Raw genomic sequence first — 60,948 nt, forward strand, 5'->3', positions numbered from 1 at the left:
CAGTACCTGGATTTGAGTCCTTAGTCTAGCTTCCTGCTGATGCAGACCCTGGAAGGTGGGGTGATGGTTCAAGTAATGGAGTTCCTACACAGCCCTGATCTCTGTAGGCATTTAGGGAATAAATTAATAAAGGGAAGTTCTCTCTATCTCTCTCTCTCTCTTTTCTCAAAAATAAATCATTAAAAATGAAAAGAAATTAATACAGTGGTGCCATGGCATAGCAATCTAATTCTCCGCCTGCAGAGCTGACATCCGAAATGGTCACAAGTTCTAATCACGGCAGCTCCACTTCCCATCCAGCTCCTTGCTTATGGCCTGGGAAAACAGCAAAGGGTGGCACAAGGCCTTGGGCCCCTGCACCCATGTGAGAGACCTGGAAGAAATGCCTGGCTTTTGACTTTAGACTGGCTCAGCTCTGGCTTTGAGACCATTTGGGAGTGAACAGAAGATATCTCTCTATCTTTCCCTTTTTCTTTTTTTTTTTTTTAAGATTTATTCATTTTATTACAGCCAGATATACACAGAGGAGGAGAGACAGAGAGGAAGATCTTCCGTCCGATGATTCACTCCCCAAGTGAGCCGCAACGGGCCAGTGCGCGCTGATCCAGGAACCTGGAACCTCTTCCGAGTCTCCCACGCGGGTGCAGGGTCCCAATGCATTGGGCCGTCCTCGACTGCTTTCCCAGGCCACAAGCAAGGAGCTGGATGGGAAGTGGAGCTGCTGGGATTAGAACCAGTGCCCATATGGGATCCCGGGGCTTTCAAGGCGAGGACTTAAGCTGCTAGGCCATGCCACTGGGCCCCTCCCTCTTTCTTTATAACTCTGTTTTTCAAATAAAACTAAGTTAATTTTTTAATTTAAAAGTAATTAGAATTTCAAGGAAAGATTGACTAAGAAATAACTTTTGTGAAAAGATGTGAGAGGCGCTTCCTTAACAAAGCACATCAATTTTCCAATCCAAGACTATTGGCAAGGTCTTTTAAATATAATTATAATGTAAATTCAGACATCAAACAAGCTGAACATTTGAAACAAAACCAAGTTTATTTAAATTTCTGTATATAAAGGCACAAAAGAATGTCTTGTGGTTCATATTAGCACAAAAAGTAGTGTGTAGGGGGAGGGATGTAGAAGTTTCCACCCTGTGACCAATGAGGAACAACAAGAGTGAAGACAGACTGGATTAGCAATTTCCCAGAGCCAAAGACAAAAAAAGGACAGTAATGAGGGTAGGGTGTAAGGAGTTATTCCAATATCCTTCCCTGGACCCGGCACGCCATTTCTTCTTCCTCACAGCTCATGAAGTTCGCACCGGCCTAGCTATCCACCAATCAGATGTAACCTGGCATTCCACCTGAGAATCCCACCCCAATCTTCCAGCCCCCTCCCCAACTCCGCCCACTCACCAATCATCCCTAGGCATTCACCTGCAGGCACCAATCCCCTGGGGGCCTGGCCTCAATCCCTCCCAATCCCCACCCCCTACACCTGGTCGACAAAAAGACCCCCCAGGTGCGGCTCTCTCTCTCTTATCCCTCCCTCTCTTACCCCGCTCTTACCCCGCTCTTATCCCTCCTTCTCTGGTCTCTGTCTCTCTGCTCTCTCTCCTCTCCCTCCTTTTCTCCTCCTGATTTTCATCACCTCTACCCGTTCCTGCCCCGTTGGAATAAACCTAAGATATCTCGTTGCGTCTGGTGTGTTTCAGCTCACGGTAAAGAACCAGGTTGTGGGAATTAGCTGCGCGTAATAATATTGTAATAATATCGTGATATCCTATGAACTAGAACTCTCAACTTCTTTAAATAACTAACATAGGGAGGTTATTTTTCCCTTAGGAAGACATGGATACTGGGCAGAAGAACATAACAAATCATAGCCGAGATTTGTACAGAGTGTTGCAGTTACACACAAGAGAGTTGTTAACTTCTTTGGAGAACCTAGGAATGGGAGAGAGAGAAGATGTAGTCTGGCATTGTGTTCCCTGGCCTTCATTTACCCTTCCTTCTCCTTCTCCTCAGATGTTAATCAGATCCATTAACCCAATCCCTTTAACCTTCTTTGCACGTATTTTCATTTCAATTAAAGGGCAGACAGGGATGAGAAAAGATCTTCAATCTCTAGTTCACTGTCCAAATGTCTCCAAGGGCTGGGACCAGGTTAGGCTGAAGCCAGAGACCCAGTTCTTCTGGGTCATTCATATAGGAGCAGATAACTCCAGTACTTAGGACATCACCAGCTGTCACCCAGGGTGCACATTAGCAGAAAGCTGAATCAGAAATATGAAATGCAGACAAAGCAGCAATTCAACCACTTCATCACATGCCCATAAGAGTGGTGGCCCCAGGCAGGTGAGCAATCATCTCTGCCCTTCATTTAAAACATGAGAATTCTGCACAAGATTAGTAATTTTACATCTGTGTGTCTACGGCCCTCCAGTTCTACACGTATCAAGTACTGTGGGGAGAGAGGGTGGGAAAGGAAGTTGGGAGTAGAGACCACCACTTTTCACTCTACTTCCTTCACAGTACAGAGCCCTTAAAGTGAACTCTGGGGGATTTCATATAACTTTTCTTTCTTGAAAAAAGTATACAGCTACTTGAAACGTGTTATTTGGCAAAGCAGTACACTAAGTGAATCTGCATTTCCCTCTGACTTAGACTTTATTGAGATGACATCATGTGTGTTTTCTTGCTCAACCCCAGTGATCACAACGGGGTTTTCCTGTGTTCATCAGCCTCCTTTCCTGCCTTGGTGGCTGGTCAGTAAGCCAGACGGTCCCTGGCAGGAAGCTTCAGGTGAAATGAGGGCATCTCCACACCCAGGGCAAACAGTACATAAAGGTCAGGGCGGTCCTGCCTCACCTTGGCTGCGAAAACATTCCACCCATCCTACTACAAAGCGTCTCCTTTTCCTAATCACTTTGCCTCTGATTATTACGAATCCTGTGTGAAAATAAAGATTTGGAGCCTTGGCGTGATCTTGCCTCCCACGTACCAGGATTCCATATGGATGCTGGTTCTAGTCCCGGCGGCACCACTTCCCATCCAGCTCCCTGCCTGTGGCCTGGGAAAGCAGTCGAGGATGGCCCAGGACTTTGGGACCCTGCACCTGTGTGGGAGACCTGGAAGAGGCTCTGGGCTCCTAGCTTCTGATCAACTCAGCTCCGGCCACTGAGGCCACTTGGGGAGTGAATTAGCAGATGGAAGATCTTCCTGTTTCTCCTCCTCTCTGTATACCCACCTTTCCAAGAAAAACAAGTCTTATCAATCAATCAATAAATAAATAAATGAAAGAAAATAGAGATTTGGTTTTTCATGAGAAATCCTCTCACTTCCTCTTTTTGGTCTACACTGAAATAGTTGATCTGCTCTATTCAGATGGGGCAGCTCTGGATAGCATTAAATCAATAGGGGAAAATGCTGTCTTACCCAACATGGGATGGGAATCCATATGCATCCATGTTGTGCACAGGGTGATGTTAGGACCTCTGGTTGTAGAAGAGCACTTTGTAAGACCTGTAGAATTCTAAAGATTCAGTCTGACTAACTAGAAAAGGAGAGAGGTAACTCAACTTGATGGAAAAGAGAACAGAAGAGGGGATAGAACAAGGGATGGGGATACTCCAATCACCTTGCCTGTCATATTACTGCTCTCAGCAGAAGAGGTGGTTCAGCTAAGAAAACCAGAGATCACCATGCCAGAGCATTTTTCCCTAATAATGGAAAGGTAGAAGCCAATAGAGGCACAGAATATGACTGTATGCAGTCCAGGGATAGATGATGAATATGGAATCAAAATCCAATTAACATCACATAGATATCATTGCTCATGGAATGAGGTTATGTTTTTAAAGGAACTTAATTTTAAAATACATGGAAAGAAGAATAAAGGGTGTGGATGAGTGGATCTGTCAAACATTTGAGAGGCAAAGTAAGGGTTAATGAGGGTCAGGAAACACAAGCCAGACTAATTCTTCCTTCCCCCTTTCCTAGCATCTTCCAAGGAAGTTTAGATCTCTCTTGTGTATGATTGCAACACTCTGTACAAATCTCAACTGTGATTTGATATGCCCCTCTACCTGGAATTCATTTGCTGGAAATTTCATTTTCAAAGTTCTATGTTAATGGCATATGAAGCTGGGGGCCTTGGAAGTTGATTAGGATTAGATGGAATCATGAGGGTGGGCTCCCCTTGGCTGCATTAGGGACACAAGAGCTAGCAGCTAGCTCTGTTTCAGCGTGGGATGCCATGTGTAATCTCCAGGCTCTGCTTGAGTGCTGACCAGCAGGAAGCCTTCCACCAGATGTGGGCACTTGACCTTAAACCTTCAGAATTATGAGCTTAATAAACACTTTTATTCTTTATAAACAATCTCATCTGGGGAATTTAGTGATAGCAAAAAAAAAAAAAAAAACAGATTAAGACATTCTTACGGCCTAGATAAAGTTAGTATGAATAATAAATAACTTATAAACCCATTGCTCCTCTCCCCAGCCCGCACCAAAGGTATGGCATAAGCATCAATTGAGCGGAAGAATGTACATGCGAGTGGAAAAATGAATGCAGTGTAGACCCATGGATCCAATGCGTTCAACATTCATGGGAAAAATATTGCTAAAAGTAATGACATGGAACATATGGTTGTTTTGCTAAAGAGAAGGAAGACCCAAGGCTTTGGCAAGGGGAAAGACAGAGACAGACACCCTGGTGTTCCTCCCAGTCTTCTCTATCACAACATCAATCTGTGATAAAGCTAGAACATCCTGGATGGTCCAGCTGAAAGATGATTCTAAACAAGGCCAACTGAGCCACTCAGCTGAGATCCAACCAGCCATGGAATCATAATCAATAATTAAATGTTATTTTGAGTCACTAACTCTTGAGATATTTTATTATACAACAATAGGTAACTGAAAAATTTGCCCTAATGAAGCTAAATACATAGAGGAGATACAGCCAATAGCAAACAAATGATATTCTGCAAGATGAAAGACTGAGCACGATTCATGGCACTTCTGGAATCCACGAAGAAGCTCTTTCTCTCACTTTCAGAAAAATGAAACCATGACTTGAAAGAATTGGTAAAGATCTTTATTCTGATACTCACAGAAGACATGAAAAAAAATAGCTTGATTGGGCTTCCAAGACAACAAGTAATCATCTTCCTGAAAACTTATCAGCAGCAACATCATTTTCAGGTGGTGAAGAAGGAAAAAGAAAAAAGCTTGCAATCATAGTGGAAGGAAATCCTTCACAGAGTCTAGAAAGATTAGATTTTTCTTCCTAGCATCTGCCTCGAGATGCCTGCTAATAAAGTGTAGGATGCGAGTCTTTCTCTTCTTCCCACCTAGTTTTTGCCATAATGATGGCTTAGAGTGGCTTAGAGTTTTTTGGTCACTCACGATGCTGTCAACCTAGTATTGTCTAAATAAGCAGTAACTGACAAAGCATATGATTAACTGGTTCACGTTTTAGTTGCATAGATAACTAGATCAGTGCTTCCCAACAGAAATAAGTTCGAGCCTCATGTTCAATTCTAAATTTTTTTAAAAAACTGTTCCAGTAGTTACATTTTGCAAAGTAAAAAGAAAAATTATTTTAATAATATATTTTGTCTAATGTAGTCATGATTTTCAAAATATTATCATTTTAGTACACAGTATTATAAAGTATAAATTAGATAATTTTCTGTTCTTTATTTCCATTTAACTTCAAAGTTTGGTGCATATTTTACACTTGTAACAAATCACTATACAGATTAACCACCTCTTGAGAGCTCAGTGGCAACCTGTGACTTATGACTACTATCTTGGACAGCACACACCCAGAGTCAGAGTGAAACCATGCTTGTAATCAGGTCCTCTCATGTTAACAAGTTTCTTACATTACTTTTCATGGTAAAATGATTCAGCAAACAAATTTACTTCCTTCTGTAAAGGTTTATGACAGCCAATGACAAAGAATAAGATGTTTTTAATAAGGAAAACTATCTTAAATTTGAACTAACCAGGGTGGGGAAACTATGACAACCAGTATGGAAGAGGCTCAGGTACTTGAGATGGGGTTCAATCCTTGAAATACATATTTTAGTTGGGTCCTCTTCTCATTTTGCTGTCGATCACCTATATGACAATCCTAGAAAGCAGCAGTCTTAATAAGAAATGAGAACACAGTATTAGGGCAGTGACTCCATTAGAAAAACCAGAGAACCAATGATTAATAAGGGTTCTTGCCATCTTCCTTTGCTTTCGCAACCATCTTCCTGGCTCCCACTATTCTTGATGCTATTTTTTGAATCAGCATTTTCCTTTCCTCCTCTACATTTTGCAGGAATGTTGTATAGTTTCTCATTTCATGCTGCAGGAATGCTTTTTTTCCGCAGATATTTTTAGGGCTGACTGACTCAACCACACTTCAGGACTCTACCCAGTTATGTGGGATGAGGTATGTTTTGTTGTTGAGGTCCTGTTTGGTAATAATAATAAACATGCAAAGGCAAATGTTAACTTGTATTGTGTCACAATCTGTAATGGATATTGAGACCACACACCGCGATGAAGAGAATATCCCTGGATGTGAATTAGGCAGCCTTCATTTTTTTGGGAGTGCAAGGACACTAAGCAAGCAGAGAGAGCTGCAGCAATCGTGGGTTAATAGAGACCTAGTGGGTTCTTCAAGCTGAGAAGGAAAGCCAAAGCTAGCAGAGCATGCCCTGCCTGCCTTCCTCTGCCACTGTTGTTCTGTGAAGGAATGTCTCACAACTTTCCAGCAACTCCACAAGCAAGAGCAAGATGCAGATGTGAGCCAGGTAATTGATGAATTCATCGCACCAGAAGTGTGAAAACATTGCCATTTTTCAAAGACCAAATGATAAAAATCCAAGCAAGTTTGGAATTCATTCTTGTAACAAGTATGTTGCTAGCAATAGGTCCCCTTACAACAGAAACAAAATTCTTTCTATCCGTCCAAAGTCTTTCCATTAGAAGGTAGAGAAAAACCATAGAGTAATGTTGGGTTGCTGAAGTATAATTCTGAAATGACCTTGTTGCACTACTAATAAACATCATGGAGGCTATGAAATCATTCTAGAAGTGGACATCTTTGTTCCATCTTAAAGGGATATTCTGAGGGCAGGTGTTGTGACACAGCATGTTAACTTTCATTGGAAGGCCTGGGATTGAGTTATGCCTGTTCACAATCTGATTTTCTCCTAATGCACACCCTGGGAGACAGCACAATGGCTGGAGTTCCTGAGTCCCTGCCATCCTTGTGGGAGACCTGGAAGGAGCTGTGGGCTTGATTTGGGCTTGGTTTAGCTCTGGCTATTGTGGACAGCTGGAAAGTGAGCCACTGGATTGAGAATCTCTGTCTCTCTGTGTCTCTCTGTATTTCTAAGAAAATAAAAATACATAAAAGCCTTTCTAAAACAAACTTCCTTATTTTAAAAATTGGGAACTACTCACACTGTCAAAGCAAAGATATGAGAAAACAGAGTGTTGTATAAAGTTCAAGTACTTCCTTTGTTCATGGAATATACATCACAAAAATGAGGGGCTGGTTATTGATGCTGAATTGTTTTTATTTCAAACCAAACCTTAAGTCAAAACAAACAAATGTGTTGAGTACTACAGCACCCAAGGGAGCATTGACTCAGGCAGTTTTGCAAGCATTTTGCAAAGTTCCTGCAATGTTTAAGGTTCACAAAGCCTAAGGACTCTTCTGTATTCATCCTAACCATCAGGCGCCTACTAAATTTCAAAGCAGAGGAAGGGTGAACTTAGGCAACAGGTGTATCACCAAATGGAACCAAGAGCCTGGGGGACAATGGGAGCCCCTTTGCCCTTCTTGCTGGGCTGAGGCAGGCACAATGGCAGCACAGAGGACTGACTTCACTCACGATGAGCATCAACAATGAATGAGCTTTCCTTGATGGTCTGTTTTTGGGCAGGAAACCCATCAAAGAAATGTATCAGAAACTGATGTCATTGGGTCTCCACTGCCTTTTGTGTGTGTTTCTGCTCTCACCAAGTCCCTCTTCTTACCAAGGCAATTCATTTGTTTCCACATTGCTTCACTAATGTGTTTAAACTGAATCAACATCCAAGTCAGTAAATGATGGATAAATCGTTGTTTTACACTTGGTTGCATCGAGGTAGTACTGGAATGGGGAAAATCCAGGCAGCAGCAAAAAGGGTGGTAATAGGATGTTCCTTTTGAGAGTTTAGGAATGAACGATCTTCCAAAATCTTTCAAATACATCTACACAAGCTACCCTCTTACACTGACGTTGAGAGAACATAGCTGGCTAAGAATGTGTAGGGAACACAGAGTAAATGTCCCCTGTCTGTCCTATCCACAACCCCCTTCCATCTGGAAATAACATCTCCCCTTCCTTTTTCATCCACATCATTCCTGTTGGGTTAACAGATGATGGGGACACTCACCCTGGCTACTGCTGATTGGTCCCAAAATACAAAATACAAAACATTTCAAATAAGAGCATCTCTGGAGATTTTTTTAAACTAAGCTAAGGAAAGAAAGATGATGGATGGTATCAAGATTCAATATCTCTTATAGGAGATATTAGGAGACAGCTCTGATTTTTTTTCTTGTTTTAAGATGTATTTATTAAGATGGCAGTATAGGGTGAAGACAGGTTTAAACTGATGGAGAATAGTTAGCCAGGCTGAAGCAAAGAGAACAGATTTTAGAAGAGGAAAGGACAGGCCAACAGCAGAGGGACACTTGGAGACCCATGAACACAGGGAAGCAGCAGAGACAATCAAGCAGTATTGCAGTGACCAGATACCCCAGCGGTAGTCGGCTGTTGGTAGTGATTGGAGCTCTACTGATGACCAGGTGGGAAGGAGAGTGTACCAGGAGATCAGGACATGAACCAAGGCAAAGAACAGCCCATCCTGCTGATTTGTTTTATCTGAACATGAGCAGAGACAGTGTGGCAGACTCCAAGCAACAGTGCAGGGACAGGGTGAATTTCATGGTCCAAACCCCCACCAGTGCCACATTCGGTGCCACTGCGTGCACTGTGACAAAGGCTGCAGGACCAGAGGGGCAATAGTGAGCTGTGCATATACTAACCTAGGAGCAATCAGCGTAATCTATAATAGCAAAAACATAGAAACAACCCAGATGCCCGTCAAAGGAGAAGTGGATAAAGAAACTGTGGTGCATCTATTCATGGACTACTACTCAGCCGTTAAAAAGAATGAAATTCTATCATTTGCAACCAAATGGTACCAACTAGATACCATTATGCCCAGTGATATTAATCAAACCCAAAGAGATAAATATCATATGCTCTCTCTGATGTAAGGCAATCTTCATGTAAAATACATGATCAATAGCCCTTTTCAATACTGTTTTTGCTACATCTCAGGGGGTTTGATATTTTTTGCTATTATCTTCATTCATTCAAAAAAGATTTTTGCTCTTCCCATTAATTTCCTCACTGACTCATATGTTACACAATACCATTGTTTGCTTCAGGAAGATCTTTGAGTTTTCTTTTTCATTTCTTCAGTGACATTTTGGTCATTCAGTATCATGTTATTTAACTTCATGTTGTTGTAAATTTCCTATTTTTTCCCCTGTTGTTGATTTTGTTTTATGTCTTTTTATTTAATGGAATGTACAGTAATTGTATAATAGAGACTGTTACATACAGATGTGATGTACAATGCAGTGTGCATCTCAACTTACAAATCAATGATGAACTCTCAGTGGTACTGTTAAATACATCTTGACAATAGAATGCTGGACTCTCTACTATTGTCCATTCCTACAATGTCAGGATACACTTAACTAGCAGAACGATGGGCTTGTGACTATTGTGAAGGAAAATAATATTGTGATATTGTGGGGGAAATCACTGGTGGGGCAAGAACTGGGGAAGGTGGGAAGGGAAATCCCAGAGCCTATGGAAGTGTATTATGGAATAATAAAATAAATAAGTAAAATTTTTAATAATATTTACCTATTTTTATTTGAAAGAAAAAATTACAGAAAGCAGGGAGTAAAGGTTGGAGAGAGAGAATTTTTGTTTACAATATTGAGTTGAAAAGTAGAGTTACAGAGAAAGAGAACGAGAGATCTTCCATCTGCTGGTTCACTCTTCATTGGCCTCAATGTGCCAGGCTGAAGCCAGGAGCCAGGAACTTCTGGGTCTCTGTACTGGTTGCTGGAGCCCAAATACTTCAGGCCCTCCTTCGCTGCTTTCCAAAGCAATTTCCAAAGAGCTGGGCTGCGAGTGGTGTTTCTGGGACTCAAACAGGCATTCACATTGGATGTTTGTTCAGTAGTTGGAGGTTTATCCTGTTATGCCATAGAACCAACCGACAGAGAAAGAGCCGGAGACGGGGAGGGAGGAGGGAGAGAAAAGGGAGGATAGAGAGACCTCAAATGACTGCAATGGGTTGGGTTGGTTAGAAACCAAGAGCCAGGAACTTGGTCCTTCGGACCAAGGACTTGGGCTATTGTGCACCACTGTCTCAGGCACATTAGCAGGGGGGTGGATTGGGAGTGGAGCAGTCAAGACTCAAGCCAGCATGAATCAGCACCTGTATGAGATGTCATCACCACAGATGGTAGCTATCTGATACACAAGGACAGGCCAGCCCTGATTTCTCCACAGTCGGTGCATGCAGTAGCTCTTACCGTATATGAGAGATTCTAGATGGATTATGTTAAAGCACTTGCCCTGTTCCTCCTACCAGGGAGCAATTTCCAGTCCAAAGTAGCAAGGATTTCCCAAGGATATGTCACTCCCCACTGTCAGGAATGACTGGCTATGAAGAGGCTTAATATGACCTACGAGTAAGCTGTCTGTAAGTACTTGCAAGTCACTTTAGCTATGATGAATAGCTAAAGGAAATTGAGAAAAAATCTACATGCAGAGAAACACATCTCTACTTTATAACAGTAACTGAAGGCTTTAGGGGGAGAATCATTATTTTGGTGGTAGAAGAACAGCACCTCTTTGCTAAGCTAACACATGGATCCTGATTCAGTCAAGTTTTATGCATAAAGAATCAAAACAACAAAACACTGAAATTTCAGATACTTTGAACTAAAAATGACAGGCATTCTAACCAAAAACTGTAGAAATACATAAGCATCCTTCACCAGTTAAGCTTCTAGAAAGAAAAGACACACATATCCAGATATCAGGGAAGAGTTTAATGAAAATATTTTATAAATATGAAGACTACATCAGGGATGCTAAAGGCCAACCCAGCCCAAAGCCTGGAACATTCAACAGAGTCCATGAGCATGACGTAGCAAAGGCATCCAATACTGGAGAGCCTGTACCCAGAGCCAAAGCCACAGCTGGGACTAGAACAGAGGGACTGCCCTGATACTGTCAACCCTTGGCCACCAAGGATGGAGACAAGTTAACCCTCTGACACGGTCCTCTCTGTCAACTCATCTCCTTTTGGACAAGCCCTACAGAAGGCCAGAGAGCAAGGGTACCCAACTAATGCAGTACTTGGACTCCCGTGTTCCAAGGCTCAGAGTAATTGAGGGAAATCTTTGTCTCTCCATCTCTCAAAAATTATTTTTTTAATTTAAAAAAAATGTTATTTGAATGAAAGACAAAATCATTTGGTTAGAATCATTGTGGTCATTCTGGAATTTCTCATTTTGCAGTCTCGCCTAAACAAACTACCATTTTCCTGAGTCTTGGTTCAATCTCTGATGTGAAGTTCTTCAAGTTACCTGCCTCTTGAACCCCAGCTGGGACCCTCTTCACTAAATGAGAAAGGTGTCCTCTATTTTACTCATTTGAATTACAAAAACTACTGGCCTGACAGCAGCTCAGTGCCCTTGTGTCCAGGTGCTCTTGGGTGCCATCTACTGGCCTTATGTGGAGGGGTGGGGGGCATCCCAGTACCTAAAAACTGTGTCACATAATACAATGTAATTAATAAATTAATAAAAAATACATTTCACTTTAAAAAAATATATTAACATCGGTCACCTCTAGAGAATGAGAGTGAAGTATGAGGTAGGAGCGAGGTGTGTGAGTTTAGAAAGCTTCATATTTTTCCTACTTATGATCATTTTAATTTTTTTCTTCCAAATGGGCATTTATTTCTATATTACTGGACTATTTAAAAGTGATTTTTAAAGGAAAATAATTTGAATAGCACTTCATAGTTCATATTCTTTGCATATTCACCTCTTTGGGGGTCATGGGTTGTATTATACCCATGTGAGTTATGTTATACCCATGTAAGTTATGTTATACCCAGTTGTGACAGAACTCTAATCCTTATGTGCTATTCTGCACTATGTGCCAGGCTAAGCATTTTCCTTGCACAAACATATTAATCTTCACAGCACTCCTGTGAAGAGGGCCTTACCATTATCACGTAAGGTCAGTGCTCCCCTCATGGGAGCAAGAGCCTTCTATGGCCTGGGTGTCAGCTCTGGGATAACCTCCTCCTCCCTGCAGAGAAAACATCATTAGTTGAATATGGTCATGTAAGCTGGATACAGCTGTGGCTCATGCTCTTGTGTTAATGCCTTGTAGAACACCAAGGAATATGCCCAGCCCCTCTGATCATGAACCACTTGCATGGTTTACTCCTGCACTATTGACCACTGTGCTCTCTGGTTGAGCGGTGCAGACCACTCACTGGCCACCATCAGATCGGTGTAAGTATAGTAAGCCCATGCCTCCCCCAGTCAGACATTTAGAAGGTTTTTGTGGATTTAGTGAAAATTATGTGTGATCTGTCTTCTACATCACTGCTTTACATTGGAGGAAACAGATTTAGGGATGTGAAGTGAGCCATTCAGGGTCTCACTGCAGCAAGGAACTAATCAGGCGTGTGGACTGGGGTGTGGAAATATAAAAGAACCCATACAAAGCCAAGTAAGTGGGAGAGAAGAATCAAACCAGGTCTCCAGGATTTCATTCCATGTGCTAAAGACAAACTGTTCAGGAGGACCCAGGGGTTTGTCATGTCAGGCTCCTTATTGTTTGTCCTCATGTACTAAGCAGGCACACTTCTAGAATGTGGAGGAAGGAAGGGTCAGAATACTTCTATAATGACCTTATTGTGACATTAAGGCTAAAGAAGTCACTCTGGAGGTTGAGCAATCTCAGGGCATTTACCTAACCTCTCTGATCCTCAATTTCTACAATGCTTTAAAAAGACACATGCTAACTGTATATATTGAAACGTCTGTGAAGGCACTAGCTGTAACACCTGCCTTGCACTGGGCATCTAGGAAATGCTCATATGATACATTCAGGAAGGTAGAAACAGGGATTGACATGAGTTTTGTTACTCTGGAGCTATCAGATATAAACATGTAAGGGACTTTTCAAACCCAGTAGACTACAGATCTCAAAGTGTCCTTCCCCATATAGTCTCTCCACATTCTTACTAACCACCCAACATTTCTTGCCATTGAAAATGATTGCCTATGGAAAGCACAATAATGACCCCAAAGATGCCCATCCTAAACCCTGGAATCTGTGAATCAGTTTTTTAACACGGCAAGAGAGAGTTTAAAGACATCTTTCAAATTGAGCTCCCTAAAGGGGGAGATTAGATTGGATTATCAAGGAGGTCCAATTGAACCATCTGAATCATTTAAAGTGGAAACTAATCCTAGCTGCAGTCAGGAAGAGATGATGGCAGAAAGTTTAGAAAGGACCTTGGGGCCCGGCGGCGTGGCCTAGCAGCTAAAGTCCTCGCCTTGAAAGCCTCGGGATCCCATATGGGCGCCGGTTCTAATCCCGGCGGCTCCACTTCCCATCCAGCTCCCTGCTTGTGGCCTGGGAAAGCAGTCGAGGACGGCCCAATGCATTGGGACACTGCACCCGCGTGGGAGACCCGGAAGAGGTTCCAGGTTCCCGGCTTCAGATCGGCGCGCATTGGCCCGTTGCGGCTCACTTGGGGAGTGAATCATCGGACGGAAGATCTTCCTCTCTGTCTCTCCTCTGTGTATATCTGGCTGTAATAAAATGAATAAAAAAAAAAAAAAAAAAGAAAGGACCTTGGAGCTGGCACTATGGTACATGAGTTAAGCCACCACCTTTAACAGTGGCATCTCTTATAGGTACCGGCTTGAGTCCCAGCTACTCCACTTCCAATCCGGCTAATGCCAGCAGAAGATACCACAAATTTTGGACGCTTGCCACCTACACGGGAGATCCAAAGAGACTCCTGGCTTCTTTGCCTGGAGCAGCCCTGACTGTTGTAGCTATATGGCAAGTTAACCACTACATGGGGGATTCTCACACTCTGCAATTCTGCCTTTCAAACAAATAAAAATAAATACTTTTTAAAAAGGGATGATGCATTTTAGGGTGCAAACCAAAGCTTGCAGACAACCCCCACAAGCTTAAATACCAAGCCAATGATTCTCCACAACAGCCCAAACAAAGAAGTAGAATCTGCCTGTTTGTTGATTTTGGTCCAGTGAGACTCTAGCTGGACTTCGGAGTTACAGAATTGTAAAACTATAAACTCATCCAGCTTAAAGTCACTAGATATGTGTTAATTTGCTGAAGCAGCTACAAGAAATTGACACACTACCCCTAAAAAGCTCCTGTCACCATTGGATATCAGGAATGTCTTTCTGATTCTTCAGGTAAAAATTAAAACTGAGAACAGTCTATTTGGACAGGCTCTTGTGTGAAACATATAGGAAAAGGCAATTTATTCAGACTCACTCTTACAGACTGACAAGGCTATGCAGATAGATGTGGGGCTACAATGGCTCAAGGGGTGGGTATAAGAAATAGAGGCACTGTGCAATGCTTGCAAGAACTTCATGGTGAGGAGAGACAGGAAGGACAGACACTTACGGGGTGAGCAAAATGGGGAGAATTGTGTTTTGTTTTTAAATACAGAAGGGAAGGAGCCAATGAGGGAAAACAAATGGGGTGATGTCTAGGGAAACAGGATTCTAAAACTGAGATAAAAAGTGAGATCTAAGCACTAACAGATGCTTCTAAGAAGCCTGGAGTCAAGGAGCTCAGATTTCTGTGGTGCACATGGGAGATACAAGAAATTCACATGGAGTAGAAGCTATAATCTGGGCTTGAAATTTAAAACAAAAAAGTGAAGAAGATTTAGAAAAGACACTGCCTCATGAAACAGGAGACATCGCAGACCCAACTAGACTGACTGAGTCTGGAAGAGTTTGGGCAAATCTTGTCTACTATTTCCTGTCTCCAGAAACTTGGCAGCCCGGAACAGAAACAGGTGGTCTGTTCTGAAGGGTGTCTGTCAGATTTGTTCTGGTCAAGTAGTGGCTTTCAATAAATCCTTCCTTCCCGCAGTCTTATCCTCAATACCCTCAGTTGGGAAGGGAGCAAAAGCAGAAGAAATGGAAATGATTGGTGCTAAGCCACACCATGTGGATTAGATCCTCAATGTGACCACGAGCTATTCTCTGGCGTTTTCAGGCCATCACGGCTGCTCAGCTTGTCTTTGAATCATGCTCATCTGCCTGGTGAATTTCCTACTACAGTTTCTAGAAGTCTTCTCTATTTCCTTCATGCCCTAGTGCTACCCTTGCTCTCATCTATCTTTAAGACAACTCTCTGGCTCTTGGGATAGCTCTGACTTTATCCAGACCACTGATATGTTCCCCACGTGAACTCTCTCTGTGTATCTGTGATGTGAATGACTGTTCTTTGGAATTATGTGTTGCAGTGACCTAAGTTTACTCTTGTCCTCTTCACTACCCATCAGTGCACTGAAAGGAAGATGGTGGTCACACCTGGAGAAAGGTCTTCCTGACCTTTCGCTCAAAGACTTACCCCACCCTTTAAGTAAGGAGAAAGTCCTTAAAGCCCCTTTCACTCCAGTCTGTACCAGATACTGTGGTCAGGGTAGCTTTACTAATGCAGCTTAGATCACCACATGGGCCAGAAACCAATAGTGATTGCTCATTGTTGACCTTTTGATGTTTAATTCCCATCTCTCTCCTATGCTTCTAATCAACCATTTTAACTTCCCTTTCTATATTCCAAGTTGATTCACCCAGAGTCTTATTTACTCTCCACCTATTACCCAATGTTTCTCATCCTCCTACCATTGTTCTTTGTTTCTTCCAACATCACCATCACTCACTTCAATTTCAATACTGAACTGCAACCCATTTCTTAAGTTCATCTCAAAGGCTGCCTCCTCTAAGAAAGCTTTGCTGCTCTGTCCTGTAGAACTGATTGGTTTATTATAAGCCTTGAAGTATGAGTATTTCATCCCTATCACTGTTTATTCTCTATTTTCTAATATCCTCTCAACTCATTCTCAGAGTCAACTGTGATGCTCTAAAATTGTATGTGCCTGAGCTGCCATCCTGTTCTGACTCAACAACTGGAGCAGAGTCATAGGTAATTCAAACTTCTGTAGCAAAATAGCATAGAGTACGTGGCTTCTAAACAAGAGATTTATCAAAGTTTCTGGGTTCAACTCCTTACTCTACTCCCAATCCCAGCTTACTCTTAATGTATATCCTGGGACCCAAGTGGTCCTTGTTACTCACATGCAGGGCTTGGATTGGGTTTACAGCACCTGCCTTTAGCCTGGTCAGCCCTGGCATCTGGGGAGTGAACTAGCAGATGGGAGATGTTTCGTTTCTCTCTCTCTCTCTCTCTCTCTTTCACTCTCTTCCTCTCTCTCCCTCTCCTTCTCCTTCTTCTTTCTTCTCAAATAATTAAAATAAGCATTTTAACTAGAGATGCATTTCTGTCTTAGTTTTGGAGGCTGATGGTCTGCAATGAAGTTGTGAACATAGTCAGGTTCTGGTGAAGGCCCCTTCCAGACTGCAAGCTGCCAAGTCTTTCATGCACTCCCCATTAGCAGAAACAAGATGAGAAGTGTCTCTGGAATTTCTTTATTAGGAGCAATAGTTCCATTCAGTTTTTGTCTGAAAGCAATGCAATGAAGACTGCATTCATCCTACAATTCCTAGAAAGGGTCAATGGAACAGTGAGTTTGAGTCATCTCTGAATTTCAGTTTCCTCACCTCTGAAGTGGAGATAATGACTCCTATTTGGTTGTTAAGAAGCTGAAGGGAGGTAACACATATTGAACTTCTAAAATGGAGTTTTACAGAGTTTACCCAGTTAAAACTCAACATTTGGCTCACTTGCTATTAAAGATTACAAGCTTAGCAAAGTGTTTATAATGGGATACTTTGTGAGATCTATACTCTTTGCAAAGAGCGTAACACACATACCCACGTGAATGCACACACATCCACTCTAACTGAGCACTGAGCATTAAAGGAAGCTCCATGGGAAGTTACTCCATCAGTTGATGTCTTCACACTGATGCATTCTTCCCTTGAGGAAAGAGGAACTTTTCAACATCGCTAACTTACTCGCAGAATGGACACATGAACTAACATGGCTGTAGTTTCTTCACACTCATCACACAAAGAGGACACCACACAGAGTGTTTCCCTTCCATGATCTCACCTACCCCCTGATGCCCTACCACTGATAGCTGAATATGCCAGTTTGATAGATGTGGAAAGAGATTCTCATAAGAACTTAGATCTGCCAGAAATTGCATACGTGAGAAGTGGCAGGACTACAGTGAGTTTAATTTTAGCTCCAGTAATCTTTATACTTCATCACAACTGGTCCCAGTAATTACTGTAGCAGCTTGATCTGCATATATAGACGGCCATCCTGATCAATAAATTTAAAAACTGCATGTACAAGGACATGTCTGTTCGACTGGTGTGAGCCAGATGAGCCATGTTCTTCACTTGTGTGTGCTTCTGTGCTTATGGCATATGATTTGGTCCACTGAGTCACATTCCCCGTTGGCAAACTCCTACTCATCCTTCAAGAACCACACCAACAAGTTGGATTCATCCTTTATGATATAACTAAAGAGAAAAACAGACTACATTTGTATAACCAGTTTCATCTAGCTTGATATTCTGGAAAAAATCCATAAAGGTCCAGCTTGATATTCTGCTGTGGAAAAACATCAGAGATGAGGCTATTGCCTAAGGAAGGAGGAGGATGTCCAGATATAAGAGGATGGGAAGAACTCCACTACTGCATGTGATCTTCATTCAAAATGGCATTTCCTCTGTCTTACTCTGAAACTTCTGTTATAAGGAACAAATCTTCATTTTAAAAATCCGTTTGCTTATTTGTTTTCTCTTAAAACAAATCTGTTCAGAAGGCAGGTATCCCATAAGCTCATCCTGAGATGTAATTGGCTGAGGATTGATTTCTTTGATGAGAACCTGAGAGGATGCTGGGTCCCAGAAACCAGAGCGAGGTGAGGCAGAGTGTGTGGAGGCAGCTGCCTCACAGGTGTCAGGCAAGAATCCCAGATACACCAGCTGGAGTCCTTGAGACAAAAGCAGCCTCCTCCATCACGTGTAACTGCTGGACCTGTTTTCAGGGTCAGCCCCAGTGATTCCGTTGTTCAACACAGCATTGTAGTGTGGCATTTAAAGTTCTTCTCCAATAAATAAAAAATATAAATACGTAAGAATAAACAAGTGCCAAGGGATGGAGTTCACCATACTTTTGGATTCTTGTCTCTCTTGTTAGGCTCAGAGTATGCATTTATGAATGTTGTGAGTGAGTCATTATATAATTTAAACTTAACAAAGGAATATTACAATATTGTCAACAGTAAAAAACCATTTTTCCCCTAAAAACCTAATGCAAAGAACCTAGGCTAAGTTGTATGTCAGGGAGAGTTAATGTGGCCATGATCTTACAGCAACTTAAACAAATTGAGTGAGGAAAATAGTTTCTTTCTCATAAGGAATTGATTGCTAGATCTTTGTATTCCACATCTTACTGCTCCTTCAGGATCTAGTTTAAATGTCACAGTGCTCACTAAAGCTTCTGTGGCTCCACCTCCCCTCACGCTTGCTCTTTCCTCTGCATTCTCACATGGCATTTTCTGACCCTCTAATAGCTGCTCTCTGATACACCTAGCGTATAGCAGCTGACATGATGTGTTTACTGAGTGATCTGGGGATCTATGTCGGAGCATTAATCTGCCACCCAAATATGCCCTAACTCAGAACATATTTGGACTATTTGCAAAGCACCTAAATCAAGAGAGAACTAAGGTTTTACCACAGCCTGTCAAACAGGGATATGCTTTTCATGTTAATATGTTATATGATATACATGTAGACACATGCATTTTCACACAAGAATACATACATATGTACCTATGTAAAATACATATATAGTGTATGCAAATGAATATAAACAGAGACAGTGCATAGTAATGATTTTCATGCGCATGGAGTCCGAATAGGTGAAACCAAGTGGCAGCATTTGTTTAGGATGCCAGTTGGAGCTCCCATATTGGAGTGCTTGGTTACTCCTGGTTTCAATGTGCTGCTAATGCATATCCTTGAAGGCTGCAGGTGATGGACCAAGTAATTGAATTCCTGCCACCCATGTCAAAGACCCAGATGGAGCTCTGGTTTCCTGGCTTCAGCTTGGGTCCCAGCTGTCAGGATCATCTGGGAGTGAACTAGCATATAAAATATGTCTGTTGGTCTTCTTTTTTCTTCTTTTCAGATAAATAAAAAAACAACTTGAAAGGCATTTCCAGGAGCTTCTGGCTATACAAACTCCTAGTAGCTACATTGTCTGGAAAACTTCCTGACATCTGATTCCTTTGGGAAAATGTAAGCCACGGGAATATGTAAACCCACTCATTCCCCCTCTCTGTTGCCTGCTTCATGAACATAAGCCAGGTATCCCAGCTATTATAGGACGGCCTGGAACTCAAATGGGAGGCTCCAAGCACAGTCTGATATACTTACCAACTGCTGATTCAGTCTCCAAAGTTACTACTAAGCTAGGACTTGTATGAGTCCTCCAACTCTCTCTAAATTTAATTTTGTCTAAAAATGAAGACTAAAATAGAATCTTTTTACTAAGACTATATGAGGAAGACCTGAGTAATACATATTTATAGCATAAACATCTGGCACATGATTCAAATGTTTATCATAGTATTATTCTCTGTCTTTTCCATTAAAAATCCAGCTTACACAGTGAATTAATGCCAAGGACCACATTTTACAGAAGCTTCTCTGCCTTCCCCACATAGATCCTGCTAGTGGCAGTGCACTCAGGTGCAGCCAAGTCACTTATGGTGAGGTATCAGGAACAGAGTCTCTAGTGTAGTTTCTTGGTCCCACAACACCTACCACCAACTAATAGGATTCCTCCACACAAAGTAATACAGTCCCAGTGTCTTACATAATCAGGAAATGCAAGCCTACAACTTCAGACTTAGTCTCCTGATCCTTTTCCTTGACCAAGCAATTATGAAAAAAAGAAACCTGACTGAGAACCTCAAAAGCAGAAGTAAAAAGCTATACCTTTTTATTGCATGAATGCCCCATTTTGGAACACTAAATCACCTTATAATAATTGCAACATTTTCACGGTGTAATTAACCGGTGTTGCTTCATGTTCCTGATGCAGCAACTGTTTAAGACATAGCTTTAAAAGGACTAAAAGATCATTGCATGATCACAATTTGATGAACCTCAGGGTCCCCATTCAAGGGAAGGGCCATCCCCAGGGAAGCAGAAAAGACAACCAGGAGAAGTAGTATCTGGAAAGAAGGCCATGGTCTCCCTGGATGCACTTCTGGTCCTGTTCTTACTCCACATGCTGCTTTCTGGAGCCTTTTCAGTACCTTTGGAACATCCAGAAGACAAAAATGCAAAAATTGTTCAGGTAAATGAACTATCAATTAGGTGGGTGGTTGATTTTTCAATCATTAGAAAATTATGAGAGTTGATTACAGAGTTGATTCTCTAGGTCTCTGATTCATGGAAACAGTCTGAAAGAAATTATCTGGGTGCTGTGTGTCTGAGATATGAGAATTCAGGCTAGGTTGCTTGAGTGCCAATGGTGCCAGGTGAAGCCCTCAGGCCACACAGTAGTGTGCTCTGTGGACTTGCGGGTATGGGTTACAAGGAGTCTGGGTGATGGCACAAGTGGGGATGAGCAGGGACCTGAGGGTTCATGTCCAGGTGATGAATGACTTCTCTGGGACTTCCACAGACAAGGCCACTCTACTTGAAGGGCTACAACATAGAACTCAGCAGCATCAGAAAAGGGAACGGGTACTGTGAGGCTGGGCCATGAAGTCAACAATATGTGAGTGAATCAGGTCTGGGGGTAGAATCTGCAAGGGAGTATGTGGGCTCATCCATGTGGAGTAGCAATCTCCATTGACATATACAAGAAGTGTGCTGGCAATATGCCTGGTTGGGGAGCTAAGGGGATGCCACTGCTGGGCTGGAATTCCTACTGGTGAACGCGAGAGCCAGAATCAGTGCATTGTCCTGGGATGAACATGGCTGCAATCTCCCTCAGCACTGGTGTGGACTGGGTCTGAGGAGAGTCAGACTGGGCTAGACCCCAGCATCCACTGGTACTCCTGAGAGTCAGGGTGGGTGTAGAATGGGCTGTGCTAGGTCTCAGCTCCAGCTGAACCATGAGAGACTTGTGTCTGGGAGTGGAAAAGGTGTGGCTCGGCTATAACACCTAATAAGAATCAGAAAGGATATGGGCTGATTGGGCAAGGACACAGTTCCTGCCAGGACAACAGGTCAACCTGGGCCACTAGTATGTGCAAGATCTGCCACTAGGAGAAGACCAGATAGAGGAGGTTGGTGATCTCCTTTGTCAGGCTGCAGTTCCTTCAGGTATGTGCAAGAACCAAGACAAGCAGCAGCCCAAACCAAACCAAGTTACAGTACCTGTTGGCATACATGTGGTTCAGTTCAAGGGGTGGGACAGCCTGGGCCAATTCATAGCACTCACTGTCAGATCTCATAACCAGGATGGGGTGCAGGTGGGGCCAGGTTGAGCTGCTACACCAGCCAATTCACATTAGGACCAGGACTTGGGGCTGGCTGAGCAAGGCTAGGCTGTACCACCAACTAGCACAAACTGCAACTACAGGAAGGTTGGAAACCGAACTAGGCTGAAACACACGTTGGTGGATGCTGAGGAGAGATGAGCCATGCCAGTCTGGGGGTGCTGGGTGTCGAGTTCATGAACCCCAGGGATGGAGGGCCCTTGGGCCTGCCTGTGAGGGAGGTGCTAGATCCATGAGCCCTGGGGGTTGGGGGTCTGGAGGGGTCTGGGTCTCCTGGCCCAGATCACTGGGCCTGTATTTGTTGTGGGCACCGGTTCCATGAGCCCCAGGGGTGGTCGAGTGTCTAGAGGGGCTTGGGTCTCCTGGCCCAGGTAACTGGGCCCACCTGTGTGGTAAGTGGCACATCTATGAGCCCCAGGGTAGAGGGTCCAGCAGGTCCCAGCACCTTGGGCCCTGCTACACATTGGGTGCTGGATCCATACGCCCCAAGGGTGGGGATACAGCTTGGCCCAGGTTGCCTGGCTCAAGTCTATGAGCCCACCTAGCAGAACACTGATCCTCCTCAGTGTAGAGGATGGAGTTTTAGACAGCAGACCATGGTGCACATGGAGAACATGGTAGTCCATTGGGGCCTGCAAAGGACATCTGGTACCATAGCAGAGAAAGAAGAACAGAATGTATGGACCACTACCCAGCCAAACAATGACAGCAAATATCTAGGCAAATGGAGACTATAGAGTTGACTGTGTTAGCCAACAGACATTGGAAGGGATTCCTCATCCACAGGTTGGCAAGACTGATAGCATTTCAGAACTGTCACATGCACCTGGGCAGAACCAGAGTATGTGCCACATTGTGACTCTGGGTTGATATCAGGTGGCCTTTTCCCATCTTTGGGTACTGGGATGGCTGGGATGCTGGGTATGGCCTATCCCCTCATTGGCCCTCTTGTCCCAGAATGGGAAGAAGAAATCATAAGTTTGGAAACAAAGATCACACCTACTTCTCCCTAACTCTAGATCCTTCTCACCCTGATTGACTATGTAAACATCATCTAAAATAAGAAAAGAAAGAAGGAGGAGGAGGAGGAGAAATTATCTGGGTGATTTGCTTAGGACTGAACATCCTGCAGCAATTTGGAAGTGTGCAAGTGGGCAAAGACTAGGCCTGTTAAAAGTAGAATATGAAAATAAGCTGGAAAATCCTTACACAATTAAAAGTAAGGCTTTCTCCAGCCAAGGAGCTCGCTTATGTGGAATGTTTTTATTTATTCAACCGAATGGCTTTCTTTCTTCCTCTTATTTTCTTTTCCATATATCCACAGCCCAGCTGCTATGTGTCTCTTGTTTCCGATCTGGGCTTTGCCTCACAGCCAGAAGTCTTAGATGTAGAGAAGAATGTAAGGAGAGGAGATTAAAGTGAATCAGAAATCTGCTTATCATTTCATTGAATCTCCCAGCACCAGACTGTAGGCTACTTATAAGCCCTTGGAAGCATTCTTAAAGCAAAACCAACAACTTTTCTTCATTGTTTCCTAGTATGAAAGTCAATCCAAGCTTTTAAGAAATGCTAGGGAGTACTGTTATAAATGCCTCCTGCACAGTTTCCTTACACTGAAGTTCTTCAAAAACATTGTTCTTATTCCTGTTTTCTTTCTTTGTTCTGAGTATCAATTTCAATATCACAGCATTCACTGTTATAATGCTTAGGGCCCAAGGGTGCTTCCTCTGTCCAAAACTCCTGGCTAAGTATTTGCAAACATTGTCTCATTTTGATCCACACAACAATCCCGTGGAGAAGGCATTATTATTTCCATTTCAGAGATAAAAATGAGTCTTAAATCAGGCTAGTAATGTGTGTAAGGATTTACGTTTAATCCATGGCAACACTGAGACTTGAACCCATATCTTTCTGATTCAAAGTGCATGCTCTAGCTCTGTCACCTGTGAAGGGCACTCAGATAAGGAAATCTTATCAGATTGGCTTGATATCTCCCTCTGAATCTGTGCTTCCTAATGAGTGTTGGCCCCTTCCAAAGTGTGATAAATAAATAAATAAATTCTACTAGCAATGATGCCACCATTACCTCAAAACATATTTTATACTCTTCTTTGGAAATTATCAATTCTTATTTCAGAGACAACACTGTGAGTTGGAACCAGAATTGTCACCTGGGAATTCCTTACATCCCTGTGTCTCTATTTCTTTATTAAGATGATTAAGCTTGCTCTACAGTGATAAAAATAGGATTTTTTAAAATGCAAGATCTGTATTGATGAGCTAATACCTGAGGAGAAGTCAATAAATGCTAGTTATTTATTATAAAAATAGGCCATCTTCTGACTACATAGTAGCATTTTGTCCCCTTTCTTTAGCATAGCCCATTTTTCCTTGTGAACATTAATTGAGGCACTAAACATGAGGATTGGTCTTTGTTTGTTCGATTGTTTTTCACGAGTCTCTGGGTCAACCCATGAATGTATGTTACAGTTCCTGTGGCTGCCTGGCTCGTTAGTCCTTGATGGACATCTAGAGCTACTTAGGAGAGATTACAAAATGCCTGTAGGACACAAGCTGTTTTATAGAAAACACTAATCACTGGCATGTTTGTCTTTGTTCAGAATTACCTGGAAAAGTTCTACCAATTACCAAGCCACCAATATCGGTCTGCGAGAAGGAACAACATAAGTATGGTTGTTGAAAAGCTCAAAGAAATGCAACGATTTTTTGGGTTGAATGTGACGGGGAAGCCAAATGCAGAAACTCTGGAAGTGATGGAGAAGCCTCGCTGTGGAGTGCCCGACACTGGCAGCTTTGTGTTAACCCCGGGAAACCCCCGGTGGGAAAGCACAGACCTGACTTACAGGTGATCTTTCAAGTTTCACATTTCATCTACTGGTGCAGAAGCTACCAAACCCTCCTGAGAAACAGCACACTGCTCTAGAACTTGGAGCAAAACAGGCAGATTGATAAGCACTCCTACTCTGGTAAAGAGTATGAATGAGTTCAGCAGTGTCGAGCAGAACTGTGAATAGCGACTGAATATGGAAATGAAAGAGAACAACTCCCACTGGCTCTTTTCACTGCAAAACCTTCTCCAGTAACCCAAAGAGGACTATTTGGATGCTAGGTGCCTTCCTAAGCAGTCATTTAGAACCCAGAATTCAATCATTGCTAAAGAGTAGTTCCATCTTTCATATAACTTAATGATAGCATTAATATCTGTATTTGTGGAACACTATTTGCCATGTATTGAATTGCATGCTTTATATGTGTTCAAGCTCCACAAAAACACTATCTTATACTCTGATTTTATTAACAATCTGAGGTTTAGAGACCTGGAGGAACTTGTCCAGACCAATGTCTGTCATTGTCCCTGAGACGAGTTTCCCTCTTCGTACTCTCTCTGGTGACGTTATGTCACATACGCAACTCACTCCAGAGGACAGCACCCTATTCTGCTGACAGTTGTTCTAAGCAATAATAAGTTCTTTGTGCCCCTTCTCATTTTGAAGGATTATAAACTATACCCCACAGCTGTCAAGAGCTGATGTGGAAGCAGCTGTTGAGAAAGCCTTTCAAGTCTGGAGTGTCGTAAGCCCTCTGACCTTCACCAGGATCCTTCAGGGAGACGCAGACATCAATATTGCTTTTGCCCAAGGAGGTAGGCTCCAAGAAGTCAGGCTCCAAGAAGTCATGTGCAGTTCTGCTTGCTTCAAAAGCCCGAGACTCATGTAAATTGTTTCGTTTCAGCTCATGGTGACAATTCTCCCTTTGATGGACCCAATGGAGTCCTTGCCCATGCCTTCCAGCCGGGCCGAGGCATTGGAGGAGATGCTCATTTTGATGCTGAAGAAACATGGACTAAAACCTCCAGAAGTAAGTTATCCAAGGTCATAGCTACACACACAATCTCTGAGCTAGCCCTTTCCACTCTAGCTAACATATACTCAGGTTATTATAAAATTTCAAATTCACACAAACTGATCTTTTGCAATGTTTCTGACCTCAAGATATAGTCAACTTAGATTTTTAAAAATCTCATTTTAATCTTATTTCCTGGAGCAGTGTCTTAATACTTTAGTTTTAATCTAATAGAACACTTGATACTGGATGATTTATTTATTTACTTACTAACTTACTTACTTGAAAGGCAGCGTTAGAGAGAGAAATTTAGATGCAGCTTCCATCCACTGGTTTACTCTCCTAAATGGTTGTAAGGGCCAGGGCTGGGCCAGGTTGAAAGCCAGGAGCCTGGAGCTTCATTTGGGTCTCATAGACAGATTTGGGGCCTGGGTCCTTGGGCCATTTTAATGCTATTTTTCCAGGCATGTTGTCTAAGTGCAGGTGGAGGAGCCAGGACTTGAACTGGCTCCCATATGGGACACTGGTGTTATAGGAGACTTAATGCACTATGTCACAACACAAGCCACCTCTAAATGATTTATGAAGAACAGAACTCACACAGTGCTGGAATTTCAGAAAACCAAAATGAAGGTGTTGGCAACTGACAACATGCTACATTCTCACATGGTAGAGGAGCAAACTAGGGTAAAGAGGGAAAGCTTACACCTCAGGCACATTCTGTAGCACTCCTTATCCACCCATGAGAGCAGGGCTCTGCTTCCCAGTGATTGAGAAATGAAGCTTCTAGCACATGGATTTCTGTGGGATGCACTTACAGTGTCCAAGGCAGGGATCAAAAAACCATAGATCAGGTCCAGTTCCTGCCTGCTCCCTATTCATACTGACAGGTTATACTTTGAAACTAGGCCAACTCATCTGTTTGTGTGCCATTCACGGGTACTTCCACCCTGCAATGACAGAGTTGAGACGTTGTAAAATGGACTATTAAGCACATAAGGTTTGCTGCCCACTCTTTTAGGGCATATATTTTTAATGTTCTGAAATTGAATGATGTTTTCCAGAGGCCTATTTTTTTTTTATTTTTTGGAAATTCAGAATTATACGCATCTAGGAATAAAAGCAGCTCCCTTCTCTCTAGTCAAGTTCCTGGAGTGTTTGCCAATGGTTTGTCCCCTTGTATCAAAACCATCTGTTTGAGAGAACACTTAACCTTACAAAGGTCTGAGAGGATGCAGAACTTGACAAGGCTATAGGGTCACAGTGTGACAGCACATTCTAGAAAATAACAGAAAGTTGTTTTCTAACTTTGCTTGAATCTGTTCTTTTGCCAGTCTCTCTAGCTATGTGTTGTGTCTATTCTGTAGTAATGACTCTATGTACAGAGATATAAAGAATTTCCCATAATACTGTGTTTCTATATTCCTCTTCACTAATTCAGATCATCATTAAATTACCACTTACCTAAATATATTCAATGATTCCTACCAGGACTCATTGCCTCCATCCTCTGCCTCTCATTTTTTCCCAGTACTTCAGCAAGATTCGTCCTCAGAAAGCCCATCATGAGTCATACTATTGCATGCTTAAAAGTTCCAATGTTCACATAATCTACCCAAACCTGATCCAAATAGCTTCATCTGGTATTGCTTTTCCACCCCAATTTTTGATGAGTTAAGCATTTGGTCCAGCATTAAGATACTTGTGTCCCATATCATACTGTCTGGATTTGAATCCCAGCTCTGAACCTGTTCCTGCTTCCTGTTGGTTATGCACACCCCAGGAGGCAGAAGATGATGGCTCAGGTAGTTGGGTCCATGCCACCCATGTGAAGAACAGAAATTCCTGGCTCCTGACTTTCCCCTGGCCTAACGCTAGCTGTTGCAGGTATTCAGGGAGTAAATGATCAAATTAGAGTGTTCTCCCATGTGCATATTCTTTCTACCTACATCCCACCTTCCACCTTTCCTCTCCTGCCTTTTAAATTGCAAAACAGAGTCTTGACTTGTCCTTCATCTTTCACATTCATAGCTGTATCGTACATTCACTGCTGCTAGTGAATACCTTGCACCCTTCATCCTCCCTAAGTCATCCTACATTGTTTTCCCTTCCTGAAATGAGTTTCCCATTACCTCAAACCCCATCTTTCCAAGTCTTCCTCATCTGACTTTGCTGCATCAAAGGCTGCATTGTGCTCTTACCTAGAAAGGAGAACTTTCTCCACAGAATCCTGACAATGCTTGCACCTCCTTCTCTAACTGCTGTCTCTCACTATTCTGGGAATTGTGGTTACCTGCCTATGCCTCTCTCCCCCTTCTAGACTGTGCACTCCTGAAGAGCAGAAAGTCATAGTAACAGATCCTGTGTTCCCTTGCACAGTACTCCAGGAACTCAATGATGGTTTTTTAATTACTCAGGTGGAAGAACATGACTATAACACAGATAACATAGCAAGCCCCAGGGACTAGCAGTGTGTTATAGTAGGTTAAACCACTGCCTGTGATACCAGAATCTCACATGAGCACTGGTTCAAGTCCCTGCTGTTCCACCTTGATCCAACACACCTGGGGAAGCAGAGAAGCACTGTTCAAGTCCTTGACCTCTGCACCCATGTAGAAAATCAGATGGAGTTCTAAACAACTGGCCTCTGCCTGGTCTAGCCCCAGCCATTGTTGCCATTTGAAGAGTCAATCAGTAGATGGAGGACCCCAACTCTTGGGAAATCTGTTAAATAAAAAATTTTTTCTTAAAAAAAAAAAACACGTCTTGGAACATGAGTAGAATCTTGGTAGGCTAATTATCAATAAGCAATTCAGCACTGTGGTAATGCGTGTCTTGCCATTTCAAGTGGGGCCTCAGTCACAGATCCATCACATATTAGTTACAAGACCTGTAAGATATTTAAAATCTGTTGGCTTCAGTTCCTTTACTGGAAAAATATTGCTCATCAATTTTCACAAAAAATCATTATTATAATTAAAGATCTTACTATGTAGCATGAATTAAGTATTCTACAACTATGAATTTTTTAAAAAGTATCACACGAGAGAAGGCACAGGAGGGTGTACAGACACTGGTTGGACCAGAGGATTTACACTAGAAGTGGAGCTCTCAAACCTCTGCTGGGCCCTTGTGACGAAGGTCTTGAAGGCTAGGCAAAAAGTCTTAGGCTTTGATAGCGAGGAGGATCTTTATCTTTTTTATGTTCTCAACTGTGAAAGGCACTATGTTCTCTGAAGTTAAAAGAAGAACAAGAGAAATAAGACAGAAAATTTGTCTATCTAGCTACTTGGATTCTTTACAACAGAGAAGAGCTGGTTCCAAACTATGGGTGGTCAAAAGCCAGTCTCGGTCAGCCTGCGTCTCAGGCTGCTCCCTTGCCTGGCAAGTTTCATTTTCACCCACCTGTTCCCTGAGATGCCCACTGATAAGCATGAGGATATGGCACAGCAGCAAGTGTTTGCATGAGAGCAGAAGACACAGGTGCCTAGAGCCATGGAACCATGGCTCTACTATAATTTCTCCTTTCTTGGCTGTTATGTTAATTGCATATATTTATGATGTATCATTGATAATTTGACACCTACAAGTAGGCAGTGTGTGTGTTAACAAATCAGGCTAACTAACATTTCCATTTCCATAAGCACCTTTTAAATTTTTAAGCACTTATTAATGGTACTCAATAATGGGATGCAGAGATGTTTCAACAAATGTGCTGCCAACATTTGTCCAAGCCTCATAAAATATGAGGGTTGGAATAATGGCAGATTTTTAGCTTCTAAGATTTTATGATAAGCTCACACTCACCTCATCTCAACATATGTCTCCTGCCTTGGTTCTCCCAATATCCATTTCTTGAAGCATTTGAAGGAAAGGTGGGAAAGACAGGCAAGGGGAGCAATGTGTCCCCAGGCAGTTGGGGTTTGGAGGTTGTCTCCGATGACATCAGTCTTCTACCACCCTTGGATCCACTTGAATCTAATAATCACGCATGCTTGCATTTCAGATTACAACTTGTTTCTTGTTGCTGCTCACGAATTTGGCCATTCCTTGGGACTCGCTCATTCCTCTGATCCTGGTGCCTTGATGTACCCAAATTACATTTTCAGAGAACCTAGCACATATTCACTCTCCCAAGATGACATCAATGGCATTCAGGCCATCTATGGTAAGCACATCTGAAGAACACTGAATTACTAGGTATAGGCCCTCAGTGAACTCAACATCTGAGCATCTCTCAGATACTTCACGAGCACAAACTGAATTATGGAACCTTCCAGTTAGATATAATGTTAGCAAAAAAGCTTAAAGGGGAGGGCTTCATTTGCTTCCTTAATTAAAAGGTGAGAAAAAATGTACCACAATGATTTTCAGCCATTGGCTCAGAATGGGAGACATTTTCTTTGTTTTTTTATGCTTGCAATTTTACATGTTCTAAAATGATATGATTGTCCCCTGATCTTGAACTTGTGTCTCAAAGAAATTTTCACATAGATCAAAAGACATGTACAAGTCACACTGAATATGTTTTTTGCAGCCTGATTTGTAGCATTGGAAACTAGAGAGAAGCAGGGGGGTGATGTTCTATGAGAGGAGACTCCGTAGTGAAAATGTGGCAAGGGCATGAAATGGTTGGAAGCATGACTCAGATGCACATTTAGCAGCAGTATGAAAAGATTTTTTAAACCATATGCTTTGCAAAAAATAAATAGAATGATATGTTATCATGCCATGTAGAAATTAAAATATATGCTATAAGAATATACATAAATTAAAATATGTATAGATAAAGCAAGGCATTGTTAAGAAACATGCAAATAGGGCCTGGCAGTGTGGCCTAGCGGCAAAAGTCCTTGCCTTGAAAGCCCCGGGATCCCATATGGGCACCGGTTCTAGTCCCAGCAGCTCCACTTCCCAACCAGCTCCCTGCTTGTGGCCTGGGAAAGCAGTAAAGGACGGCCCAAAGCCTTGGGACCCTGCACCCGCGTGGGAGACCTGGAAGAGATTCCTGGTTCCTGGCTTCAGATCGGCGCAGCACCGGCCATCGCGCTCACTTGGGGAGTGAATCATCGGATGGAAGATCTTCCTCTCTGTCTCTCTGTATATCTGACTTTGTAATAAAAATAAAAATAAAAATAAATCTTTAAAAAAAAGAGGCATGTAAATAAAAAGAGAAGGAAGATATTAAAGTAGTGTTAGTGGAAGAGTGAGGGAATGAGAAAAGAATCTTCAGTGCATTACTGAGGTTTTTGAGGAAGGGCTATAGGGATCTTTTGCCTTGTGATAAGAAGCTCTGGGACCAGGAAATGACCTCAGTCCCCGCTCTGTTACAACCAAAAGAGCAGAGAAACAAGAAAAGGAGTTCTCTGCTCTTGTTAAAGCATGTGTTGTAGAATGGAAGGAACAAGTCAAATGAGGGCTCACAAGCTAATTGTCCTCCTGCAGAGCCAGAATCCCGGATCAGTGCTGATTCTATCCCTGGCTGTTCCACTTCCCATCCAACTGCCTGCTTGTGACCTGGGAAAGCAGCAGAGGATGGCCCAAAGCCTTGTGCACCTGTGTGGGAGACCCAGCTCCAGGCTTCAGATCCACTCAGCTCTGCCTTTGGGACCATTTGGGGAATAAACCAGTGGTTGGAAGATCCTTCTGTCTCTGTGTCTCCTTCTCTTTGTAACCTATCTTTCAGATAAAAATAAACAAATGTTTTTAAACAAGAGTAAAATGGGATAGACAGGACTGAAATTAAGGAATGCACTTCCTTCTCTCCGATGGGACAGTGCTATAATATCAAGTTTGCCAATAAGTAACTGAATATATGATGTTTTAATAATTTGGGAAAAATGATAAGAGATAGGGAGGAGGGGAATATGTATCATGAAGAGTATGACATATACTCATAAAACTTAGAAAAATAAGAATAATTTTAAGAATCAACGTTGGCAAGGCATCAAAATCAGATTTTTTTTTCATGACAAAACATTTTCAGGAATGGTGAATTCCTCTCTGCCTTTATTCCTCGTCTCTTTTCTTCACCCTGAAAATGTCTCCTCCCTTTTCTTCACCCATGTTTCAAAATCTCTTTATTATTTGTGTAGTACTTCATTCTACAGTGAGAAAATACAAATTAATATAGATACAATGTAGCTGAGATTTAAACTGAGATTTGTGCTACAAAACTAATACAAGATTCCATTGCATGTAATTATTTTGACATTAATCTTCTAAGTTTACCATGTTATTAGTATTGATTACAAATCTTCAATTTTTAAATAAATGTGTTCTAAAGATGTGTTCAAAAAAAAAAAAGACTAATACAGGATTCCATCCTGAAAGTGAACGGGAGTAGAGAAAGAATAAGTGGAAGGAGATGAGACGCGATTAGAATTTAAGAGAGGAGAGGGCGTGAACTCCTTTTTTTTTTTTTTTTGCCTCAAACTTCATCTGGAACTGGCCCTGAAAATCATTATTACTTTTATTAAATAAGCAAATAAAAATCTTCAGAGAGCTGCATGAGAGTTACTTCATTGCTTAGTAGCATTTCCTGTCCTGTCTGGACCTTCTCCTTCCTGAGCAGTGACTGAAGTACACTGGTCATCACACTGGACTTGAGCTCTTACAACACCTTTGTCTTTCAGGACCTTCAAGCCGCCCCGTCCAGCCCACGGGAGCAACCACACCCACAGCTTGTGATCCCAGGCTGACTTTTGATGCTGCCACCACTCTCCGGGGAGAAATCATTTTCTTTAAAGACAAGTATAAAACAGCACGGTTCCTTTTCTTTCCCTCATGGGTATACCTTGACACTGGGTTCCAGTTCAGTCATGAGTACCCAGCTTTTCCTTTGAACTCTACATGTATGCATCCCACTGGAGTTCTTAGTATATTCTGGGTAAAACAACCAAGAAAAGGAAAAGCAAAGTGTTGACAAGCATTCAGATCTCAGTGAAAAGTGACACAGACATGGTTTGTAGGTGCTGAGTAAGTTCACAGCGGAGTTTACCTGGTACCAACAATCAAGTAAATGGAAATGATCATTTATGGGCTGTGAGGCAGATCTGATGCACTGGCAATTTCCCTGTGATTGTGTGATTGATGGCTGTGGGTACACACTGCTGTTGTAAGTGATTGCTCCAAGTTATTATTTGAAACAGTGGAGCCCAGCACAATAGCATAGCAGCTAAAGTCCTCGCCTTGAATGCGCAGCAATCCCATATGGGCGCCGGTTCTGATCCCGGCGGCCCCACTTCCCATCCAGCTCCCTGCTTGTGGCCTGGGAGTGCAGTCAAGGATGGTCCAAAGCTTTGGGATCCTGCACCGGTATGGGAGACCTGGAGGAGGTTCCTGGCTCCTGGCTTCAGATTGGCTCAGCACCAGCCGTTGCAGCCATATGGGGAATGAGCCATCGGACGGAGGATATTCCTCTCTGTTTCTCCTTCTCTCTGTATATCTGACTTTATAAAAATTTGTCAACATGTGAGTAGAGCACAATGCCGAATGTAATCAAATAAGCTCATTCCTGGGACTTTCACCCAAAATTGTAATGTACTCACCAGGCAGACCATTTCATAATACAGTTATTGTGTTGGTTATTATGTTTGGATACTATGTGTGCTGTAGTTTGGTGGTGCTGGCTATTGTGTTTGGACTGCATTGTAGTCTGATATCCTCCCAGCAATGGTCATCACTAGCCCAAAAATCACCAAAACTGCTGATTTAGACCATTCTGTGAACATACCCTTCTATTCCATTAGGTACATTTGGAGACGACATCCTCAGCTACAAAGAGTTGAGCTGAGTTCCATTTCCCTGTTCTGGCCATCCCTGCCAAGTGGTATAGAAGCTGCTTATGAGGATTTTGATAGGGACCTAATTTTCCTCTTTAAAGGTAACTGCTTAAAATTTTCATCTTATTTGGATTCTACCTGAAGGGTGGGTGCAGGGCTGTTTTGTGGTCCCTGCTGGTTCAGAGGAGGTGCCCAGGCTTTTGCCAGGAGCCTGGAGCTGAGCCACTCTTAACCAAGAACTGCTTGATAGACATGAGGAGGTTGTACCTTCATGAAGCCTCAGTTTTCTCATCAACAAAATGAGAAGATGGCATTTAGTGATCTTTCATAGTCCTGTGTTTTCATCCTACTTATAATTTTCTAAGATTGCTCAGAGCTCTAATTTAGCTTGTGTATAAAATTTATATAAGATGATGAATTGTGCAGCCCTGACCTGAATGTCTGGCCATGCAGTTTGGATGTTATGATAGACGCTGGGGAATTGTTAGTGCTATCATAGCCTGCATCTGCTTTGCCACCCTCATTTTTTAGACTATGAGGATTTGTTCCATTTTCATATCTCTAGTAGATTTATGAAATTAAAGATCTTTAACACAGAGCCTGATTCATTGACAGGCAGACAATACTGGGCCCTGAGTGGCTATGACATTCTGCGTGGATACCCCAGAGATATATCAAACTATGGCTTCCCCAGCACTGTGCAAGCTATTGATGCAGCTGTTTTCTACAGAAGAAAGATATACTTCTTTGTGAACACACAATTCTGGAGGTAAGGTAAACTAGTTTTTCAACTAGAGGCTGAAATCTGTATTTCCTACTCTTACTGCACACGGCTAACAATCACACATGCAAAGGCTTTAAATATCTAGGTGTTCTTCATTAGGTTTTAGTGAGGGCATATATGGATGTTGCCAAGGCTTGCATTCCATTTCCATAACATTTAAATGCATGTATGATACCCTTGAGAACTCTACATCATGAAAAAGAGCAAAATTTCATAAACCAGTAGGCTAGAACAAAAACTTGGACTAACGCTCATTTCTGAGTCAAATTCTGACACTCAACAAAAGAAATTCAGAGATCACATAGAATGTGGTGTGTAAATCAAACTTATCACAGAGAGAGAGAGAGAGAGAGAGAAATTATGTGCATCACATAATTCAAAGTCCTAGAAAGTATAATAAGCTCATTATGAAAATAACATTGAATCAGTGATCACAAATATATTTTAGAATTAATGTACATGGGCCTGGCTCCCATACCAGCAGTGATTTGTGTCACAGCTGCTCCACTTCCCATCCAGCTCCGTGCTTATTGGTATGGGAAAGCAGTGCAAGACAGCCCGAAGCTTTGGGACCCTGCACCCATGTGGGAGACCTGGAAGAAGCTCCAGGCTCCTCCTTCGCATCAGTTCAGCTCCAGCTGTTGCAGCCATTTTGGGAGTGAACCAGCAGATGGAAGATCTTTCATTATGTCCTTGTTTTTGTAAATCTGATTTGCCTTTTTAATAAAAATAAATTTAAAAAAAAGATGAATGTACCCATGAAGTTTCATAAATAAGTGCATACCCTTGGGTAGAGAAGTTAGATGTTCTTAATCCTGGTAAGTAGGACACCACAATGATTGAATGAGGAAATATTTGTGAAGACACTTCATAAAATATGTACAATTACAAGAAAACTGTTAACATTTTGTTTTATATGATGTTTAAGTCATGGGACATTTTGTTCTTATCAGATATGACAATGAAAGGCAATCCATGGAGCCGGGATATCCCAAAAGTATATCAAGAATATCTCCAGAAATAGGAAATAGAGTTGATGCAGTTTTCCAGTGGTATGGTAAGTAGAAAAAAATTGGCTAATTAGTTTACAATTTTAAAATAGTATTTTTGCATTTGAATATTACATTGCTAAAGGGGCAGTTTCTTTAATTGAAGATAGCTGAAATTGTCTCTAAGTTAACTCAACAAATTCTGTTTTATTACAGACTTCTTCATTTTCTTTAGTGGACCAACCTATTATGCCTTCGATCTTAGTACTCACAGAGTTACTAGGATTTCAAGAAGCAATATATGGCTGAACTGTAGATAAGTCAAACAGAAATCAAATGTAACTGGATGCATTTTCTGGATACGGAAGAGAAGTCACAACTTGCATACCCATCACACTATCCCTTGCTTGTAATTTTCTCGAAACTATGTAATGTTGTTTTCTAAAACTGTACTTATTGAGCCTTTCCTCAGTGAAAATGAATTTGGAATATTTCACTGTTTGCAGAATCTATTTTAGTTCCTATGAATTTCATCTCCCTTTGAGAAATCATCACACAAAGAAAGAAAGCCATTTTTGTCACCTAGACATTCACTATTCTTAAGTCTCCTTGAATACCCCTTATGTATATCTACTACATTCGGTTTAGCATTGGATTTTGTTGAGAAGTATAATAGACAATTATAGTACCCTTTGCCTTTATGGATAATATGGTGCTGGCTTCCAGGTTTCAAAAGAAATACATGTGATATGTGTTATATATTCACTTGTGTCTCCCAAGAAAGTAGTATTGCAGTTCTAACTCCAGGTACCTGTGGGTATAAGCACAGTTGAAACCAACGTCTCAGCAGGTGTAACCAAGTTAAGAGTGGCCATCCGGGATTAGGGTGAGCCTTAACTCCAATAAAACTGGAGTCCAGGATGAGATAAGACAGACGCTCAGGAGAGAAGACCATGCAAGACAGAGGTGACAGTGCCATACAAGTTCAGGGATTCCAAAACTTCCTGGCAACCACCAGAAGCCAGAAAGTGGCAAAGAAGGAGCATCCACTAGAATCTTCAGCAGAAAGCACAGCCCAATGACAATGTCTGTGCTCTTCAAACTTTGCATCCCAAAACTAGGAAAGAATAAAGCTTTGCTGTTTTAACTCTTCCCATTTTGTGGTACATTTTTACAGCAGCATTACAATGCTAACAGAGAATCAACTCAGAATATACAAATACCACTAAGGATTACTGGGCAACCAGATGAGAAAAGTAGCAAAATGCAGAGAGATTCTCATTCTAGAAGCCAAACAAGTGGGTCAGTTAGGTTTATTTCTCTCTAGTTCTTTATCCTTGGAAACACAGGCTGGCACACCATATAGACACCTGGGGATTACTGTGCAAACAGAACAGACTTGGACACACAGTTTAACCTTATAAATTCAATTTAAACTGAGCTTAGGTGGATAAATGTGCTAATAGCTCTTTTCTAGTAAGGATTTGGGGGTGTATGGCATCATAGTGTATAATCCTGATGGCAAAATCATCACAAAGTAATATTTGCAGATATTAGAATATAATTTAGCTTGTTACACAATAAATATGCAAATTGTAAAATATTTCTTTTTCTTCTGAAGTTTTAAATCCAACAGATTATGCATTTGGTGCTTTATTCTAGATGAGACCAAAATCGTGATTTTTTTTTTATTATTTATAGTTCCACAGGCTCCGAGATTTCCCCCACTGATTTTTCAGATTTCTTTTAAATGATCAATTTGTGATTTATTTGTAATTTCTTAAAATACCACTACAGAGGGCAAGCAGTTAGCTTGGCAGTGGGGTCTCTCATTCCATGTTAGAACATCTAGGATCCACTCCATTCTGGTGTCCTAATGCCATCCCTGATGGCCAGCAAATGATGACAAAAACAAGTGGCTTCCTGTTACCCCCTTGGGAAACCTGGATTGAGTTTCAGGTCCTTGCTTTAGAATAGTCCTACCCTCACCTTTTCTGGCTTTAGAGGAGTGAACCAGCTGATAGAAGCTCAATCACCAGCTGTCTGCCTCTGTAAAAATTTAAAAGTCACCATATACTTTTTCTAATGTATAAAATGATATGACAAATAATAGATAATATATGCAGCCATTTATTCCTTTGTAGAATTATTGTGTTAATGAATTGCCAATGAGCCCCTAGAGGGAGGCTGCACAGGCTGGAGTGTGGGGGAGAACACAAAAATTAGATTGTAAGAAAAGAAAATAGAAGTCATGTTTTGAAGACCTGAATTACAAATACTTCATCAGGAACCAAGATGGCGGAATAGGGTAAGGACACGTTTAAACAGATGGAAAAACATTTAATCAGGATGAAGCAGAGAGGACATATTCCAGGAACTAGGAAAGGACAGAACAACAGCAGAGGGGTACCTAGAAACTGACAGACACAGGAAAGCAGTGGGCACAACAATGTAGTGTTGCAGTGACTGATACTCCAGTGGCATTCAGCTAACAGGCGATCTGAACTCCACCAGCAACCAGGTGGGAAGGGACTGTCACTGGGAGCTTGGCAGGTGAACCTAGACAAAGAACTGTCCGTCCTGCTGGTCCATTTGATTTGACCAGGAGCAGAGACAGAGCAGCAGATCCCAGATGGGCAGTGTGAGAACAGGGTGGATTTCATAGCCCAGTCAGCCCCCTAGAGCTGAATTGGGCGCCATTTTGCATCAGGAGGCAAAGGCAAGGGAAAGGAATGAGCATACGCTGAGCTGGGAATGAACTCATTTCTGACTCAGTGAACTGCAGCAATACGGCATTCTACAGGTTCCACCCAAGACAGGTCTGGGTAGCCCTCAGACCTGATGGCCAGCAGATCAAGAACTGTAGTAGTGGTACATCAGGCACCATTTTGCACACTGTGGCAATAGCTTTAGGACTGCAGGGGACAACAATGAACTGCACATGTGCTGAGCTCGCGAGAACTCACTGAATTCTGAGGACTGCACTGGTCCCGCAGGAAAATAATACCAACTATGGCATCGTACAGGTCAAAATGGGTCCGTGTGGCACCCAGATCTAATGTCCAACAGGTCCCAACAAGATCAGCACCACCAACAACCTAGCTATATAGGACACCTGGTGTCTCTCTGGGACCTGCTCCAACTGGAAGTGGGAGAAAGGTTGCAGAGACAACAGTGCAGCCTCAGCACGGTATCACAGGAGGTGGAGAGTGGTGACCCAAGAGCTGGGGCTGTGGAGACCACGGTGCAAATCTGACATAAGAACCCAGACCTGGAACTTGCTGGAGGTTGGGGCACAAGTGGCTGCAAGCAAAGAGTTGTGTACCAACTGCAATAAGTAAAATCGCATTGTAGACCTGTGGGTGACACAGCTTAGCAACCTGTTCCAAGGAGAAGACTCTGCTAACCAAAAGTACAATGATCAAGAGCAAAAGAAGAGACAAAGGCACAATGAATACTACTGAAAACTCCACTGCAAAGGAACAAAACCCTATTCCAACCTCAGAGTTAACTGAGGAAGACATTGAGAAAATGGGGGACACAGAATTCATAAGACTCATTTTAAAGCTTCTGATAAAAAATGAGAAGCTCATGCAAGAGTTCAAAGAATTTAAGGAAGCAATAAAAGAAATCAAGGCTGATATATCAGAAATTAAGAACACAGTAGAGCAAACTAAAAGTACAGTGGAGAGTCTCCAAAATTGAATGAAGCAACCAGAAAAAAGAATCTCAAAATTGGAAGATATTTCCTGTCATCAGGGTGAAACAAACAAAAAGCTGGAAGCAGAGCTGGATCAGGCCAAAAAAAAAGTATTCAAGAATTGAAAGACACTATTAAGAGGCCAAATCTAAGAGTTATGGGAGTCCCAGAAGGTACAGAAAGAGAAGCTGAGTTTGCAAATGTATTTAATGAAATAATAAAGGAAAATTTGCCTAATCTAGAGAAAAAAATGGGAAACAAGATCCAGGAGGGGCACAGAACTTCCAACAGGCTTGATCAAAAGCGATCTTCACCAAGACATATGATTATCAAGCTCTCTTCAGTTGAACATAAGGAAAAGACCCTTAAATGTGCACGTGAAAAAAATCAGTTGACATATAAAGGAATGCCAATTAAGCTCACAGGAGACCTCTCACAGGAAACTCTACAGGCAAGAAGAGAATGGAGTGACATAATCCAGATTCTAAAAGAAAAAAATTATCAGCCTAGGATAACATATCCAGCAAAGCTTTCTTTTGTCTTTGAAAATGAAATAAAATTCTTCCACAGCAAAGAAAAGTTAAAAGAATTTGCTTCTTAAAAAAAAAATAAATTAATTAAAAAAAAATTGCTTCTTTCAAACCTGTCCTACAAATGATACTTGAAGATGGTCTCTTGACAGAGAAGAGGAATAGCACCTACCAAAACCAAAGGCAAAGGTGAAGAACATCCCAGTAAAATGACAGCAGAAAACTAAACCAATGAACAACCCATTCCTAAAATGACAGGACCAAAGTACCACCCATACATATTAAACTCTGAATGTAAATGACTTAAGCTCAATCAAGCATCATAGATTAGTAGACTGGATTAAAAAAACAAAACCTATCTGTTTATTGTTTGGAGGAGACACACTTCACCAACAAAGATCAGTGGAAACTACATCGCATGGGTTTTGTTGTTTTCTGTTGTTTTCATCTCTTCAAAACACTTTCTTCTGATTAAATCATTCAATGACTCATAGATCATGCAGTGGCATCATTTTCTGAAAGAAGGTTCTTGAGTTTCATTTCTTCAGCTACACGTTAGTCTTTTAATAACATGTTATTTAACTTCTTTGTGTTGTTGATTTCTTTTTTCTCCCTGATGTTGATTTTATATTATGACTCTTCATTTAAGGGGATGTATAGTAGTTGTGTAATGGAAACTGTCATATCTAGTAACATGTCATTTAACTTCATGGCATTGTAAATTTTTATTTTTCTTTCTATTGTTGATTTTGTATCATGACTTTTCATTTAAGGGGATGTACAGTAGCTGTGAAATGGAGACTAACATCCAGATGTGAGGATGTAGTGTGGTATGCATTTTTGCTTCCAGACAAAGATGAACTTACAATGAAACTGTTTACTATATCTTGACAATAGGATTCTGGACTCTCTGCCCACAATGATGGACATATGACTGTGTATGAAGAGATATATGTTAGTAATTATATAGAGGAACTAGGTGGGGAGGAGGGAATTGGGGAGGGGATAGGGAATATGGAACTGTATCATAAAATGATAATAATAATAATAAAATGTAAAAACAATAAATACTTCATCAGTTTGTAAGACACGAGTTTGATACAAGATAGCAGCTTGAAAGATCACTGAATCATGTACAGTTACTGGGGTGAATTGATCAAAACCCTGTCATGAGACAGGGAGAAGGAAAAAATCCAGTCATGGTATTTTCCCTTGAAACAAATGAGATGTGACAATCAGGAATAATAAAACATAGCAAATGGGTGACGTCAGTGGAAAAACAACATGGCACAATGTATCAACATTCCAGCCCAGCCTCAGAGATGTGGCCTATTAGTATGTGAAAAAGAGGTCTCAAATTTATGCGGAAGGGAAAGTAGACTAAGGTGACTACAACAACCATCATTGCTGATAACATTATCTTTCTGTGTGAGCATCCAAAAGAGAAGATGTAGAATGGGTAATTCTTCTTTGGCCATTGTTTGGTATAGTTTCATGCCCAAATCATGTATAGGCTTTATACTTTCTAAAGACAAGAATTAAAATACTCTTTTATATAAAAATAATTTTCCAAATATTGCTTCACAGTTTAAAATATAAGTGCTCAGAGTTCTTAAAAATTCCTCAAGTATGCAGTTTATTATTCTCAACTTACAAGAAAACAGAAATTGGTTCTTATTAGTAATCTGTTCATTGACTCAGCAAGCATGATTCAGGCTCTGTGCTAGAGAAAACAAAAGAAATGTACCAAAAATTCATTGAATCAATGCAACAGATGCAAATAGTTCTCTAAGAACTAGATATTTAAGATATCGATTTTTACAGTTATGTTAGAAATTCATCTCAGAACACCTGCTACTTGAGCTGGTTATTTGTGATATATTCTAGTACCAAAGTTCATCTATACATTTTGGGATAACTGAGTTCATATGGTAACTTTAGCCCACAGTCACAGGAAATGAAGTGCAGTGTGAAGTAAAATTTTAAAAATCAAAAGTTTTTTTAATGTTTTCTTCTTGACTTCTGGTATTTTCTGGCTGTTCCATTAATGTTGTATATAAGTACAACAGGTGTAATAACCTACGGCTTGAATGTAAATAAGGATCATAGATTAAGTTTGCCAGGAAACAAACCTAAATCAAGATCTTGGTACAATTATTTTGGAGAAAAGGAACCTGGTCCCTGGAAGCAGCCACAGCAAGATACGAAAGGAGGACAAGCCCATAGAAAGATGTGGTATCCAGGTTTCTGCTGCGGGCAATGAGGGTTCAATGCCACCAGGTATCCCCTGAGAGAAGCTGACAGAGTGTCTTTCAACTATTCCCATCTCTGGCGTCAAGAGGTTGGAGCATTTTCCCTCCAGCTCCCTCATGTTTCTGGACTGCATCCTCATGCTGACCTGGCAGATTCTATGACACCTAAATACCCTGGACAGAAGTAGAAAAACACACAGCTTATGATTAAGACAGAGCTTTGCCAGAACATGCTAAAACACAAAATCTGTTCATTCTGCTGCAACAAAATCCAAAAGTATTCCCGGGGCACTGGAGATATCTCCTATGGCTTTGCTGCTGGGAGGTTTAAGTGTTGAAGATTGGAAGTACCTTCACTGGAGAAACTTAGCTGCACAGGGTGACTCCTACATACGGACACTGGAGGTATCTCAAGATGGTAGAAGCTACAAGTTACCTACTATAACATCCTTGTTCCATTTCCTTTTTTTCACAATGAGATCTCCAATTTTATCTGAAATAGCAAGTACAAAGCTTGCAACTTCATATAGCCATATGTCCAATTCCCAGCCAAATTTATAAGCAATGTGTATGTGGTTTCTAGCAAGAGACTCAAAATTTGCTTTTTCTCTGCCTTCTTTTTTTGTGAAGTCCAGAAGACAAATAGGATCGTTAAAGGTTGAAAATCATCTGCACCATGCGGCAATGCAGCAAGAAAGTGGCAAAGCAAGGTACACGTGGGCTAGGTACTTGATGTCATTAAGTTATCGAACAAATCCTAAACTACCAAAGCTGGACTTCTTTCACATGAGGTGAAAATAAATGTTTCATGAAGCATCTGTTATTTTGGGTGTTCCTGTTATAGTCAACAAAATCTCATTCTAAAACATTACATGGAATATCTGGGACTCTCCCCACTTCCCTATAGTGAAGGTAACTAATGTAGCAAAAATCCAAAAAATACCAGATACCAAAGAAGCTTCGAGAAAAATGTATAAGGATACTCAAAAACTAAGAAGAGCTCATGAATACTGAAAATATATTAGCTGAAATAAAAATAGAGGATCTGTAAGTAAAAGGAATGGAAAACAGTAAAAAATCAATAGGAGAGGAAAGATGTTGGCATAAGACATTGAGGACACGTATATCTTAAACTACACCGTGTGGGTTCACATCCTGGCTTTGCTTCTGATTCCAGCTACCTGTTAACACGTATCCTGGGAGGCATCAACTGATAAGTCAGGTTGTTGGATCCCTGCCATCCACGTGGGAGACACAGATGAAGTTCCTGATTCCCAGCCTTGTCCAAACCTGGCCCTGTGTGCTGTGAACGTTTGATTACTGAGCTCTCAGAGGGAAGATCTGTCTATCCCTCTGTCTCTCTGCCTTTGCAACAAATAAATTATAAGCAAATAAATTTTAGAGGTTCTTCACAGTCTGGTGTGATGGATTAGTGACTAAGTACTTGGCTTGCACGTGCTAGGATCCCATATGGGCTCCAGTTCATGTCCCACCTGCTCCACTTGCCTTCCAGCTCTGTGCTCTTTGCCTAGGAAAGCAGTCAAGGGTGACTCAAAGCCTTGGGACCCTGCACCCGTGTGGGAGACCCAGAAGAAGCTCCTGGCTTCAGATTGGTTCAGTTCCAGCCACTGTGGCTACCTGGGGAGTGAACCAGTGAATGGAAGGTCTTTTTCTCTATATCTTCTTGTCTCTGTAAGTCTGCCTTTCCAATGAATGAATGAATCTTGAAAGGAAAGAAAGAAGGAAGGAGGGAAGGAAGGAAAGAAAGTAGGAAGGGAGGGAGGGAGGGAGGGAGGGAGGAAGAAAGGAAGGAAGAAAGAGCAGAGAAAGAAGAAAAGAAAGGGAATAAAGAAAAATTAGTAAAGAAAAGTCAATTCATCTATTAAGAGAAACACAATATATCAGCAATATAATTGTAGTGTGCTACACACAGTTCTCTGTGAATGTTTCAGTCAAACTTCCATTATTACTTACTTAATGGCTTTACCTATAATCATATTAGGAGAATATGAAGGAAACAAAGTACATGATGAATTCTCCCTTAGTATGATAGAAAACAAAAAATCATAGTATGAACATGCTACTCACAGAGTAAAATACAAAGGTAAAAACCTGTGAAAATAATTTCAAGAAGCTATCTCTGGGGAACAGAATTTGGAGGAGTGAAAGGCTGGGATGAGACATACTGTTTTCCAGTATAAACAACATAGCACCATTTGACTTTCTCTTTAAGTAACTCTCATTTTTAAACTTTGTTCCAAGATATTTTTGTGTTAAAAACACAGTGAGTCATAAGCATGTGTGTAATTCACACCAGTTTATCAATACCATGGTGATGCATTGCCTGCATGAAGCCTTAAGCCCCTGGAAGCTGTGTGACCTGCATGAGGCCTCTGGGTTTCACCCATCAACTGCGCTCTGTCTGCCCTTCAGCCCTCCTCAGACTTTGTAATCCTCTCAATGCATTTAGCCAGCACTCCCCATTTTGTCCTGCATCTGTCTCTGTGTACATCCGAACTCTCCAACCAGACTGCGCTCACCATAACCGGCAAATGCAGTAGTGGTTGCTACTGTATAAAACTTCACGGATATTGTAGCTAATGAACATAATCTGATTCGATTCCTGCTTCAAATGTCTTTTTGTGGAACCATGCTACCAAGGTGTTCGGAATTTTCTTCTAAAGAAAATCATTTTGTAAATTTTCAAGAATTTATAGGTGGAGAATGTTCCTACATTGCAAGAAGAAAAGGTACAAGAATGCTCACTTCCTAGTGTACTCAGTTCAATGAAGAACAAGAAGGGTGCTGGCTAAACAGTTACAGGCTGTGATTGCAAAATCCAGCCAATCTAAGAAGAAAATATCTGAATCATGACCCGCTTCATGGCAAGTGTCCTTTTCTGTTATTAATTAGATGATGATACAAGCCAATTCATGCCACGTCTCACTGTTACTTTCTAACTCCAGTGCAAAGAAAAGGAAGCTTTAGCTGAAGAACAAGAGCAATGAAGAGCCTTCTGCCTCTACTTTTGATTTTCCTAGCATTTTCTTCTGCATTTCCTGCAGGACGAAAGATGAGAAATGAAGAACATATGCACGTGGCTCAGGTACTGTCTCAATAAATGTTACTAACGCCCACCAATAAAGCATTCTCTCAAGACCTAAAAAAAAGATAGCAAATTTCTTCAAAGGAATCCCATGCTTTCTTTATGAGAAGGACCTGTAAGACATTGGGGGAGTGTGTGAGGAGTGGAGGATAGGTATAGGGTAGGAGCCAGGCTGAATTCACTGTGATTTGAGCAATGGTCACAAGTGACAAGTGACAAGGGAACATTAATCATCAGAGGAAAGGGACAGCCCTGCAGGGCATGGGAATATCTCTAAAAGAATTTCACAATAGCCAGATGAACCAATCTGTAATTTGGAGTCTCTTGTTTATGTATATCTACCTAGCTAAACAACTAGCTAGTTATCATCTATCTGTTTATGATCTATGTATCTGAAATATCTGTTGCTTTAGGAGTTTAGTCTATTTGTTTTGCAAAATGAATAATCACCCATCTATTCTAGACTTTGCTTCAAGGAAACGCCATATACATATGTGTGTGTGTGTGTGTGTGTGTGTGTGTATTTGAGTTACATTGTTGCTTAACTGGTAGAGGAAGCTTCATTCACATCTGTGGAATTTGTTGTTTTGTGGTCTGTGTGGTCTGGCTAATTCTGATCACCTTAATAAATCTTTTAAGAGCAGGGTGGCCTATTTCTTTTCTTTCTGTGTCCTTCATTTCTTCAGTACTCCCTCCTGCCTCTCTTTTCCTTATTATTTAATCTTCCTTCCTTTAATATCAAAAAAGATTTTTAATCCATTTTATTCCATCTTTTTTTAAAATTTATTTATTATTTTTAATTCATTAATTAAATTTTATTCTATCTTGGTAGATATTTTCTCTCCTATAGTTTGTGTCCTTTCTGTTTACTTTTTGTCTTTTCCATTAGGCGTATCTCAGTCAGTTCTATTCCCTTGAAACAGAAGGGAGCCATCTTGTTCAAGGCCAGAACAGGAGTCTCTTGGAAGGTAAAATTCGGGAAATGCAAGCATTTTTTGGATTGACAGTGACTGGAGAATTGGACTCAAACACGCTTGAGATCATGAAGACCCCCAGGTGTGGGGTACCTGATGTGGGTCAGTATGGCTACACCCTCCCTGGGTGGAGAAAACACAACATCACATACAGGTAATGCTTCTATCAACTTGGTTCCGCTTACTCCAAAGGCACATTAATATAATATAATCTCCAAGACGCAATCATTAAATCAATGATTCTAGTGAGCAGTACCTGTGCATTTGACACTCCACAGCTATCATATATTCCAACCTCTCAACAACAAACTGTTGGCGTCTCTTTTCCTGGCACCTTGAACACAGAAACACTGAACAGAATGTTCATTTACCAAAGCCAAGGTCACATAGCTCTTACTCAGAGACTGGCCCAGCAGACATGCTGTAATGTCTGGTCCCTGATGCATTCATATACATTCAGGTTGAAAGCCCACCACCTGACTGCTGGTGATTAAACACACAGATAAAATGTGAAGAGAAAATGGGAAGACCCCAGGCACAGCCACTTCATGTCAGAGATGTATGTGACAGAGCTGCTACCTCTCCAACAGTGTATGGGTTGGCCCTTAAATATCTCAAGGAAAGGAAGACTGGCTCATTGTCAGAAAGATGATTGGAGATAGAAGCAGTAACCTTGACCTCCACTATGGAGCCTTTCCGATAGATTTTCCTTCACCTCACTACATCTTGATATAAAATATATTGGGAATATAAATAAAAGAAAAATATTTTCCTGGGTAAGATTCTTAATGTAAGATACATGAAGAAGCTACTTAAGAAAATAAAATCTCAATTACTTAAAAATATACATTTATAATATATTTATACCCAAAGAAACACATGAAATAATGCTGTCCAAGTTAGAATGAGATCTTAAGGAAGTAACTGAAGCTCTTGTGGCCTTTGTTGTTAAAATGTTTTATTTTCTGATTCAAAGGAAAGGTGAAAGAATTCAATTACACAGAACATGTAAGGATCATGCATTTACATAAAGTTCTATGAAAATTAATGTCACCATATAAGAAATTTCTGCAGCACATGATGGAGAAACTAGTACTGATTTTTGTAGGCTGTGTGTAGCACATGTACATATGAGTGACAATTGATGCGTTTGTGTTGACTTTCAAGAATAATGAACTACACTCCAGATTTGGCAAAAGGTGATGTGGATGAGGCTATCCAGAAGGCACTGGAAGTGTGGAGCAATGTCACTCCTCTGGTATTCACTAAGATTTCCAAGGGGATTGCAGATATCATGATTGCCTTTAGGACTCGAGGTAAGGTTTGCAACAGAAGCAAGTGTGACTATTTTCATCTCAAGAGCCAGGAAGCTAACTGGTTTCCTTCTCATCCCATCAACTGTTTCTCAGTCCATGGTCGATGTCCTCGTTATTTTGATGGCCCCTGGGGAGTTCTTGGCCATGCCTTCCCTCCCGGAGTGGGGCTGGGTGGTGACACACACTTTGACGAGGATGAAACCTGGACCAAGGATGCAGAAGGTGAGTCCAGTTTTTTAATGAACAAAATTTCATTACTCTCAACAATCCATGAAAAGAATAGCTTGCAATTAACTACCTTTAATCTTAATACTTCCCAATTTCCACCACAATTTTCCACTTCCCCAGATAAGACTGATGGAAGTGATCACTATCTATCCAGACAAATCTACTTGTGCATTTCAGGGCCTTGGCCACATAACACACCTTCTGCAAGATGCTAAGCTTATTATGCTCAGAGCATTCTTCAACTATCCATACACTTGAATGTCTGAGTGCCTGGAGCTATGCAAGGTGTTATAAGGACTATATAGCTGTGCTGGATGAGTTTTTAGCACTTCACAATCTTTTTCAAAAGATTGTTACCTATTTTTATTGGAATGCCAGATTTACAGAGAGAAGGAGAGACAAAGATCTTCCATCTGCTGTTGCACTCCCCAGGTGGCTGCAACGGCTGGAGCTGAGCTGATCTAAAACCAGGAGCCAAGAGCTTCCTCTGGTTCTACAATGCAGGTTCAGAGTCCCAAGGCTTTGGGCCATCCTCTACTGCTTTTTCAGGCCACAAGCAGGGATCTGGAAGGGATGTGGAGCAGCCAGGACATGAACTGGCACACATATGGGATCCCAGCATGTGTAAGGTGAGGATTTAGTCATTAGGCTATTGCTCAGGGCCAGCACTCACCATCTTATCCTGAGTGTGACAAGAAGAAACTTCAAAAAGGCTTGCTGAAAAACAAGCATTATGAAAAACCATACTGGATTTCAAAAATTTGCATCAAATAAATTCATCTCTTTTTTTTAAGATTTTTATTATTATTGGAAAGCCGGATATACAGAGAGGAGGAGAGACAGAGAGGAAGATCTTATGTCTGATGTTTCACTCCTCAAGTGAGCGCAACAGGCCGGTACGCGCCAATCCGATGCCGGGACCAGGAACCTCTTCCGGGTCTCTCATGCGGGTGCAGGATCCCAAAGCTTTGGGCCGTCCTCGACTGCTTTCCCAGGCCACAAGCAGGGAGCTGGATGGGAAGTAGAGCTGCCGGGATTAGAACCGGCACCCATATGGGATCCCGGGGCTTTCAAGGCGAGGACTTTTAGCCGCTAGGCCACGCCACCGGGCCCATAAATTCATCTTTTAAATAGAAGTTGCATGAACTTTTAAAGTCCCTTCACATGAGGCCCAGACCTCCAAACCACTCATCCAAGGCAAAATATGTCTTGTATCAATTATATAAGTTATCTGTGGTTTGAGGACTGAAAGAGGACTTTAAAGGAGGTGATCATAATTTTGAGTTTACAATCACAGGACAGTGTGAGTTCACAGTGCAGAGAGGATATTGTTAGAAGCATCAACCACCTCCTCTAACTTATCTGCAAAGGAATAAGACCCTAATCGTTATATTTCACCTATTCCTTCAAGTAAGTTGATTTTATTTCTCCTAATGGGCCTACCCACATTGGAAATGTTTTACTATTTTTCAAGCAAAAACCAATACTTTACTAAAATAATCATGTATACATCAGATTGTTCCCATTCTTCTTTTTAGTTACCAACAAAAGTCATCATGGATCTACTGTCTAGATACTAGATACAATGTAGTTTTTCTGATGGGGCATGTACAAAGCTACAGCTCACCGCTCTCCGAGGCACTCCAGATAACCTCTTTGAGTCAGATTTAATTTTGCAAAACTGAAAAATCTGTGCTGTTAAATAGTTCATGACCACTTAGTGCTGAACTCGAACATGTGTTGCAACTGTTCTTCAAGTGTTGGGAAGAAGAGTGAAGCAGCAAATACTAGTTGAGCTGCAGGCGACAGGAGAAACCTAGGATGGTTGCTGGCATTGGCGTGAGAGTTAGCATCACAACCAAATGAGATGAAGAAGATGAGATCATCAGAACAACCAAGGAGTTTGGGGTCTGACTGCATTTTCCTAAGCTATGTCTCAATATTTCTCTGGGTTTGGTCTAAAAAAGGCATGGATTTTTCCCATCACAGGTAGTTTTAGGAAATTCACACTGACCAAAATCATGGTATTTCCCCTCTTTCAGTCAGGCTTTGTTTTCTTATTGAGAGACAGAAATCAGCCTCTTGCACTTGAAATCCAGTTCTTGGTAATAATTATGACAAGCCACACTGCTTCAAGTCTTCTGCAAAAGGAAATCGGTGGGACCCTAGTGAACAGGGCTTCACTGAGCCAGGCTAAGAAAAATAGTCTTCAATCAAGTGCTGTGTGGGAAACCAGGCAACAGTTCCAAAAAGGGCTGTGTTTTGACCACTTTCTTACATTCTCTCAGGGTAGAAATTGTGAGTCTTTGGTGATACCCAAATGTATAATTCTTAGTACACTTTAAAGAAATTAATGTTCTCTAGTAAGAACATAAAGCTTCAAACAACTGTAAGTTCCAATTAAATCACAATTTTTATTTTGGTTAGGGGGAGAGAGAGGATGCTTTTTCCACTGATTCGATTGACAAATGTCCACAATGCCAGCTACTTTGCTAGGGTCAAAGCCTGGAGCCTGGAACTCAACATACTTGTCTCTCAGTTACTCTCAAGGAGATAGGAATCTGAAGCAGTAGAATCTTAGGATAAAACTCAAGCATTGTGATATGGCACCCAGATAATACTAACTGCCTTCTTAACTACTAGGCCAAACACTAGCCCCCAGATCATATATATGATCTGTTATAGAGAGAAAAATGGACAGTGGTCTTCCATCTGCTGGTTCACTCACCAAATGGCTGTAACAACTGGAGTTGGGTTGGCCCAAAGAAGCTGGAAGCTTCTTCCAGGTTTCCCACATAGTGGCAGGGACTCAAGCACTTGGGCCATTGTATGCTGCTTCCATAGGCAAATTAGCAGGGAGGTAGATCAGAAGTGGAGCAGCCAGGACTCCAACCAGCACTCATATGAGATGCTGGCATTAGGTAGCAGTTTTATCTATGACGCCACAGTGCCACACCCCAAAATCATAATTTTTAAATAAGAAATTAGGCAACGATATATATGGCTACCACTTCTGTTACAAGGTTCTGATGCTATTCCGTGGAGGAAACACAAGTTATAGCATAATTTGTTCAAGAACATTTGAGCAGTTCTTGTCTGCTAATTAATCTTACCAATTTCTTAAGAAAGTACAAGTCATTAGCAAGGCAATGTCAGAGCAGTTCAAGCACATGTAGAGGTTTTGCTCAAGACTCTCCCAGTACCAGTGCCAAGATTATTGTGACTCTAAATGCCACACAGACATGTGCACCAGGCAACTTAAATAATGCTGCACGTGCTCCATGTTGGGACATGGGAAGAGATTCCGGAAAAGGAAACCAGATTCTGGTTCCTTTCAGAGTTCTCAATTATCAGTAAGCAGCCCAAGGCAAGTAATAATAATAATAACCTTTTTAAGGAAATATAAAACAAATTTGTTTTTGCCTAAATTACTGAATAAAAGTGAAAGCACTTCACAAAGCACCAGTTCATAATGAACACTCAAAGTATTCGATGATTCTATCGGTGGTAATTATTATTGGTAGTGATGATGACATAGGAAAATGCCAACATCGAAAAATGATGATGTAAAGTTTGAGTCTATGCAATATCTGTACAATAAGTACAGAAGCATCTATCTATTTACATCTCCATTGGGCAAAGCTTTTTTTCATCTTTCTACAATGTAATGGGGCCTATCATAGATCCAGGATGTGATAAATGGTCTACAAATGTTTGATAAATAAAATTCTTCAACCAACACTTATTTAACATCCACGGCAACAAAGATTCTGCCATTGATATGGAACATACAATAGCATACAAGACACAGACTTTGCCTTCTGGTAGTTTGCTGTTTAAGGGGAACATAGATAACCAAATGGCAATTAAAACCACTCTAATCAGTACAGGAATAAAGAAAAACCATGGTGATGTAATAGGAACACATGGAAGAAATTTCAATCCAGATGAGAAACCAAAAGGGAAAGAGATGTGAAACCTGAGACCTGAAGCTAAACAGAAACTCAGAAGGCAAAGTGGGAGAAAAAGGGTAAGAGTCCTGGCACACAATCCCAACTCAACTGTGAAAATTGTGATGGAGGGGAAGATCAAAATGAAGAGACTAGGATTAAGATGGTAGAGTCTTAAATGCCTGGGTAAAATTTGGACTTTGTTTAGAGGAGCTGTTTTTGAATTCTATTTTCAGAGTCAGTTGTCCTTGGACAAAATCACATGCAGAGATAAAAACAGCCGGGCAAAGCATAGACATAAACATCAGAGCAGAAAGAGATCAAAGATTAGGACACAATTCTCTGCTGTTTTATGTTGACTATGTGTAAACCTCTTCATCAAGAATGGTTCAGTATTTCCTTACAGTTCAAATACTGAGTTATAAATCCAAGGATAGTCTTTTACTTTGAGCACCTTAAAGACTAGTGGGGGAGAAATAAAATCAAAAAGGCAATTTCAGCATGCCTGGCAACACTTCTGGAAAGGATATGAACTGGTTACCATGGTCATACAAGGGAGGAACTCATCACCCTTTCATTCAAACAGACCTTTGAACATCCAGCCATCATTTTTGAGCACCATCTGCTGCCAAGCAATTGAGCAGTCATCAAGAAGAAATGAAGATTATAACCCTGTACTCAAAGCTGAGATAATTTGGTGATAGGACTAAGCAATGCAAACTCTTGTGTGCTATGATAAAAGTGCACACTGGATCTTTGGAAACCAAGATGTTCATTTTACTCCATGTGGATTGGAGCTGGGGCATAATGGAATCCCTATGAACCAAATGAGTCTAGAATGAAGTCCTGAAGAACAAGGAGGTAGCTAAGCACAGAGGGAGGAAGTGGAAAGGTAATATTCTGGGGAGAACGAATGGAAGCATGCAGACATAGAGATTAGGAATCCGTCACAGTTGATAAATTCAAGAGACTAATACCACTGTGAAATCCCAGACAATAAGTAGAAACAACATGATCACATAGAAGACAGTCCATCAATGTGCAAAGCCTAGTGGCTTCAGTTTTCTAAAATACTATCCTTTTCCCTGACCTGGTACAGTAGCCTAGTGTCTAAAATTCTTGCCTTTCATGCGCCAAGATCCCATTTGGGCACCCGTTCTAATGTTGGCTGCCCCACTTCCCATCCAGCTCTCTGCCTATGGCCTGGGAAAGCAGGGGAGGATGGCCTAAAGCCTTGGGACCCTGCACCTATGTGGAATATCTGGAAGAGACTCCTGGCTCCTGGCTTTGAATCGGTGCAGCTCTAGCTGTTGCTGCCACTTGGGGAGTGAATCAGCAGATAGAAGATCTTCCTCTCTGCCTCCTCCTCTCTATATATCTGATATTCCACCTCCTCTCTGTATATCTGATGTTCCAATAAAAATAAATAAATCTTAAAAAAATATATTATCCTTTTCTGAAATACTGGTTTGAAGCCATTCACTTACTTTGTGTTATATTTTATCATTATGTGTTAAGACCAGTTACAAATATTGAAGAATTTCCTGGATAAATGGTGTTGTTTATATTCTACTGTAAATTCTATTATATAAGAAGCATTATCTTCCTTCTCCTTGGTTTCTCTGTAATGTCAGACGAAATGGTCATTTTTTTTTTTATCAGTTCCTGCATTCAAATTTTCCTTGTTTTTGTTAAGGTTTCAACTTGTTTCTTGTGGCTGCTCATGAATTTGGCCATTCACTAGGGCTCTCTCACTCCAATGATCAAAGAGCCTTAATGTTCCCAAATTATGTCTCCCTGGATCCTAGCCAACACCCACTTTCTCAGGATGATATCAATGGAATTCAATCCATTTATGGTAAGTAAAATTATAACTATAATTCTAAGTGTATGTAAACTAGAGGAGACATTTGGTCCAGTGGTTAAAGGCCATGGTTAGGACTCCCACATTGCACTTTGGAGTAGTTTGACTCCTGTCTCTGACTCTGAATTCCAGCTTCCTACTGATACACACTTTCGTAGGCAGCAGTGACAGCAGTGATGGTTCAAGTAATTGGTTTCCTGATATTTTTATGGTTCCCCAATTCTGCCTTCAGCCCTCCACCTATTGTAGGCACTTGGGAAGTGAGCCAATGGAGGAGGGAAGAGTCCTTGTTCTCTCTCTCTCTCTCTTTTTTTGCCCTCTCACTATCTTCCCCCACCCTCTATCCTTCTCTATCCTCTGCTACCTCTCCTTCTCTATATGTGTATGTGTGTGTGTGTATGTGTGTGTGTGTGAAAGACAGAGAGAGCGCGTTTATGTGTCTGCCTCTCAATAAATAAACGTGAACTAAATAGGAAACTTTTCAGAAAGGAAGTTGAGAAAATCATTTCTTGAAATACTATCATGAAGCAAATATTCACTTAGGTAAGATCCTTGTGCAGGCTATTTCCTCACACCTTGTTAATTCACTGTGGTATTTCTTTTCTTGTCAAGGAGGTCTACCTAAGGCACCTGCAAAGCCCAAGAGACCCACTGTACCCCTTGCCTGTGACCTTGACTTGACTTTTGATGCTATCACCAGTTTCCGCAGAGAAGTAATGTTCTTTAAAGGCAGGTAAACTCATTCCCTCAGGTTCCTATAATGTTTAGTTTTATGGACTTTGAGAACAAAGTCTTAGGGCTAGTGACAATGTGTGCTTTTTTGTTATATAATTATACATCCAGTCTGAATGTTTTGTCATGTGTTTATCCCTCTTACTTGCTTGATGTATTCATATTTAAATGATTTAAATTGATTTTTACCTGCCGTTATATAATAATATGAATTAGAGTATTTCTCAGTGATTTCTTGAACCAAATAACACACCAGTCTCATTGGTGTGCTGGAATTAATTTACACCTGATTTAGGAGCCTATTGTTAAGTTATTAGAAATTTTGAAAACCAGTTCAAATCAGCAGCTTTAAATTGGTTGCAATTGGCCTATTTATATCCTAAAACTCAACAAATATTAAAAATCAAATCTTCTCCAATTGTTAAATATGAATCAGCACACCACTCACCATTTTTAAATGTCATTTCCATAAAGATTTCTGTAAAGTTTCTTCTCACATTACGCTTAACTTCCTAGACTTAAATTGCAGCATGATGCGTCAGCTATATATGCCAGGACCCATTTTCAGAGCCAAATACCAGAACATATATCACTCAACAAGGATAATGGAGCAAAAGGAAAGAATATTTGAAACTAGATCCCTCCCAACAACAACTTTATAGCACTGTCATTGCACAAAGTGTGTAGCGTGCTCTGAGCAGCAGAGGTTGACAGCTCATCAGCCATGGACAGCAGAGAAGAGTCGCCTACATGGGGAGCAAAACGGATGGTGGAGATTTTTCATAGACTTAGAGCTTTACAACCAGGAAAGAAAGTCTCAGGGATATCTTAGATGCCATTAATAACATTTCCTTATTCGAACAAAAATCATTGCCTAATAGTTTCACTTCAGATGCTGTGACACTGACTTAGAAAGTTGGTGTCTCTCTTCCATGGGAGCCTTAAGTACTCAGAACTCTTTGTAACATCCACATGGATGGCTTGCTTCTCTGAGGACCCTCTATAGTTGGCACAGAGGTATTCCTTGGCCTCAGTAGTCCAAAGAACAGAACTGAACTCACACCCACCTAAATTTGTTGTGGAAAAAATGTGCTAGTTCTATAAACTTGAAGGTTCTGACCCATTAGATGAAAGGTAAGTCTAAGATTGAACATCGCGTTGACATAAATAGATAAACTGTGTGTGTAAAGTGCTTTTTGTTTAAATAGGAACATGTGGAGGATCTATTATGATATCCCTGATGTTGAATTTGAATTAATTGCTTCATTCTGGCCATCTCTGCCAGCTGATCTTCAAGCTGCATATGAGAACCCCAAAGACGCAATGCTGGTTTTTAAAGGTAACCTCAACCATTGTGGTTTCTTCTGTCCCTCTGGATACTTCACTGGCCAGTGGTTATTTTGGTGTAGGAAATATAATCTTCATGTAAAAGCCAGAGACTGAAAGAAACTTGTATCGTAGAAATTTTAAAGACAGCTTTCCTTCCAAATAAAGATATTCTATCTCTCTTTGTTGTTCACTTTTCTCTAAGGCTGTGAGATACAGCAAATAAAAATATAGAACTCTGTCTTTGCCCCTCAAATAATAACATGAAATACATAAGTCTATATATTTCAGTTAAGCAGCAAATAATTTTAACATTGTATCCCTCTTGTAATATTTTAGATACATTTTCATCAAGATTATCCATTTATATTTGAAATTAAAATTTTGCAGATATATTTGGCCTTGAAGTCCTAGTTTTTATATGGATATAATCAGATCACAAGGCTTTTAGAGCATGTAGAGGTTAAAATTAAGCAGAACATGTCCAAACATATTTGATGGTTTTAGCAGAGTTAACCAATAAAAGGTAATCAATGCAGTGAAACCAGTTGACAAGAATATGCACATTATGGGCCCGGCGCGATAGCAGAGTGATTGAAGTCCTCACCTTGCACATGCTGGGATCTCATATGGGTGCTGGTTCTAATCCCGGCGGCCCCACTTTCCAGCCAGCTCCCTGCTTGTGGCCTGGGAAAGCAGTCGAGGACAGCCCAAAGCCTTGGGACCTTGCACCCGTGTGGGAGACCCAGCAGAGCTCCTGGCTTCTGGCTTCAGACTGACTCAGCACCGGCCATTGCAGCCACTTGGGGAGTGAAGCATCGGATAGAAGATCTTCTTCTCTGTCTCTCCTCCTCTCTGTATATCCGCCTTTCCAATAAAAATAAATAAATCTTTAAAATAAAGAAAGAATATGCACGTTATAGACCAAAACACTTGTTACTTGTGTCATACTAATACTATAAATAGCAAAAGAAAGTGGTTAGAAAAAATGGAGACATAAAATTACTAAATCTGTAAGTACTAAAACTGAGTGGAACCAGGCATCTAATTGGGGGGAGTATCTAATTGATTTTAATCTTAAGACATTGACTTCCTCCTGTAGGAAACAGATGAGAAGGCAGCAACTTTCTCTCTTGCTAGGTGAAAACTTCTGGATGATCAGAGGGTACGCTGTCCTGCCAGATTATCCCAAATCCATCCATACGCTTGGCTTCCCAAGACACGTGAAGAAGGTCGATGCAGCCGTCTGCGACCAAAACACAAGGAAAACATACTTCTTTGTGGACATTTGGTGCTGGAGGTAAGTTTACAATCAGCCCTTATGTCTTTTAAAGGAGGCAAAAGCAAAGCCGATCTGGAGTCTTCTTTAGGTGAAATATGTTGAAGGCAACCTTGGGCAGATGACCTTTATGAAATCATGATGTGTCAGCTAGAATAATGATCTTTCTCCAACTTAGAAATACGAGGTATCTCAAAAATGTACATGAATCTCACTTTCCCTCATATTTCTGAAGTACCTTTGTGTGAATAAGCTCATGAAGCTGGTGATGCCAACCAAATTGCCAATGACAAACATCCTGTCAAAGTCTAGAAAAGCTCCAAGCTGAACTTTTGGGTGGATTTAACAGTTCTTCAGACTAGCACCAGGCCAGCAAAACATGTAACCTTTTTCCTGATCTGTTCCAAATATGCTGTAAATAATAGTTTCAAATATGCTATAAATGATTTAACTGTGTATAACCTTCACCATATTCGTGTTAGTTAGTGAGCTATTAGTTTTCCTCTACTCAATACATTTATCCCCCACCTCCCTATTTGATTATAAGCTGGACAGTGGAAGGATTAAGCTCTCCAAAGATCCACTTGAAACCTTTCAAATCCCTGTGTATAGGTATGATGAGAAGACCCAAACCATGGACAGAGGATACCCACAGAGGGTGGTAAAACACTTTCCAGGAATTGGTCTCCGCATTGACGCTGCTTTCCAGCATAAAGGTAAACACTGATACATAAACTATTAGGGTAGTTTAGAGATTATATTGACTATGTACTAAGATCACAAAGAAATGGGTTGATTTTAACATAATTTTACTATATTTAAATGTAGTAAATGAAAATGCTTAAGAAGCATGTACATGAAATAATAAATACAGCCTTTGCAGGAATTACCATAAACTGAATCCATAAGTCTTGGATTATACTCTGTGACATTATTCCAAATCTGTGTTTTGAAAGTACAAAAGCATTTTGCCTAGCACTCACATGCCACTGGAGGATGTCTTTATGCCATACTAAAATATGCTCAATTGATCCCTGGCTCTCTTCTCCATCCCAGCTTAATGCTAATGTCCACCCTGGGAAGGCAGTAGTGATGACTCAAGAGATTGGAGCCCTGCCACCCATGTGGGAGACCTGGATTGGGTTCCTGGCTCCTGGCTTCAGGTTGTCACAGCACCAGCTGTTGAAAATATTGCAGGAGTGAACCAGCAGACTGGAGTGTCCTCCCCACTTCCTGACCCCACCACCTTTCAAATAATACAAAAAAGGAAGGAAGGAAGGAAGGAAGAAAGGAAGAGAAAAAGTCAGTTTTTTGAGAAATAGGAGAATTCTAAGAAATTGTGTATAGATAGTAGAGCCAAAGACCAAACCCACAAAGGTCTTCTCACTGTCCTTGAGACACTTAACTGAAACAGTTCCAATCACTGGCCAAGACGATATTCTCACCTTGATTTCTTCCTTGGGAGAAATAATCAGACTTTTTCTATAATATTAGAAAAACATATCAGTCTAACTCTACAAGTTTCTTTGTTCTCAATGATGCTATTTTATCCTATTTTACTAAATTCTTAAAATATGGAGCCATACATATATAAGCTATCTAAATATGGAACCATAACTGTACAACTATAGCTATATAAGCTCTTCAAGATAACTTACCATAATTCTCTGTCCCTAGGATTCTTCTACTTCTTCCGTGGATCAAAGCAATTTGAATATGATATTAAGGCAAAGAACATCACCCGAATAATGAGAACCAACACTTGGTTTCACTGTACAGAACCACTGCACTCATCAATTGATTTCAGTGTCAACAAGGAAAACGCCTATGCAGGAGCAAAGAGTGTGTTATATGAGAGCTTAAGCTTGCTTACTGTTAGCGTTGTTTATCTGCTGAACAAAGCAAATAGTTGCCCATGAATTCATGGGCCTAAATCAACCTTGAGAAACTTTTTAACTAGAAGCAGAACACAGCCCGTTTTTACCATCAAGATGCCAGTCCTTCCTAGTTCTAAATGCCTAATGGGTAAAGAGTCAATAGTCGTTTCAGCTGCCTGATGATTTTAACACGAAATTATTAGACACGAACAAAATCACTGGCTATATTTTAGGCCTAATTCAGCTTTGTGAACTTCGGAAAAGTAAGTTGTGCCATAAGTACATACTAAAGACATTTATTAAACCAATGTTTAGCATTCTCTTTTGTCTGGTTCTTTAAGAGGCTCAGTGAACCACATCCCTCAGCTTTCTGCATGTTCTGAATTCATCAAATATGTTATTCCACCTCCCTAAGAGAAGGGTGAGGTTTGGATAAATGAGATGTGTGTCCTACTAGAAACAATTCTCAGATAACTAAGGAACTAACAAGAGTAGGATATAAATGCCCCTCCAGCCTGTCACACATAGACCAATGCATTCAACAATTCCTTAGTATAAAATCAACTTTCCTGTGCATTGATCTCTTGCAGAAGATACATCAGGAGTTCCTCTGTGTTGCATATTTATTGCCATCACCTTAGCCTATATATAGAAAACTCTGGTCCTTCTTTATTCTACCATCTATATGTTCTGGTTTTAGATTCTTGTGGTTAGGATTTGTCTTTATACCCAGATATCTAAATATTTTGCAAAGCTTTTAGAAACTTTTCTGACCCAGTCATGGAGATTGTCCATTGAATGGGAGTCTGATGAGGTGATACACTGAGAAGCTGTCTACTGATAGAAACATAGAGAATCTCACTAACTGCAAATACCATGGACACTTGTTGTCTTTATGGCTTTCTTGCTGCCCTGTGATTGGGCCTTAAAGGAAAGAAATACCTTTAAATATGACTATGGACAAAGCTGGGTTGGCAGCAATTGTTTTAAAGATATGAACATCTGAGGTAAAAGAGATGAATTCACGCCTACAGAATGCATTTTAATTTCTTCCTGCCTGAGGATGTAAGGAGAGACTCATTAGGACTCCTCAGAGATCTAGAAAAGAATTGGATGTTTTATTTTGGATCACGAAATTACTTGAAATACATGACATATCTCCAAGTTGAAATTCAGCACACTCTGTTTTTAGGTTTATGCTATGTTAAAGAGAAAGAGTAATAGCTTAAAAAAAACTTTAACATACTTCAATTAATCAAAAAAGCTTAAATTTTAACTCTATACTCATTTATTATCCAGATCTCTACCCAAAATGATAAGGAAATCAAAATCTGTCTATTTCTGATACAGAGAAATTTCAAACGAGATGGCTCTTGTTGCGTTTGGCATTACTAGTTGAGTGTGGGTCATCCTCATTCCTCCAACAGAGAGAAAATGCCTGCCAGAAGCCAGGGGCCATCTACCCTAACGAATGTTCTGTTCATTCACCAACTGTGGACTGAGTGCCCACTGTGTGCAGAAGCTGGTCTGGGAGCTTTGGATGTAGCTGTGAACAAAGCAAAGAAGTCCCAGATTCTGAGGATCTTACAGTTTCAGTAAAAGCACAGAAACCACAAATAAACAAGACATTGTAAATATGTCAAGGGGGTTAAAAACAATTGTGCTGTCCTTACTTAGTTCCAACTTTGGATCCCCACCCTTTCCTGCAATTCAGGGTTGCTCTGGAGTCCCCCCCAAAAACAAAACAAAACAAAACAAAACAAATTAGAATAGACAGAGAACAACAAGGAAAGCTTAGAACCAGACAGGAAGTGGCCAGTGAGGACTCACATATACCTTACTATTTAGGACACAATGATAAGTTACTTCTCACTAAGACATTGAAGATTTCTCTGCATATCTCTCCTAAAACTGTTCTGCACCTCAATTGTTGACATATGCCTTGTTAGAGTTATAAGCCAGTTTGGACGATCCTAAGATCCGCCAAGTTCAGTAAAAATTATGCTTCAACACTATAAACTGCTAAATACAAAAATGAAAATAGACACGAGACAGCTGAATAGTACCCTATAGCCATTTTAAGGTGTACTGCAGCCGGTTGTGTATAAACCAAAATAGAAATGTCAGTTACGTAGTCACAGGATGTGGTTAAGAACTTACATTTTCTAACATATCAGTCCTTCAACACCATGTCAATTAACTCCATAATGTTGTAAATTGTTGTTGTTATGTTGTGGCTTTTAATTGGTCGGGTCAATATTCTGCCAGCTCTGTTTTCAGACCAGAGATGGTCTCTCCAAGAAACTGTTGAATTTATCTGGACAATAACATGCTGGACTCTATGCATGGTACATGCTTGCAATGAAAGAATCATGACTGGATTTGAACTGTAATACTGCAATAAGGTGGGGGAATCCACCATGGGGGGAGGGTTGAGGGAGGGGTTGGAGGAACCCCAGAGCCTATGAAATGGTGTCATAAAATAAAATGTAATTT

The 60,948-nt window shown here is 41.0% G+C and overlaps 2 protein-coding genes across 2 annotated transcripts; both read left to right on the forward strand.

Moving 5' to 3' along the window:
- The first annotated feature begins 20,611 nt into the window (after nt 1-20,611).
- Nucleotides 20,612-36,230, forward strand: MMP8 (matrix metallopeptidase 8). Its single transcript, XM_004585015.2, has 10 exons — nt 20,612-20,744; nt 24,519-24,763; nt 25,413-25,561; nt 25,651-25,776; nt 29,768-29,929; nt 32,397-32,514; nt 33,513-33,646; nt 34,161-34,314; nt 35,283-35,386; nt 35,535-36,230. The coding sequence occupies exons 1-10, from the start codon at nt 20,634-20,636 to the stop codon at nt 35,636-35,638; spliced, it is 1,407 nt and encodes a 468-aa protein (XP_004585072.2). The 5' UTR covers nt 20,612-20,633; the 3' UTR covers nt 35,639-36,230.
- Nucleotides 36,231-44,781: 8,551 nt separating this feature from the next.
- On the forward strand, nt 44,782-58,533 carry MMP27 (matrix metallopeptidase 27). The gene is made up of 10 exons (XM_004585014.3): nt 44,782-44,906; nt 45,796-46,034; nt 47,048-47,196; nt 47,290-47,418; nt 53,071-53,232; nt 53,851-53,971; nt 55,179-55,309; nt 56,437-56,596; nt 57,188-57,291; nt 58,253-58,533. Exons 1-10 carry the CDS (start codon nt 44,805-44,807, stop codon nt 58,492-58,494), a joined length of 1,539 nt encoding a protein of 512 aa, XP_004585071.2. The 5' UTR covers nt 44,782-44,804; the 3' UTR covers nt 58,495-58,533.
- The last annotated feature ends 2,415 nt before the right edge of the window (nt 58,534-60,948 follow it).

This window comes from Ochotona princeps, chromosome 4, assembly GCF_030435755.1.
Source record: "Ochotona princeps isolate mOchPri1 chromosome 4, mOchPri1.hap1, whole genome shotgun sequence".
Taxonomy (NCBI): domain Eukaryota; kingdom Metazoa; phylum Chordata; class Mammalia; order Lagomorpha; family Ochotonidae; genus Ochotona; species Ochotona princeps.

Coding starts and splice junctions, on each gene's coding strand:
- MMP8 (XM_004585015.2), top strand. CDS start 20,634: ATGGTCTCCCTGGATGCACTTCTGGTCCTGTTCTTACTCCACATGCTG. Junction 25,562..25,650: donor TATTGCTTTTGCCCAAGGAG/GTAGGCTCCAAG, acceptor GTTTCGTTTCAG/CTCATGGTGACAATTCTCCC. Junction 25,777..29,767: donor ATGGACTAAAACCTCCAGAA/GTAAGTTATCCA, acceptor CTTGCATTTCAG/ATTACAACTTGTTTCTTGTT.
- MMP27 (XM_004585014.3), top strand. CDS start 44,805: ATGAAGAGCCTTCTGCCTCTACTTTTGATTTTCCTAGCATTTTCTTCT. Junction 44,907..45,795: donor AACATATGCACGTGGCTCAG/GTACTGTCTCAA, acceptor CTTTTCCATTAG/GCGTATCTCAGTCAGTTCTA. Junction 57,292..58,252: donor CGCTGCTTTCCAGCATAAAG/GTAAACACTGAT, acceptor CTCTGTCCCTAG/GATTCTTCTACTTCTTCCGT.